The sequence below is a fragment of the Dipodomys merriami genome, unplaced genomic scaffold, assembly GCF_024711535.1.
Source record: "Dipodomys merriami isolate MVZ:Mamm:240054 unplaced genomic scaffold, mDipMer1.0.p SCAF_4, whole genome shotgun sequence".
Classification (NCBI taxonomy): Eukaryota; Metazoa; Chordata; class Mammalia; order Rodentia; family Heteromyidae; genus Dipodomys; species Dipodomys merriami.
Window position 1 is genome coordinate 80395981 of NW_027205603.1, and position 72089 is coordinate 80468069.

Genomic DNA, 72089 nt, shown 5'->3' on the forward strand with positions numbered 1-72089 from the left:
TACAGATGTTTGTTTACCCTCTGCCAGTTACCTGCAAATATAACATGACATGCATGTATCTATGACTCCATAGATATGATGTCACAAGCTGATATCTTTTGGCTGATCCACTATGTTTTTTATGAAAGAAGAATAAATTTGTGACTCCTAAAATCAGTCTTACAAAGCTCTGTGGAAGAATAATGTCTTCACTAAAATCTACCCAAGACCAACATATAAGGAAATAAAATTACTTATTTGTTCATCAATTTTTGTTTAGGGCTCAGGGAATATAGCTTATTAAATGCTAGGCATATCTTTTCAGTATTTTATAAGTTAAAGTAAATTTTGGCAGGAAAGAGAGTGTTGTAATCTCTTTTGAACCTTTTTGAGTCACTTTTGTCTATGTGCTGAATGTTTTATAAGTGGCTTTTATCTATGCACTTGAATTGAAATTGAAATAGACTTGATGATTAATGTAACATCAGAATGGAAAATCCAATAACTATTATATATAAAAGGCAACCTAGCTATTGTCATGGCCAGCTTCTACTTTGTAAAAGTCAAGGGGAAGTTGTTGAAACTACATTGTTAATAACAATTCTTGCACTACATTGTCATTATTTTAAAAACAATTTTGTAATCCACTTGCAGAGTGTTAAAAAAAACTAAAGAAGAATTGGTGTCCTATTTTACACAGGAGGAAACTGCAGCAAACGATCTTCTGTATAAAGAAATTAAATAATGGGGTCTTAAAAGTCGATTCTTGGGCTGGGAATGTGGCTGAGTGGTAGAGTGCTTGCCTAGCATGCGTGAAGTCCTGTGTTCGATTCCTCAGTAGCACAGAAAAAGACAGAAGTGGTACTGTAGCTCAGGTGACAGAGTGCCAGCCTTGGGCACAAGAAACTCAGGGACAGCACCCAGGCCCTGAGTTCAAGCCCCAAGACTGGCAAAAAAAAAAGTAGGTCCTGATTGTCCTCCTTGTTGACAAGTTTGCCTTTAAAATGCAGCAATTTGACATTTTTGCAGAATTCTGTGGAATGAATTCAATGCTAATTTCTTAATCATAAAATATCCAGATTTAGATCTCAGTACTTTCATAATTGTAACTATTGGTTTATAAATGATTCTCTCTATGTATCTCTTTGTCTAACCAAGAAGCTTAGGAGCAAATCCATACTTCTATTCTCTGCCCTTAGCACTATTCCAGGTAAGTATAGATGTTTAGTAAACTGCCCATCTGATAAACTTCCTGCAAGGAAGAACTTCTCAAATTGATATGGATAAAGCATTTACTTACTGCTTTTTGTAAAAAAAAAAAAAGTCCAAACTATTTTCTATTAAACTTTTCTCTTCTAACTATAGGTCAGATTAAGAACACATCATGAATTCTGTTACTAGGAAATGAGAGGCCTCAACAGGAGACAGAGTTAATCTCTGCAACATTTTCTATTCATTCCTTAATTTGTTCAAATGTTGGGCTCAGCACTTGTGGGTCTTCTCTCGGAGGAAACAACCAGATGACAGTGTTGGCTATTTGTATCAGTACCCATAGAGACCTTCTGAGATTCCCTGACGCTTCGCAGTCTTTAATTCATGCAGATGGATGATGTAAATGCCAAGTATTGTTTGTGAGACAGGGGCAGGATTGTGGATGCCACAGATCCCATCTGTGGCTTTAGAAAGTCTGCCATTTCAAGCCAGGGCCTTCTCCATGACCTGCCTGCAATTTGAAAGAGACGGTATGTCAATCACCATCAAGCAAACTTGGCATTGACATAAAGATGCCAGCTCATTACTGGAAACAGGAAAGTGTTTTTCCTCTCCAGTGAAAAGGAACCTTTGGAAAAAGTTGTACGATTTTCAGATCTTGAGAATGTGGCCTTTTAGGTTCTTTTTTTAGAGCTGAATCTTATGAATTATTAAAAAAATTAATGAATAATTGTAGTGGCCACATGCAATTATGAGTAACTATATCTTAGGCAGTAGCATAACTATGCATAATATAGGAAGCTTTTGCTATCACAAAGAAAAAGTCATGAAAGCATATATGAGTGGTACCATTAGACATGCAAATCCACATACACAGGCTAAAAAGACATACAAAAACCCAAATCCATCGTATCAGTTAGTGCTACAAGTAGAGAGAAGGGTAGCCATTGAGAAAGCATACAGAGTTATAGAAAGATACCCTGAAACAAATAATACTCAGATGATTAGAATTTCAATGGCAAAAGAGAAAAAAAAGAATTGTAGATATTATGGAGACTCAATTTGATACAACCTCTGAGCCATTACAAAATTCATAGAGAAGAGTCTGTGTTAACCAAGATAAACAAGAACAATGAAAGGTTTTCCCACCAAGATAATAGGATATTTCTATCTGGAAGCTTCTATCAGGTACTAAAACCACTTCAGATACAGGTGGGGCATGGATAAAGCTACACTGTAATTTGAAAGGGATAACACAAATTTAAACATAAATTTAATTATGTTTCTATTTCTCAAAAGGCAACAAGGGCTGAGATCAATACAATATAAAGACTTATCCACTAATTAGTTTGACAGAGAAAGCTCTGACAATCCCTTTCTTGTACTTGTTGGCATAGTTAAAAGTTAGAATGTAAGATCTTGGTGTGTCCATGTTTGACAAGCATGGGGGAGGGACAGGATCTATTACTCTCATTTCTAAATGATGATGATAATAAGAAATAGCATCATTCACTCTAGAATATCCCAGAAAGGATATTTTACCTTGAAGAACCTATAGGATGTGACCTCAGTCTACAGGAATTCAAGTTTCTGGATAGTCCTTATCTGGAATACTATGCAATAATTGCTACCTTGTAAGAGCATTTTTTTGTTGTTAAAAAAACTTTATGCAAAAAAAACAAACCTTAAGCAAAAAAAAAAAACCCTATCTGCTTAGTACACAAATGCTATTCATTTTGTAGGGGAGTGCTAGTTCATTATCACTATAATTATTCATATAAATTAGTCTTCACATTATTTACATTTTTCTTCCTAAAAGAAGGATTCACCCTCCTTTGTGAATTACGGGAGGGTTTCTGTGCTAAGGATTAAGGATCCTGGGAGGAGGCAAGGAATATTAGCAAGGAGGCTTCTGTGATGCTATTCAGACTTCGAAGGTTTCACTGCACTTCCTCAGACCCTGGAACACATGCTTTCTCAAAACACTCAGTAGCAAGAGATATGACGGGAGTTGGGGGGTTGGAGCAGATAAGACTGCAGAGAGCTGCAGCCTGTTTGAGGATGGCAGCTATCAGAGGAGATTAGCAGGCCTGGATGGAAGACAGCAGGGGCTGAAAGCACCAGCAGAGAGAAGATAAATGTCAAGAAACTTCTAAGTAAAAAAGAAAAGTCAAATCCAAGATTATCTTATCACCAGACTTGCTGAAAGACTGCCATCCTGTTCTTATACAGAAGTTGCAGGAAATGAAGTGCTACAGAGCCAGTACAGCAGGAAGCCTGGAAACCTGTGCATGCACAGGAGTGGGAGAAACACACTGCAGGGATCCCGTGGGGCAGATGAAGCAAGGGGCAATCGACGCCAAGCAGATGGTGGACTTTCAAGTTGTCCCTAAATAACAGGTCACATCTCCATGTCTGGGCCCCAGGAAGCTCATTAGGCCTTCTAATCAGATCACTTCTCTGTTGATGCCTCTGACATTTTCTACATAAAGACCATGCTTTCCACCACTTTGGGCCAGTATCTTTACATAGAGAATGTGTACCTATGTACAACTTTCTGGGGGAAATTCCCAGTTTAAATGTAAGGCCCTTCACGACTTTAATCTCATAAATGGGCTAGGCTTCATTGTGCTGGTTCCTGGAGATTATAGGTTAGAAGAGACTGTTGGTGTCTATCTATTTAGGATACTGCCTTCCAGTAAGGAAGCTATTAAACATTAAATCACATAAGCTGTTCTTTGATGTTCATGAGAGTAAAATGCATAACAACTGCAATCATTATTGTTTTTATTTTATAAACAGTGGGAAGTTATTGAATTAATAAAATCAGGGCCTTCCGGGATCATTTTTTTTCTTCCTGAAGGATGTTTTAGGACTATTTTCTGCCCAGATATATTCCTAGACGTTCACTTTAGCCTGCCATTGCTAAATGTACATATTTTATATGTTTCTTGGTTTGGGGTTTTGTTTGCTTGTTTTTCTTTTGTTTGGCTCCACTTGGAAAGTATAATTTTTTCAATTACCTTTTTCTTATGTATCCTAAGCATTAAATGTTTAAGGCCATCCTTCTTCTGTTGTGATTTCTGCTGGATAAGTGACTCGCTAACAAACTAAATATGTAAATAAATCAAAATACAAAAAGACTTAAAGAAATATTGCAAAGTTTAGTAATTCTATTATGTCAAATGTTGAGTTTCATAAAATTAATTTAAATAATATTAAGCTTACATTGTAAGAGAGAAACAAAGGAGAAAACCAAAACTGAAATGAAAGTAACCTCCTTTTGCAATCTGAGAATACTTTTTGATTAAAAGGAGTACCATTTTTGGGGGGGGTTAGATTTTTCTAGATTGGCAAAAACAATCAGTATATGTTTACATAAACACATTAATATGCATATGTACAATATACATAAATGTCAGATTTAGATGGTAATTGTGTTTGTCAGAGAAAACAAAAGGGTATCACTGAGTACAGAATTTGTAGACATTTGGAGAAACTAAAATGTTCTGAGAACATGAATATTTAATGGAGAAAAGATTCTATAAATAATAATATCCTTTTATGAAGTATAAAACTAACCGAACAAAGTACCATTTTTATTTTATCACATCTAATTGTAGAACACAGGGGAAATAAATTCTCAATGGTCAAAAGAAAAGTGTATTAAAAGACAAACTAAGACTTTTGAAAACTTTGTTATGTATTAGATTCACTGTGCTGGATATCAGAGCTTTACATTTATTATTGGAAATTATAACATAAAGATTTCAGGAATGAACAAGAATTACCTCTTTCTTCAGTGGGGATTTTCCAGATTTTGATACAGAAAAGTAGATTATGGACACAGGGGACCAAATCTGGATTCTTTGCTGCTAAGTGAGTTAGGATTTAGAGATTAACCAGAAAGAAAATGATTCTTGGTTTCTTGGTCCGTTTCTATTGATTGTGGTAAAATATTGTCAGGAGTCCTAACAAAGATGGGCAATAATGGGGCTGGAAAATGAATAGAGATCTCTTTGCCAGAAGAGAAATTTTAATCCAACTGAATTCTAATTGGAAATCATACCACTCAACTTGGAACCTGTACTCTTTCAAAAGCTCTGGGTTGGGAAGAGATGTTGTAACAGACTTGTCTACTACTGAGAATTCCTGTATCTCACAGACACTTTAGAAGTATTCTTCTGAAGGAATTTGACAATTGCTGGGACATTAGAAAAACACATTTCCCACAGCTTCCTGATAACAAGGATTATGCCAAACCAAGTATGTGATAGCCATCAGCTGGTATGGTCATTTCCCCAAGTGCAGCACTGCTGTGAAGGAATCATTCAGGCACAACAGGGAGTGAAGAATGGAGCTCTCCATTTCTGCACATCTTTTTTTGAATGTTTTTATGGTAAAAATACTGTACAGAGGGGTTACAGTTACATGAGCAACATAATGAGTACATTTCCTATCTGCACGTCTTTGCATCACCAAAGAACTGTTTCTGTTTCTGTTTCTCAGATCATGAAGGAATTTGTCCCAATAGAGAATTCACAAAATCAATACAGAGAAAGCTCAAACAGAAAATTTATGGGGGAAAAGATGACCTGGTTAAAGTGACAATCACCCATGTTGATATGAAAAACTGAACTCATTCACAAGAGACACCATCTGATAAGGGGCGCAGAAGAGAATTTCTGAATCACATTCAAATGCCAGACTGAAAAGTTGCTAGATGAGGAAACTCCATGAAAAGGGAAAGCAATCTTTAAGCCACCCACAGATTCAATGCAAAAAGATACAAAGCAGACTTGTTCAAGGAATTTCACCATTACCACTGGCCAGTTACTAATTTTCCACTTAACTGTACTGACTCAAGGTAACACACAGGAAATTAACCTTGAAGATAAAAACAAAGATAACTCTGTTCAGTGAAGGGTGCATAAAACAGAAAAAATACACCTTAGTGAATTCATTCAACCAAGTCAAAGGTCAAGAAGATAAGAAAACAAACAAAACGGACCGAAAGCTCTAGGGCAGAGGCATTCAGTGTGGATTAGCACTATCTAAAATGTTCAATTCGTTAAAACAATTACAAAGCCAAGAATAGAAGGAAAATTCCAAACTCTGAGAAAAGGCATCACAAAATTTCCATTTGTGGAACTTAGGTCTAAAAGATATACATATATAGATATGTGAGTGGATACAGATCGATAGACAGATATAGATGGATGGTAGATATAGGAAGATATAAATATCAATACTGGGGCTGGGAAGGTGGCTCAGTGGTAGAGTGCTTGTCTTGCATGCATGAGGCCCTGGGTTAGATTCCTCAGCACCACATAAGCAAAAAAGGAAACAGCCGGAAGTGGCTCTGTGGCTCAAGTGGTAGAGCGCTAGCCTTGAGCTGAAGAGCTGAGGGACAGCCCAGGCCCAGAGTTCAGGCCCTACGACTGGACCCAAAATAAATAAATAAATAAATATCAATACTGGTATAAAGAGGAGTAGAGACAGATATATGTAGATATAGATGATACATATAGATATAGGTAAGATAGATAGATGATAGATTAGATAGATAGATAGATAGATAGATAGATAGATAGATAGATAGATAGATAGATAGATAGATAGATAGACAGACCATTAGAATAACTGTGACTGTTTAGGGGGACACAGGAGGAGAAAAGGAAAAAGGAAAGATGGGAGATAAATAAAAGCAAAATAGATAATGTCTTTCATAAAAAAAATGGCATAAAGGAAGCTGAAAGCTGTTAAACAATAAGGGAGTAATAATGAGGATTCACTATAATAAATGCACATGCAACATACTATGGCAAACCCTTTTGCACAATTAATAAAAAATTTTAAATGAAGCACAGGAATAAAAGCAGGATAGGAAAGCAGATTCTGTTGTGGGTAGGTACTCATGGGGCTGGGGAGGGCCAGTGGTTGAATATATCTGAAGTACTCTTTGAAAGCACGTGTGAAAATGTAACAGTGAAGCAGCTAATGTATGCTATTTTTTAAGAAAAGAAAGCTTTAATAAAAGAAAGCTATCATTCTTCACAAACAGCATAATCTTTCATATATAGAATCCTAAAATGAATAAAAGAGATTAGCAATGTATCAGGTTATAACATAAATAATAAAAATTCAACTATATGTCTAAGACATTAGTAAATGAACAATCTTAAAATTATATTGAAAAAATAGTTCCATTTACAATAGCATCAAAAAGTAGGCATACATATTTCATAAAATATATGCAAGAATTGTATTCTGAAAAACAAGATATAGTTCAAAGAAACTAAAGAAAACCTATACATGAGAAGTTGTCTGGCATTCATGAATCAGAATAATTACCATTGTCATTGAGGAAGCTTCCATCTTACAAGTCCTGCCAATCTTATGGCTATGAAATTGCATACTAGTTATTGCAAATAAGGGAAACCATGGGACCTATATTTCTTTGGGCCTGGCTTACTTCACTTAATATATTTTTTTCTAAGTCTTTCCATTTCCTAACAAATGGGGCAAAGTTATTCTTTCTGATAGAGGAATAGAATTCCATTGTGTATATATACCACATTTTCTTGATCCATTCATCTACTGAGGGGCATCTGGGTTGGTTCCATATCTTAGCTATGGTAAATAATAAACATAGTTGTGCTGGTAGCTTTAGTATGGTCTTGTTTGTGATCATTTGAGTAAATGCCCAAAAGTGGGATTGCTGGGTCATAGGGGAGCTCTATGTGGAGTCTTTCAAGGAACCTCCATACTACTTTCCAAAGTGGTTGAGCAAGTTTACACTCCCACCAACAATGCAGTCAGGTTCCCTTCTGTCCACATTGTTTGCAATAACTAGTATATATCTGAGACAAGCAGAAAAGGTCAGATAAGTTGATATTAGGTGAAATGAACCCCAAGATAAGTATTCAAATGTTTTTTCTTTCATGCGATTGTTTCTAACATATTTGTAAGATGATTTATTTGTTGCTATGTATGTCCCTCCCCCATGGTATAACCCCTGTTTTCACTGTATTTGATGTTGGTATAATTTATGGAGGGGAAGGGAAAAAACAAATCATTTAAATAGGGATACAGGTGAACCCATTGCAACAATGAGATGTACAAGTCGTTATGTCAAAAAATGAACTTTACAACTTGGCGGGGGGGGGGCAGAGGGGGGAATGGGAAAGGGAAACAAAGGAGGAGGCAACAATGCTTGATAAGAATTATACTCATTATCTTGCCCATGTATTTGTAACCCCTCTATATGATATTTTCACAATTAAAAAAAAGAAATTGCATATTCTCGGTCAGGAATTATATTCCTAGATACTCAAAAGGCTGAGACATGAGAATTGAAGTTTAAAGCCAGCTTTGGAAAGAAAATCTGTGAGGCTCTTACCTCCAATTAACCACCAGAAAGCTGGAAATGGAGCTGTTGCTCAAGTGATGGAGCAACAGTTTAAAGTAAAAAAATCTCAGGGAAAGCACCGAAGACCTGAGTTCAAGCCCCAGTGTCAACACACACACACACACACACACACACACACACACACACACACACACACACACACACACACACACACACACACACACACTCACACACAGAGTTATTTTTATGTTGGTAAATTTTATAATAATGTCCCTCTTTCATTATTGCTACTTGTAAACTGTGATTTTAAACTTTTAAATCTTGCTCAGTTCACTTTCATATTTGTTATCTGAATTTTTTCAAACAAGTAAGCTTTGGGTTGTATTATTTTTGTTTTCTGTATCCTATTTTATTGATTGCTGTGTTTTACTTTTAACTATATCTTTTCTGCTCCTATTAGATATATCGTTTCTTTCTTAGTTTCTTAGCTTAGAAGATAAAGTCCTATTGTTAACTAATGGATATATTATATGGATCATCATATTTCTTCTCTTTTGATTTTTCTTTTCTTTCTTTTCTTTTGGCAGTTTGAACTTGAGGCTTAGAAACTATCCCTGAGCATTTTTGCTTAAGGCTAAAACTCTACCCCTTAGCCACAGGTCTACTTCTGGCACTTTTTGGTGATTAAGTGGAGATAAGTCTTACGGACAGTCCTGTCTGGGCTGGCTTTGAACTAAGATCCTCAGATTTCATTCTTCTTAATAGTTAGGACTATAGGATTGAGCTACTAGCACCTGGCAGTATAACATGTCTTTTTCATTTTGCCATGGAGAATCAAAAATGTTCACTGTGGAATTTGCCAATAATGATACCAATGTCATTTTATACCCATGCCACTTTATATTCATGTGATGTTGGTTTTCTATTATTTATATTCATTACCAAAATTGAAGTTTTTTTATGACTTAATGTGTAATTGTGGATTTGTTTAACTCATTTCTTTTTTCAATTGTATCAGCATTTATCTTGTTTATTTTGAAGTGGTTGTACTAAGTACATGTGCACTTACTATGAACTGGCCCATTTTCATGCAATTTAAGTCTTATCTACCCCTTTTATTCCTGACAGTCCCCCTGTCCTGAAGCCTATTTTTTTTTTCTGATAGTAGTTTCCTATAGGTTACCTGCAGTCTAACTTTTTAACTCAAATTAACATTTGGTTTTGTTCTTTTTTCCCTTCCATTGGCGTTCTTAGAACAGAGGTTGGCAACTTCTGTGTAGAAGGCTAGATCATAAATACTTTCATGTTTTCAGGCCATTGGGTTTGTCACAACTAATTAGTTCAGTCAGTATATTGTAAAGGCAACCATCATCATATAAAACAAGAAAGCATGACTGGGTTTGGCTCACGGGTGGGATTTTACTGACCTCCGCTTCAGATCACTGAGTTTTAATGTTACTGCTGATGCATTTGGATTAAAATCTTCCTAGCTCTTTGCTATTTATTTCATCTGTTGTTTCTTACACTTTTTCTGCCTTTTTTGGATTGAATACTCTTTTTTTTGGGGGGGGTTCACTTTCTCTTTAAAATTAACTTATTAATTTAGTTAGAACTAATTAGTGTGTTTCCTTTATCCCTAGGGATAATCAGATTTATAAAACACACACCTAGTTAATCATCTCCTACATCCAAGAAATATTATCTCCATTTAGCCTGGCATAGTGACTTTGTACATGCACTTTTAATTACTCACTATACTAAAAATAGCAAATGTAATTTTCTTAAAAGTAACAAATGTAATTTTACACAATGTGTGAAAAAAATCACACATTCTGTGGTAACATAAATAAATTGCTATAATAACAATAACAGGTTGATACTAAGAACCAAGAAAATAGCATAACCAGAAATTCATTTTCACATATAAAGCAACATTCTCGGGTTAAAAGTGGTTCGTGTTAATCCATAATTATGCTTTTAAGAACTCGGGTTGTCAGAATGAGGTATGTAGCCCTTTTGTTATGCCTAAATTCTGATTATTCAAAACATTTTCTTTTTAGAGAATTTATGTTAAACACTTTGTACTTTGCGCAAGTGGTTTTTCTCCCGAACAGATGCTACTTGTTACTATTTCTTGATAGGCAAAACGCAAGAAATGTTTCGACCACTCTCAGATCATGCTGACACCTACAAAATCGGTGATTGCTTGCTTTTCTCCAAGCAAACCCCCCAGCTCTGCCTTGTGCAATAGGCCCAGTGCAGAATGTAACTATGAGACAATAACAAACATTCACGCAAACTATTATCAGAAATTAACATTTTAGTAATCTTCATATCAATGTCTGTGGCTTACCAACATGCAAAATTTATTCAAGTCATATTCAGTTTCTTTGCCCAGCCGTCAACTATGACCATTTAACTGGAATGATTACTTTTTGGGCAATCTTTTTTTGCTGCCATCAGCAGCAAAATAGAATCCTTTGGGATTATCAGGACAAAAATCTAGACAGTGACCCATCTCCCCATAAGCAAAATATTCACAAGACAAAATTCACCATGCACTGGAAATACCTGAGCACCATTTGGGGTTGAATCATGCTTTGTGAACACATTCTGGTCCGTTCTTTATCTCGATTTTCAATGGTAGGTAGGCAATCCGCACCCCCACAGAGAGGTTTTCTATGATGGAAACATCCCAATTGTATTTTTTCCATTGAACTTTTTCTTTTCCGATTGTCTTTTCAAATATCTTCGTTATTATCAATTGTCTTTTTTAAAGCTATTTTTCCCTTTATTTACTGATTTTTATCTGAAATCTCCCCATTGGAATAGATATGAACGTTTTATCTTAACTACGAATCCATTCATATTTCCCTTATGTATTTCATGTTGTTTGAGATACGGTACTTTTAAAGACAATCCTATTGGATTCAGGTTTTGATAGGTTTTCATTTCTTACTGTAACTACCCTTTCTTCATGTTTTCTTCTTTTTTTTTTTTTTGAGGGGGGTGGGCTGGTCGCGGACCTGAACTCTGGGCCTGGTCACTGTCCCTCAGCTCTTCAGCTCAATGCTAGTGCTCTACTACTTGAGCCACAGCACCACTTCTGGCTTTTTTTTTCTGCTTATGTGGTGCTGAGGAATCGAACCCAGGGCCTCATGCATGCAAGGCAAGCGCTCTACCACTTGAGCCACCTTCCCAGCCCTCTTCATGTTCTCTTAATAATACTTCAGGCAAGGATCTCTTGTATGTGCTAGTAACTCATATTCATCAAATCACACTTTCATCACAAATATCTGAACAATTATGTGTTCATCCTCCAGAGAAAAATTATCTTCCTTTGGGGATTGCCATTTAGGGCTGGAACACATTTCATTTTACATATACTATTTCATATGTAAAAGTGCTATTTTTAGATGCATATGCTTAAGAGCATCTAAAGATGTGGAAATAATTTATATCCTATTCACACTTCTTCTGACATTTCCCATTTATATGTATTTGTGTCACATACTATTTTTTGGTAAAAACAATTGGTTTTTAACACTGATGATACCATGCATATGTTAGTAATGCTTTTCATCAACTTTGTTATTGACATCTGGAAAATTACTTATGCATCTTTGTTTCTGAAAAACTCTGTCTTGTTAAAAAATAATAAAAGGTCTGGTTTAGAAGAGGTTAAAAAAAAGCCTCTACACGAAAAGTATAAAATGATGATGAGAGAAATTGAAGAAGACACGAATAAATGAAAATAACTTGTGTTTGTAGATGGGAATTATCAATAAATTTTCCATACTACTAAAAATGATATACAGATTCAATGTAATCCCTGTCAAAATTCCATTGATACTTTTTCACAAAAATAATTAAATTTCTATTGTGCAGCAAAAGACATGAAATAGTCAAAGTAATTTTAAGCAAAGTGTTAACACCGGAGCAATCATATTACCTGTGATCAAAATCTACTGTAAAGCAGGCACAGTGGAACAAAAAGGTATGAACAAAGCAACAATGTATTAACCCAGGGAGTAGAATAGAAAGTTAAGCAATAAATCCATTGACTTATAGTAAACTGAACACTGAGAAAGGTGTGTACCCAGTACAATGGAGAAAGAATATTCTTACCAATTAATGGCATCAGAGTAACTGGGAATGAATGCAGAAGAATGCAATTAGACTCTACAATTATTCCAAATTAAATAAGCAATTCAAATTGAATTAGAGACTTGAATGTAAGACCCAAAGCTGTAAAAGTATTTAGGATAAAATGCAGAGGAAAGACTTCTTGACCAAAGTCTTGACAATAATTTCTTGGATCTGACCCTAAATACACAGTCAACCAAAGGAAAAACAGACAGATGAAATTGAATGAAACTGAAAAGTTTCTACAGAGACAAGCAAACAATCAGCAGAGTAAAGAGATAGTTTATATGTTTGAAGAAAATATTTCCAAGACATACTTTTGACAGGGACTAATAATATCCAAAATATATAAAAAACATAACTAGTTCAATAGTAAAGAAAAAGAAAATGGGCAAAAGACCTGAAAAAACAATCTCCCCTAATGTACAAATAGTCAATAGACATAGGGAAATATGATTAACATTACCAAGCATCAGAGAAATGCAAATGAAAGTCACCATGAAGGTTGGGGGGTGAGATGAAAGAGGTAGAGTGTTTGCTAAGGACCACAAACGCCTGGTTTTGATCCTGGAGCACCAAAACAAAGACAATAAGGCAATGAATTATTTTGCCCTACTCAGAATGGTTCTCATTTAAAAAGGCAAAAAGATGCCTAGTGTTGGCAAGAGTGAGAAGAAAGGGGAACTTTTGTAAACAGTTTGCAGGAGCCCAAATTAGCAAAACTATTATGGAACACAACATTGAGGTTTCTCAAAAAAAAAAAAATTGAAAGTAGAATTACCATGTGATCCAGCTATTCCACTTCTGGATACATATCCAAAAATAATGAAATCAATATGCAGGAGAGAGATTACCAAAACTAAATGTTCCCCAAAAGTGGAGTGAGTAAAAAAAAAAAATCTTGCACAGATGAATGATGGAATACTATTAAACCTTATACAAGAAGCTAATTCTCACATTTGTGACAGCATAGTTTAACCTGGAGAATGGTACACTAAACGGTACAGAAAGAAAAATACTGTATGAATTCATTTATGTATGTGGCACCTCACAAAACCATACTCAGCAATTTAAAGACTGATGTGGGGAGAGAAGTTGGAAAGATGTTGGAGAAAAGGATAAATGTCAGTTAGACCACAGGAATAAGTCATTTAGGAGATGTTTTCTATGATAATCATAATGAATACTAGCCATATGTGATACACTTGAAATTTATGGAGATTGGATTTTGAGTAGTATCACCCCCAAAAACATGAAAAGTATGGCAGGTAATGAATATATTTATTTCTTTGATTTAATCATTCCATATTGTAAAGTACAGAAAAGCATTTTATATATGGCTAAAATGTATTTTTGCCAGTTGGAAGGAAAGAAGAAAAAAAGAGTCAACGTGTATTTTACAAAGATTTTTAATTATTCAGTGTGTAGACACTAAACCCAGCCAATACAACAGGGTGTCTAATTTTTATCTTAGTTCATAGTACTGTAGAAGATCTACATAGTTGTTACTTTTTAGTTGATAGATATTAGTTGAGGATTGAATTAGAAGAATATGTTTCCTTGGTTCAAAATCACTTATAGGTAATTTTTCTCCCTTTTGTTCTCTTTAATTTTTGTAAATATTACTTCACTCTAATTGTACAATTAGTGGATTTCTTTGTGACATTTCCATTCAGGATGATGTAATGTTTTAATTATATCCACCTTCTATTTCCTTCCTCTCTGTGATCACTCCCAAATCCCTTCCCTAAGTTCATTTTGTTGTCATTCTTTAGTTTCCATATATGTAAGAAAACATATAATACTTCTTTTTCTGTCTGACTTGTTTCACTAAACTTGATGATCTGTACTTCCGTCCATTTCTTACCAATGATGTCATTCTTCTATATGGATAGATAATTCTCCATCATGTATAAACATATTTTCTTTACCCACTCAGATACTGATGGGCACCTGGGCTGAGTCCTTTGTTTGGCTAGGCAATAAAATAGAATGTAACTAAAAATATTCTAGAGTAATGTAAAAAGTTCAAAATGAATAGAAGTGAAGGTAAAGTGGAAAAAGTGAAACAGAAGAGAGGTCGATCCCATTAATTTAATGCTTGAAGTATCTAATTCTCTCTCCAGTCCCACTTTATAGCTTGTTTTTCCTGTGGTATCTTCCAGATTCTCTGTTTTTTAGATTTTTAGAGTTCATTTCTTTTTCTTTTTTTTCTTTAGAGTTCACTTCTCTAACGCTTCTCAGAGTTTGCCCTTGCTTTCCCTCCTATGCACAGAAAATAACTTGACAAGAACAAGAACTCATACTAGCCCAGGCATTTGGATTGGAGACACTTACTCCCTGGTGTGTACACATTCAGTCTGCAGGTTCCCAGGTCTTCTCCTTGGATGGTCTGAACAATATCTGGGCCACAGCAAGCCCTTCTCACTGCCCCAACTTCAACCCGTTGGGGGCCATGCTTGGCAAATGGAACAGACATGACTTCGGTCTGGGTTCCCAGAGCATAAAAGGTGTCTAAGACAAGGCATATGCCCAACATACCTCAAAGTGATGTGCGAAGCAGTTAAACCCTTGAGTTCTGTACTGGTGGGATCATGTAGTAAGGGAACAACTTAACCACCTTTGATTTCAGCCATGAGTCGCATTCCTCCTTGCCGAGCGTGAGATCACTGCTTACTGTGCCCTCCAGTCTCCAACACAGCCCAAACTCCTCCTCACTCAGACTTTAGTGGGTTCATATCAGTCGGTGTCTACATCCATGACTGGGTTTTGTGGCCAGGACCAACCCAGCCAGTATAGAAGGGTGTCTACAGGGACCCTGCATTTCTGAAACGAGATTGCCCCCTAGTTGCTGCTCTGGCGGAGTAGTTTAGTACCTAACAACCGATATCTTCTCCAGATGGCTCCTGGTGAGAGCGCTCTGAGAGCTTGATGAATGGTGTATTGGATTACTTCATTAAGGCTTGGCTGCTATGCAGGAGGAGCCGAAGTCTCAACACTGTGTATACAGTAGGCTTCTCCTGTAGTTAGGATTGCTGGGATGTATGCATCAAGACTGAGTGCACTTTCTGGCTTACCTTAGGCCTGAGATATCTAATTCCCTTCCCATCTGCTGCCCCCCATCCCCCGCTTGTTTTTCCTGCAGTGGCTTCCAGATTCTCTATGCTTTTTAGATTTTAGATTTCATTTCTCTATTGCTTCTCAGAGTTTGCCCTTGCTTTCCCTCCTCAGAATATAATTTTCCCTCTGTTGCCCTTTCTCTAGTCACTCAAAGATTCATGCAAAGGAAACTACTGTTCAACTCAATAGTACCGGTCAACTCAGTAGGGAGACGTGAGCACAGGATGGCAGAATTTTAGTCTAAGGAAAACTAATGCACGGCTGAATAAGTATTAGATTTTTTTTGAAGACCTACATAGAGAAATCCTCAGGTTAAAGAAATGTACCAAAGTGAAATAAGCACTGACTCATGGGCTCATCCTAAATCTGGGACTTAAGTCATCACTGAAGAGAATATAAATACTTTCTTTTTTTATTATCTACATTTTTTATTGTGAAAATACTGTACAGAGGAGTTACAATTACATGGGCAAGATAATGAGTACGTTTCTTATCAAGCATTGTAGCCTCCTCCTTTGTTTCCCCTTCCCATCCCTTCCCATCCTCCCCCCACCCACCCAATCCTCCCCAGCTCCCCCATCTCAAAAGTTGTAAAGTTTGTTTTGGACATAACGACTTGTATATCTCATTGTTGCAATGGGTCCACCTGTATTCCTATTTAAACGATTTGTTTTTCCCCTTCCCCTCCACAAATTAATATCTAGTATATGTCTGAGTCAAGCAGAAAAGGTCAGATAAGGTGATGTTAGGGAAATGAACCCTAAGATAGGTATTCAAGTGTTTTTTTTTTCTTTCATGCAATTGTTTCTAACACATTTATAAGATTATTTCTTTGTTGCTTTGTATGTCCCTCCCCCACAGTATAACCCCTGCTTTCACTGTATTTGATGTTGAGAATATAAATACTTTCTATCAGAAAAGGAAGGATGGGTATTGGGACTTTTTCCCAGGCAGGGATTTTTCTACAGTTGATACTGGAATATTGTGCAATGAGCCTGATGATTATGAAAATGTAAGCAGGGAATAACATATAAAATATCCCTCCTCATCATGCTAAATTATACAGGATTCTGAGCATTCACACAGAGTGAGACCAAAGAAGAATAGTCTTAGGGAAGGAACACAAAAGCACAATGCCTTTGTGCCTCTGATCATATAAAATAATATTTATCAAAATGAATTCCAGGAAATGGAACAAGAGAATGTTTTTCATTTTTGTGTTGTCTATTTAGCTGGGATTTGGGGGGGAGTAACAAAGGGGAGCACAGAAATGGAGGGACAAAGGGTGAACAAATGTAGCTGTAGTACTCATTAGACACTGTGCTGAAAATGAGCTATACAACTTGTGGGCAGGGATGGGAGGGAAAACTGGGAGAGAGCGAAGGAAGGGATGACACTGTCCAAAACCAAATGTACTCATTGCTGAGCACAGGAAACAGTACCCCTCTGTACATCACTTTTATAATAACAATCAAAAATAGCCCGATAGTGTACCAGAAGGTTATATTTGGTAGTGGGAAACTGTATTTGGGGTATTAATTTTTTCTCTATAAACCTGCCTGTAGTGGTTGCTTTTGAGCTTGCTAGGAAACTAACTAGAGCACAGATGGATTCAACAGAAAGCCACTGCTAACCAGTGAGCTGTGGAGTCTGCAAATGCATCAAACTCTCTGGGAAGCTGGCCACAGGAGCTTGCAGTACTAGGACATTAATGACGTAGACCCGGTTCAACATGCACAAGCCAGATGCTTATACATGGAATTCAGCAGGAAACCTTCAGTTGCAGCTCAGCTTTCCAGGAAACTGAATGGGGGAAGCATGGAATTTACTGTGGCTTTTTATGGCTTTTAGAGGAAAGACAGACATACTTCAAAGAAGTCGAGTGGGACATCTGTGGAACTTACATTGTGGAAATGAGACAGCCTAAACGTGTACAAAAATGCCAGTGAGGGCTGCAAATCCTGCCGGGAAACTGAGGATGGGGCTGCTGAATCAACCAGAAAACCATCTTGACGGCAACTTCCCACTGAGGGAGTGCCATTCCCATTCCCTGACAGCCACAACTCCTTGGTGACATGCATGCTAGTCCAGCACCAGGAACCAGAACAGAGCAAAAGCCCCATACTCTGATTCCCTCTACGGATGAAACCTCACAAAAAATCTAGGGGCTGGGAATGTGGATTAGTGTTTGCCTAGCATTCATGAAGCCCTGGGATCAATTCCTCAGTACCATGTAGACAGAAAAAGATGCAAGGGGCACTGTGGCTCAAGTGGTAGAATAATAGTCTTGAGCAAAAGAGGCTCAGGGACAGAGCCCAGACTGAGATCAAGCCCTAGGACTAGCAAAAACAAGCAAACAAACAAAAAACAACTAATGCCATAGTAACAGCAACTTGGTGAATTAGGCATGGAGAAGTTAGAAATCAATAGATTATACATTTAATCCCTTGAGTTCCATCCTAAATAAGCAATTGCAACTCATACTTTCGTAAATCCATCTATTGGGACCACTTTTGGTACCAAATTCTGTTTTAAGGTGGGTCAAGGTGTGGAAACCGAATATTATGAAAGAATTATAAACTCTAATATGAAAGAACTGTAAATCTGAGAAATTTGCTACTGAGGGAATAAAAGGAAAATAAAAGGAAAACATCAAATAGCCTACTGCTGACAGAGAATATTTCAGGGAGATATGGAAGAAATAATCTTTCCCAAGAATGGATCTGAGACTTAAAGACAGAGAAGGGAATTTCTAGAAGTGTGATGTTACAACTATTTAGATTACCATTATAATAGATAATAATAAAATATTGAAGTGCATATATGACAATAAACTCTGAACACTATGAAAGAAACTAACACAGCAGAATCTTGAAACATTATAGGAAAACTTTAATCTCATTTTTAATCTATGCACAGTTATCTGTTTTTAAAACATTTTAACCCAAGAGATTGTTAGAACTCAATGCTGACAGTTTTTCAGGCTTGGACTGGGTATTGTCTTGCTCATGTAATATTAAATGAAAAATAGTTTAACTTTTCTTAGGGAGTAATAATTTTAAAAGGATAAGTCTACCTTGTATTAATTATTTTAGGGGAACTATTGTGACAAAACACTTGGAAACAACTTGAGGGGGAGGAAGGCTTTGTTTCGGCTCCTAGTCTCAGAAGAGGCAATCCATCACAGAAGGGAAACACGGTGGAACAAAGAGCATCATGGTTGTCAGGAAGCAAAGAAAGAGCGTAGGAAGTGATCAAGACAAAATACTGCCCCAAAGAACACATCCCCAGCAACCTACTTGCTCTAACTAAGTCTCAACTCCAACTTTTTACCATCTCCCAACAATGACATCAAATGAGATTATTCATTCTTTAGGTCAGAGCCCTCATAATCTTATAAATAAAGCCCACAAATGTCCTTATAAACATACCTAGAAATGTGGTTTTCCAATACCTTAGGTTTTTCCCAGTCCTGTTATGTTGACATGTAAGATTAACCAAATCTAATAAGCATTATCATCAAAGAAAGAATCAGAAGATATAAGGTCATAAATAAGACATCTAGAGAAGACTGGGGAAAAAAAAAACTCTTACTAACTCACTTCATTATTTCCTAAATTGGGCAGAAACTAGTGTTTGTATTCTTTTTCCTTGGTTATTAAATTCCTGGCATCATGTTCATTATCTGTCTCAACTTTCAAAGTTTCTGACTGGAAATGTTCCTTGGCCTGGGAGCTAGCAGTATCACTGTGGCCCCTAAGTAAACTTTAGTTCTCTTTTCCATCATGTCAAGTTGAGTAAATGTTTTATGTACTCTTCACTTGGCTATATATTTCTCTTTCTGGTTGTAGGATAGGTTTCAATTAAATCCAAATCCACAATCATGGCAATTCTGTCAATGTTCATGAATACAGGCCAGATTGAAGCAGCTGGATTACTTTGTCTTCTGAGAACAGTTCATCCTCCAATTCAGTTTCACTTATGCCCTCTCGGTTGGCAGTATCAAGCACAATGTGAGTCAGAAGCCTCTGAACTTTGTGGAGGTTTTTTTTCTTTTTCTTTTTCTGACATGACTCATGCACCTGATGTGTCAATGGATCCATTCAACTATAGAAAGAATTGCAAGTTCCATTTAGGGGAAAAGGCATGACAGATCTGAGCTAGGTCTTCTGCTCAATGTGAAACAGGTTATCAAGCAGAATCTGGGGATGCCACAGTAGCTCCACACAAAGAACAATGGACTACATGTCTACATTAGAGGACCCCAGAAGAGTGGTGTGAGAGAAGAACTGGTGCCCGACTCTGCCGTGCGTGAGTGCTACACAGAGCAGCAGGCATGCATGACCATGCTTGCACTAGAGCAGGAAAAAGCAAGAGTTACCAATCATTTCTATAATGTGCATCAACCCCAGGACATCTGCCCACGCTAACCCAGCAGGTTCTAGATGAGGAGCACTGCCAGACTTTTCTATAATCCATCTCAACAGCAGAAATCCCATCCACACTGGTGCAGTAGCTCGGAGTGGATGAGATCAGAAGGGAATATCATCAGTATTAGCCAAGAGGGTCATGTGCATGTCCTTGAGATAGAAGAGCCAATGGACAAGCCTTTCACATCCTGGGACATTCTGGAAATAGAACAGCAGAAGCAAGTCCTTCTCCCCTCACATAGAAGCAGTAAGGACTTTTCTGTACTATACACCTTATCCTAACATGTTACAGGATATACACAGTACAACCCGAACAAGACTCAACACGGCCAGATGTTTTACCCGCTTGGAGGAAAGTTATCTTGCCCATGTAATTGTAACCCCTCTGTACAGTATTTTTACAATAAAAATATAAAAAAATTTTTTTAAAAAGAGCACAGATGACCCCTCACTGATAATGAAAATTTGACTGCTTTTTCATTTGCTTTATGTTTATTATGTTTTTTTTTCCTTTCCTCTTTTAGTTTTTCTCTTTTCTCTCAATTTATTTTGACTATTTCACCTCCTCATTTTCTTAATCTGTGACACTTACCCTTTCAACTCATTTTCAAGTCTTGACCTTACTCTCTTTCTCCACACAATGGGCCATACACCTGCACTTGAGTGAGTATATTAGGGGCTGGAACACATCACCAGTGTGTCAGGGTGTCAGACATAGAGTATGCAACTAAACTTGCTGTCATGGTGTGATATGACTCCCACAAGAATCTTCATTTTTCACATGAACTTTTATCAGCCTGGCCTTTGTTGTGTGCTCTTCTCCTAGCATTTTGGTCTTCTGAGCACCCTCCAGAAGCACCTATTAAGCTCCACTGCTGGATGCTAATACAAACTACTGCATGACTTGATTGGATTGCTATGGACTCCGTGCTTGTTCAATTCCAGCTATACTTTGTCATGCTTATTTTGACCTGTGGGAAATTCCCTCACCTTTAGACAGCCAAAATCTCCTGTTAGACTCTTCATTTTTGAATCCTGCCTCCACCCTGACATCACCCTTCGATTCCATTTTCTCTGTGAATAAAGTCTCAGAGATAGCTATTAACAATGGAAAGAGATTATACTTCTTATAGCATCTTTCTGTCTATGACTTCAGGAAAAGAAATTGAGCATGATGCTTTTACTGAGGATGAAAAGAAAATTGTCTCTTAATAACAATAGTCTATACTCAGTATGCTCAATCTAAAGACTACAGACTGCATTTTTTTTCTGAATATTTCTGTTTGTTTTTGAGGAACACCATTAGAGTGACAAAATCATATGCCCAGCTTATTTTTTCACGCAGGGTTTAGTCATGGTGGATGAGTACTACAGTTAGGATGGCATGTGTGTCCCACAATTCATGTCTTTGAGGCTTATTCCTCAATGTGGTGAAAAGAGATATAATGGGACATGTAGGAAAAGGGGCCAGTAGAAAGGTCTGAGGTCACTGGGGTCAAGCCTCAAGAGAACTGACTATGTACTTATGAGAGCAAATTGTTCTAAGAGCAAGACCATCTCCTGAAAGACAACTAGTCTTCCTGTCTGTTGATACCATCTGTTGTTCCCACCATTGTGACACTACCTACCAATCCTGAGGCTCTTATCAGAGATAAAACCAGTGAGCTCTATGATATCTTGGACTTACAACCTCTAGATCTGTCAGCTTCCTTATTTGCAATAATTAGTACTTATCTCGGACACTCCAAGGCATGGACACAGAGGTTTTTGTTGTTGCTTCTTAATACACTATGCGAGTTTTTGGGTTTTTTGCATGTGCTTCCCCCTATGGTATATCCCCTGTTGTCACTGTGTTTGATTTTGGTACTCTGGTATTGTAGATATGTTTATTTGAATTAGGAAAGGGAAAGGGAGCAGCAGAATGGTGAGACAAATGACAAGGGGGGAACGAATGCTACAGGGATATACACAAGTCAATATGTTGGAAATGATCTGTACAACTTGTGGGGAGGGGTGGAGTGGAGAGCAGGGAGGGATTATGGGGGAAAATGAGGGAAAGGAGTAACAAGTATGACAAGAAATGTACTTGTTACCTTACTTATGTGACTATAACCTTCTTTTTTTTCCTTTATTTTTTTATTGTGAAAATACCATATAGAGGAGTTACAATTACATGGGCAAGATAATGAGTACATTTCTTATCAAGCATTGTTGCCTCCTCCCTCGTTTCCCCCTCCCATCCCTTCCCATCTCCCCGCCCATACCCACCCACCCCCCAGACAAGCAGAAAAGTTCAGATAAGTTGATGTTAGGTGAAATGAACCCCAAGATAAGTATTCAAATGTTATTTATTTCTTGCGATTGTTTCTAACATATTTATAAGATGATTTCTTTGTTGCTTTGTATGTCCCTCCCCCACAGTATAACTCCTGCTTCACTGTATTTGATGTTGGCATAATTTGTGGAGGGGAAGGGAAAAAAATTGTTTAAATAGGGATACAGGTGGACCCATTGCAACAATGAGATGTACAAATCGTTATGTCGAAAGACTGTAGCCTTCTGTATGTCACCTTGACAATAATTTTTTTAAAGACCTTCTGAAATAAAATGAAGATGTTGTGCTTTCTATTCAAACTGATCCACCCTCAAGTATTTAATAGAAAACTAATAGAGAAAACGGATACCTTGGATTGTGGTCATCGCTACGGTTATCCTTGAAAGTATGAAAGCAGCTTTGGTATTAGATAATGAGCAATGGAAATTGGCAATTCCAATGATAATTGGAAGAGTCTGGATGAGAATCTTAGAAAAAAGACCAGAATGCTCATTTTAGTACCTTACATGGCTATGTGATAGGATTTATGACTACAGTGATCATTTTCTTCATGTTTTTCTTCTGTATTTCTGGATTAAAATTTTTTTTAAAAAATTACAGCTCCACAAATGGTAGCTGTATATACTTATCAGGTACAAATTCATGTTATAATTTATAAATATAGTGTATAATAATTAAATCAGTCTATTACATGGTCATCTCAAATCTTAGAGTTTCAGCTTACCTAGTAGATAAAAATGACATGGAAGATAAAATAGATGTTTTAGTTTTTGAATTGTTCTACCCTTTGTCACCTTTAACAAACCCCTTTTCTATTTTGCAGTTCTTAAAAATCACTTTCCTTTAAAAGAAATTGGATTTATAGCTCATCAGAAGAAGTGTTGATTTGCATGATAGTTACATTTGTAATGTTTGAAGGATCTTTTTCATCTTTTTACAATATATGAACATTCTCCTACCTCCATTCACCAACACATCTTTAAAAGTTGTGACGTGAATTATTCCTGTTTTTTTAAATTTTTAGTTCTTTGTTATTGGTGATGCTGGGTGTCTTAAATTTTTTCAGTAGTTAATTAAACATATGGAATATATATGCACATTCCCTTATATAAGTGTTCCATTACTACATGTATTTACATATTTTTCTATTCCATATTCTTAGATAATGGCATGTTCACTATCTTACAAAGAAGAAGATCCAGCTTTTTAGGATATTTTAAATGAATCTAAAGGACATTATTCTACAGAAAAATAAGCCAGGCAGATAAAAACAAGTACTGTATGATTTAACATACTTGTGAAAATCTAAAAATACTGAACTTATATAATAGAATCAGGTGTCCAGGCAAGGGGAAAAGGAAGAGTGAACATTGTTAAAGTACAAATGGAAAGTGTCCGGATGTGTTCATTGATTTGATCATGATCTTGGTTGCTCATTAATTTTGCAATTACTACAGTGTATACATTGAATATATATATATACATATATGTACATAATCTTTATATATGCATATATACAATATAATATATAATATTAGTATAATATATTACATAATAGTATATATGTATATAATCTTTATATATATTATATGTATATAATAGTATCTATGTATATAATCTTTATATGTCAATTTAATATTTAAAATCCCATGAACAGAGAGCTAAGCAGAATATGTAACATATTAACTTTCATTCCTAAAGGTTTACTGTTTGGAAGCAGCTCCTTGAAATGTCTATACTTATGCAACAAAAGTTGTTGCCCTTTTGGCACTGAAAATAATTCAAGTGACCTCCAGGATTTAACTGAGAAATTGAGGAAAGTAAAAACACTGTTGGAAAACAGCAAGTGAAAGCTTCCATTTTTCTAGCCTGCTAATTCAGGAAAACCTTTTAAAGTGGAAATTTTGCAACTGATACTGTCAAACGTAACCACGGCCTTTGAGGAACTTCTACAGCAGGTTGGTGACCCTGAAAGGTTTCAGATTTTTATTACTATTCTTTTAAAATGGTTAACCATGCTGCCGGGCCCTCCTAGCTCTTCAGGAACTGAAATATGAGGATTGAGGTTTGAAGCCACCTGGAAAGAAAAGTCCATGAGACTTTACTGCAATGAACCAGAAAAAAAGCAGGATTGGATGAATGGCTCAAGTTGTAAAGCACTGAGCATGAAACAGAAAACACTATGTGAGAGCACAGGTTCTAAGTTTAAGTAAGCTCCAATATCACAAAAACAAAACATGAAAAGGGAAACAGATACAGAGAGTGGTGTGTGAGACAAATAGAAGACACTAAAGTTTTAGTAGTGAGCAGACAGAACAGTAGAGAAATAACCCACACAATCTGGAGAGTAGAACAGAGAAACAGAAAGTGACTCAATGTGGGAGACACCCAGAAGTATACCCATAGAGGACAGGGGAGGCACTAAGGTGATAGAATTAGATAACAAAATTAACACTAGCTCTAGTATCTAGCAGAATTGGCAGTCTAACAGGAAGGAAGGAAGTCTGGAGTCTGCAGTTGCATATTGGCACTAGGAATGTTCTTGCTTCATCCTGGTATTTGGTCCAGTGCCATGGCATGAAACAATGTTAAGGGGTTAATACTTAAACCTTCTGCTTTAGGACTCAAAGTTCCCTGCATTGTTTTGTCTAGGAGAGCTCCCAAAAAGGGTCACAGTGACCTGGTAAGTGATGTCCTGAAATGCTGTTCTCACCATAGGGGACAAATGAAGTCAGAGAATCAAAGAGCTCAACGTGGTGGAACATAGGGGAGACTACTTCCCCTTTGGAGCTGTCCACTATTGAAGTTAGCTGCAAGAGCTCCAAAAAGCATTGCAAGCACTATGGAGGCAATCCATATAGAAGCTGTTTCAGGCAAGGAAGCCCACCAGTGTTCCCCAGCTGCTACACTTTCACACTGCTTCCCTACTGCACAACCAGACCCTGGAAGGTGGGAGACCTGACCAGCTGGTGGAAAGTGTGTAATGCACTCTACCTGACACTTAGATACAGCCAAGCTAAGAGTCGCACAGGGGGCATGGCTGACAAAGGATATCCACTGGCTACTAAACAAGAAACACAAAGAAAAGAAGAGCAAATGCATACACATTATATTCTTAGCAGGGGGTGCATAGCTGCATAGCTTTGAAAGAAGACAAAGAAGTCACACTTGTCCTAGGTTGGGATTCTGCATTTCTTCACTGATAACATGAAAGAACAGGAAACTCAGCCTTGTCTTATTCAATGTTTTTCATTTTACTTTGAATCTTATCCCTCTTACTTTTTGATGTTGTATTCTCTCTCTCTCTCTCTCTCTCTCTCTCTCTCTCTCTCTCTCTCTCTCTCTCTCTCTCTCTCTCTCTCTCTCTCTCTCTCTCTCCCTCTCTTTCTATAGGGATATTTGTTTCATCAGACTTGATCTGTTTAGGGATTTACATATTCTATTTTTTATTCATTTACATGAATTAGTTATACAAGGAGGTTTTGTTTTCACAAGTCCACTTAAAAATACAAAGCTTCTTGATTATCATTCTCAAAAAGGTAGGACAAATGCTGGAAAAGAAAGGGAGATCATTGTATACATTTGGTGGAAGAATAAGTTTGATTTCTTTTCTCATATCCAAAGCGATCTTAGAAATTAGTGCACACACCAAGTGGCCATTGTCGATCACTGATAAGTTGTTTATTGACTATTTTGAGATGTATGTGTTCTTATTCTACCAATAGCTCCCCAAGTATTAATATTTGAACTTTAATCAAACGTCCAAGTCCAGAGTCTTGTCTACACTCAAGGCAAACTATTGTCAGTCTCTCCTAATGAGTAACACATTCACAAGAAACAAGCGTAAGAGCAGTGTAGAGTGTACTCTCTCATGCTAAAAGGGAAGGATAGGTGAATAGCAAGGAGGGACTACATAAATGAAAGATCAACTTAAGACCTACAAGCTCTGTCTACTCTCTGATACACACTGGGAAAGATAGTGGTCTCCAAAGACGTGGAAGATCCCCATGCTCCAGCCCCCCTGGCTGCCATCCACACGGCCCTTCCCTGACACTGCGTCAGCTACTGCCCACAGCTTCCTTCGACAAAGCTTGCCCATTGCTGTCACCTTTCTGGGGTTTCCAGTGCAGCTGTGGCTTCACTCTCAAAGTCCCACAAATCACACCATTGGGAGCAATTCATAGGGAACCCCTCATCCCCTATCCCCCTGGTGAAATCTTGTAAAACAAATCCTCGTGACCCCGTACATCATGCAGTCTTCATGCTTGTAAAATGGTCATCCCAAGGATACACAGCAAGGTATGTTCCAGGGCAAGCTGGAACTGGGCCCATTAGAGCCATGGCTACAGCTTTCTTTGAGTGTCCTACTCATAGGATAATGGGTTACAAATCCTGAAATGATTCCCAACATGAAATAAGTTTGTACTCCCCAATCTGTGAGCTTACGGTAGCTTGGAGGTAATCTTAATGCTTTCTGAAAAGCATTTGAGCTTCTGGTGCAATGAACGTGGCTTCATTTTACTCATGCTATTGTTGTATCCTCCGTGGCCTCACCTATACATGTGCTTTTGTATTTGGGGGTGTTCGTTTGGGGAGGGAGAGTTGAACGTGTGTATATGTGTGTTTGTATGTCCTCAGGGCCTGGATGCTGTCCCTAAGCCTTTTTACTCAAGGTTAGCATTCGACTACTTGAGCTATATGGCTCCACTTCTAACTTTCTGGTGGTTAATGGAGATTAAAGTCTCATGAAATTTTCCTGCCCAGGCTAATTGGAACCTCCAACCAAAGAATGCAGCCTGTGAGTAGATAGGACTACAGTATGATCTACCAGGGCCTGGCTCTGCACATGCTTTACTACTGCCTGAACAATTTGGGCGATTTTTGAAAGAGGAATAGACCAGTATTGAAATTCATTTTATAATGTGAGTTAAACATGAACCTTGGGAAACAAGGTTAGACTTCCATGGCTTGTGTGTAATTTATGCTCTGGAGGATAAGCCTCCATCGTAGTGATGCAAGTGTGGTGGAACACATTTATAGTATGAGTTTTAGCTCTGTATAAAAGCAGAAAGCAGAGAAGGAAAAGGGTAGCATTGTTCTGACTCCAACTCTGGTTCTTTCCCAGAAACCCTGGTGGGATTCTACTTTGATTCATTTCAAGGTTGATTAATTTCAAAATTGACTAATTTCCACTTTGATTTCCACAGATTACCTGGACATCTGAGTGTTTTTCTTTTGTAGCAAATATGAGCTTTGAGGAGAAAATATGAATAACTTAATGCAGTTAAACCAATTTATGTTACTTGAGTTTTCAGGGAGTGGACATGAGAAGAGGTAACACATTAACTTTATTGGGCTTATTCTTGGTGTTCTCTTTGGCACACACACACACACACACACACACACACACACACAATTTCTCTCCATATGCTTCTAGGAGCTCATCAGCAGCCTTAAGAAGGTAGGTTCTTACCTTGTTTTGTTTCATTTTGTTTTTATTGTACTATCATAGGAAATTAAAGGTAACAATATGAATATTAAAATTAATTGTCAAAAAAGAAGAGCTTATTTGCAGAAGAAAATAAAAGGCCAATGGTTGTCCTAAACTGCCCTTGCTTGGAAATTAAAAAGAGCATTTAATAACCATAAGAGAACTTTGCTTTTAGTACCTTGAATTGCTACCTTATTGCTTATGTTACCATAGGTATCATTTTCTTGTTGAACCTCATTAACCCTTTCTGTAATTTTGTAGCTGTTAATTTTTAAAATTGTAACTGAACAACTTATAGTTGTGCCCATGTATGGGTACCAATTGCTGTTATAGTTTATGAATACAATATGGTGGGTAGATAAACCATCAACTTAATTAACACCTTAATTAATACTTAAAAGTTTCAGCTAATTCAGTATACTCCATAAGTTCGAAGGATACAGTTGAGAAAAATAAATAATTCTAAACTTACCTCTTTGATCTCTACCCCTTTCCACCTTTCTGAGACTCTCATGATATATATGTATATGTGTGTGTGTGTGTGTGTGTGTGTGTGTATATATATATATATATATGTATATATATGACTGTTCTGCCCTTGTTACCCCACCATATTCCTGTAAGAGGCACCCTCAGCATGTGATTGTCCTATGTTCAGCCTAGTAGCTTGTAACCCCATGGCTTAATTTGCAATGTTCTCCTACTCCTATCTAATATCATGACAACTTCTTGTGGTTCTTCCATGTAAATTTGATTAGCCCTTCATCGTGTTCAGGGAACACATAACTTCTTTGCCAACATTCTGTTAGAGTGTGTATTTTTTGTTTCCATTTACATAATTTATATAATATATGTACTATGTATTTGCTTATGATGCCTAAGCATGTATAGCTTCAAGAAACAAGAGTAAACGTATTTGATCAAAATGATTTCCTGGGGTTGGATGCTTAATATCTCCCATACTTGACTAATGTATGTAATTTTGCAGTGACCATGGGAGTGCATATATCCCTTCAATATGCACACTGTTTCCTTTGTCTTTACATTTGGATGTGGGATTGCTGCTTCGCATGGAAGTTCTACTTGTAACTTTGGGGAGTGTCTCAGTACTATTCACAATAGCTTTAGTACTTTGCAATTTCATCATCAGGATGCAAGAACTCTCCCTTTTTCACACACTTCTCAACGCATATGTCTTGTATTTGTATAGCCATGTGGAATCTTTATTTGCATATTTGCTGTAAATAATGTATATGGCATACCAATGGATAAGGACTGTGATTATATATGTACTATACATAAATATGTACATTATATATACATGTATGTTATATACCCATATGCATATATGTATATATATGGATGTGTGTGCATGTGTGTATATATGTATATACATATACATATATATATATATATATATATATATATCCACAAACAAAATTATCCAGCCAAAATAATCAAAAAAGGATTTCAACCATTGCTACAATATAAATGACCATGGAACTCTCTATTCATCATTCCATAAGTCAGACACAGAATGAACAACACTGTATGATGTAAGTTACGTGTTGCCTGTATCTCCTAACCTCTTTCTCCAAGAAATAAAACATGGGGTCCTCATTGTAGTTAAAATAATCCAAGTGGTTTCATAACCTTTTATGAAGAAGTTAGAGCAATTTTTCTATTTAACATTTTTCACCTTCAAATCCGGGAAAAACTTTTTAAAGCAGTAAGCTCACTGTTTGATCTCTTGCCGTCTCTACCTCTTGTTCTGCAGCAGATACTCCCAGACCTAGCTATGGCCTTTGAGGAACTTCTACAACAGGTGGGTGACTCTGGAAGGTTTCAGATTTTCACTGCTGTTCTTTTACTATTGTTAAACATGCTGTCAGCCCAGCATGACTTCATGGAGAACTTTACAGCAGCCATCCCTGCTCACCATTGCTCTGTCCACCTCCTCGATCTCAAATCAAAGTCCAACATCACCACAAATCTGACTATGGAAGTTCTGCTGAGGCTCTCCATCCCCCTGGACCCAAACCAGAAGCCTGAGCAGTGTCGTCGCTTCCACCAGACCCAGTGGCAACTCCTAAGTCCCAATGTGTCAGCCGTGAATAACACCGAGCTGGAGACAGAGCCATGCCTGGATGGATGGACCTATGACCAAAGTGTCTTCACTTCAACCATAGTTACTGAGGTTAGTCTCAATAACTAAGGAAAGGAATGAATGAATACACGCGCACACACACGCACACACACATGCACACGCACGCACACAGGTATATTTTAGATAGATATTATACTACCAATGTGAGGAGCTGTAGTTTTTGTCTTTCACTAATACCTTATGGGTTTCCTATTTTATCCTTAGAAAAGAATTACTTCCATGTATTTAGAAAAGTGACATACCCGACTGTCTGCAAAATATTTGAGTGTGATATAGTTATATATTTTGATGACGGGTGATTCTCAGGATTCAGATGGTGGTGGTGAACATCTTAGATCTGTCACTCAGTTTCACAGTTGAGCAGCTATTTGCTATAGTTTGCTATTTGGAACCAGATAATTTTACATCTTGCTTCGTTTACGGCACTCTCAGGTTATTTATTTTTATCTTTGCTAAGTTATCAGATTAGTAATCATCTACATGATATGAAAATAACTTAGAATAGGGTGGTATGCACATATAGGTAAGATATTTAACAACTGAATATCATATAGAATTGTCTGATAAAAATTAGTTTTAGTATTCAAAAATGTTCTTCTATTCATTCAAATATTATGTTTGGGTCATGATAAATATTGTATGTTACTTAATGTATGTTTAAGTTTTCTTCCATAATGCAGAATGAGAGAAAACTGGACAACAGAGTTTTCATTCCTCCTTAATAACTTCATGTCCAGTGGACTGCATTTATTTCTAATCCTTGTCCAGATTTGGTCCATTTAAAATAAATGTTAAGGTTCTTCCACTGTGTAATTTCATTTTTATAAAATATTATTTAAAACTAATTAAACAGAAAGTTTCAAGAAGAAAATAATAGCTCCTCAGGAGGCTGATTCCTCAGGATCCTGTTTCTAGCCAACTCAGGAATATAAATCCAGGAAATTTTTCTTCAATTAGCCATCAAAAAGCCAGAAGTAGAGATGTGATTCCAGTGATAGAGCACTAGCCTTGAACAAAGCCAAGCTGAGCTCACAAGTCCCTGAGTTCAAGATCCAGTATAGAAGAAGAGGAAGGGAAAGAGGGAGGACAAGGTGGGGGAGGGAGAGGAGGGGGAGGAGACAACATTATATAGAAATTTTCCAACTGAAATGTGCTTTGGACAAGTACCTTCAAACACTAACATCACTGAATCCTCATACAATCCTAAAATGTCATCACTCTAGCTACAATTATTGCGATCACACAGAATTTAAGATTCATTAATTTTCTATCTAAAGGATAATATTATACATGGAATCCATATGCTACATATCACTACCAATTTTCATTTTAATAGTTAATTTTTAAAAACATTCCTCTCTATGATTAAGTATTAAGTCATATTTTAAGTAGGTTAGGTATTTAATATTTGTTCCAGTTAAGTTTTCAATGGGTCTAGTTTTTTTTTTTGATAAATAACTTAGGTAAAATTTTAGTAACATCAGACCTTTTTATACCAAATTCAGACTCTTTTAGCATTCATACTTTGTGGATACAGTTTTCATTGTTAACATTAAATTCTAGTTCTGGCTTTCTGTTTAGGTACTTGAGACTTCTTTGAGCAATTTCGTTATGGTGATAATGTGATTATATGATGAATCTAATTAAGGATAATTCCAAAATTATAGCATAAATATTTAGTAACTTTTATATACATTTCAGATTTATAATTAATAAGATAGTCACATAGTTCTCTGTTGTACTAAATTATTTCCTCCTATCATGGTTTTTTTCTAAAATAATTTTATTGTTACTATTAAGATGTTGGAAAGAGGGGTTACCATTTCATGCTAGGTGATGAGTACATTTCTTCTTCGACAATTTCACCCCTTCCTGTACTTTCCCCGAGTTTCCCCTCCCATCTTTGCCCACAAATTTTGTAGTTTATTTTCTATATAGTATTTTCTGAATAACATGATTGCATTTGTTCAACCTTCTCCCTCCATTTCTGTGTCCCTTTTTGCCCCTCTTAATAAAACATTTTTTTATTTTTTTGTATATTTTTATTGTAAAAATACTGTACAGAGGGGTTACAGTTAGATGAGCAAGGAAATGAGTACATTTCCTATGGAGCATTGTTGCCTCCTCCTTTGTTTTCCCCCTACCATCCCTTTCCTTCCACCTCCAAAACTACTCCCTACCCCCTCACCCCTTCCCCCAACCCTACCCACCCACCAACTTTGTAAAGTTAGTTTTCAACATAGTGTCTTGTACATCTCATTGTTACAATGGGACTATTTGTTTCCTTATTTAAGCATTTTGTTTTTTCCCTTCCCCTCCCCAAATTAGAGAAGTGTATATACAAGATGCAGGGCACTGACATCAAATACAGTGAAAACAAGAGTTATACTGTGGGGGAGGAACATGCAAAGAAACAAAAACATCACATGGTACATTATAAATACGTTAGAAACAATAGCAAGAAAAAAAAGATATTTGTGTCCCTATCTTGGGGTTCATTTCACTAAACATCGTCTTCTATGGTCATATGTACATAGCTTTTGACCTTTTCTGCTTGTTCTACACATGGACTAGTTATTGCAAATAAAGGAAACCATGGAACCTATGTTTCTTTGGGCCTGGCTTACTTCACTTAATATAATTTTTTCCAAGTATTTCCATTTCCTGACAAATGGGGCAATGTCATTCTTTCTGATTGAGGCATAGAATTCCATTGTGTGTAAGTATATATATATATATATATATATATATATATATATATATATATATATATATGTATGTATATATGTATATATATACATATATATATATATATACATATATACATATATATATATACACATTTTATTGATCCATTCATCTACTGAAGGGCATCTGGGTTGTTGGTTCCATATCTTAGCTATGATAAATAATGCTATGATAAACATAGTTGCGCTGGTAGCCTTATATGGCCTTGCCAAACAACAATTTAAAAAAATGTTTCCATTTCCTAGAATTGGTTTTGATAGATAATGTTATAAATGTTCAGAAGAGTTACACCCTTGAGTTCCTCACCTAAGAGTATCCTCATTTATTTTCACTGTTTTTGTGTGAATTTCTAGAGTCCTATATAAGTTATCATGTCCAGTTGTAGTTTAGATCTACCTTCCTCAAATGAGAGAAAACATGTACCATTTGTCTCTCTGAGCTTGGCTTAACTCACTTAACATGATTTGTTTTAAGTCCATCCATTTCCCTGCAAATGACATGAGTAAATTGCATTGTGCATAATGTACTACATTATGCACATCCATCATATTGTAGGGCATCTGGACTGTTTCCATAGCTTGGCTATTGTGAATGGTGTGAATGTGCAGGTGTCTTTACCGTATCCTGACTTGCAATGTTCTGGGAAGATGCCCAAGAATTGAATGGCTGGGTAATAGGGAAGTTCTTTTTTGAGGAACCTCCAGACTGCCATCCAGAGTTGTTGTACTAGTTTACATTCCTACTCACAGTGCACGAGGGTTCCTTTGTCCCCACATCCCTGCCAACATTTGTTGTTTGAATTATTGATGTTTGCCAATCTACCTGGGGTGAAGAATTATTTTTATCTGCATTTCTTCATGTGTTTATTTGCTATTCTTGCTTCTTCTGTGAAGTCTCTCTTTAGCTCCTTTGCCCATTTATTGGTTGGTTTATTAGTTTGGTTTATTAAAGTTGAACTCCTTGGATATTTTGGATATTAGTCCTCTAATGGATGTATGGCTGGTAAAGATCTCCCAGTCTATTGACTATCTTTCTAGTTTACTAACTATGTCCTTTGCTGTGCAGAAACTTTTTATTTTGATACAATTTCATTTGTCAAGTCTCTCTCCTGCCATGCCCCTGAGACTCATTTTCAAAAACTTCCTGCTTATGCCTATCAGTTTTTATGTTTCTCCTACTCCATCTTGCAGTAGTTTCAAAGTTTCAGCTCTCACATTGAGATCTTTGATACACCTTCAGATGATATTGGTGCATGGTCACAAAAAGAGATCCACTTTTAGTTTTCTACATATGGGCCCAGTTTTCCCAGTATCAATTATTTAAGAGGCTATTATTTTCCCACAGTATATTTTTGGCTCCCTTGTCAAATATCATAGAACTGTAAGTATATGGCTTTATTTCTGGGTCTTCTAGTCTGTTTCCTCCCATTATGTTTTAAGTTGTAAAGTAACAATCATTTTCAACTTCACATTAATGTGTACTCTATAAAAGTTTTGTGTTTATTGTTTATATAGCAACTGAAGATCTGGTATTTACCTATCAACACATACTCAACTAATTTTGCATTTGTATATACTTATATTATTGTCAAAATTTAGTTTGGTAACATTTGCCACAGACTTCAATGTATATGAATCTATCTTTTCCAGGCACTGGTGGTTCATAATAACTACTCAAAAGGTTGAGGTCTGAGAATCGTAGTTCAAAGCCATCCCAGGCAGGAAAGTCCTTGGGACTCTTATCTCCAATTAACCACCAGAAAACCAAAAGTGGAGCTGTGGATCAGAGGATAGAGCACTAGCCTTGAGCTTAAAAGAGCTCAGGGACAGTGCCCAGGCCCTGAGTTCAAGCCTCATGACCAACAACTAAAAATAAAAATAAATAATCCATATTTAATCTTTCAGGAGGAAATATGCAAGGAACTTGTTGAAATAAATCTTCAAACTCACTCATTTTATAGAGAATCAAGAGATGCTGAAGTGCTGATGGAGGTTATCCCCTGTAGCTAGCCATGCATACAATTCCACTTCTCTACCTCTGATCTTTGCTTGGGAGCATTGCTTCATCACACAAGCTTAAATTTAACAAAAGCTAGATCATAGTTCAATCTTGGGACATTGGTTATTAATTTAACAAGATCTAAGTACACCCTTATTAGATAAGAGGTTTTCTGCAGTGTTGTAAGTGAGGAGAGAATAATAAGATCCTTTGATTTAATAGAATACTTTGCATTAATTCAAGTGACAACTTGTTCAATTTTGCCCTTACCCTCATCTTTCACATCTCAGTACCTCTTTCTAAGTTTAAACTTGGCAGGCACTTTGACCAATTTTTTCTTTCTCACAAAAGAAAGTAACTTAGGCACAGGGTTGTACACAATTTTCATCTTCAGATTTTCTGGAACAAATTGTTTTTCTGTCTTATAAATGCCACCCAAGTGTACAATAGCATTCCTACTATGGCGTCATCTAGAACTCCCTTCATTTCCTCAGTACTGCCACAAGAACTTCTCATCAACCCACATACAATGATAATCATTGCTCAATATACATCAGGGGATTTCTATAGCTTTTAGGAAAACAAAAGCAAGAAATCACTTTATAAAAATCTTTGTCATATACTTCCTTTCTATATTCTAATCATACACCATTCCTATTCCTTGTTTCTCTGAGTATCAAAAACATTTGTCACCAAATTCTATACAATTTCTACCACCATAGTTATGGCTGCACAGTCTACATGTGCATGTTTGTTATATGTTTCTCCTTTTTAAAACATGTCCTCTTTATCTAGCTTCATACTAGTTTTATTCATGTCTCTGTTTAATGTTTTTCTTCCTAACTGCCTTTGCTTCTTGGTCTCTTTGCACTGCAAAGAGAAACACTTCAAGAAGCTGCTGTGTTCATGGGATGTACTTCCCTTGAGATCTTTTTTAAGTTCTATTGCATCTTCTCTTGAATGCCAACTCCAACAGGTTTGCTGGAAATAGGTCATATCTGTTTCTTTCATGCTTTCCTCTATTTTTCTTCTGCTTTATTTCACCCCAACTTATTAATTTGCCAGTGTGTTTACATTGTACATGATATGATTCCACACTTAAAATCATTCTCTCTTTATGGTGTTCTTCAGATTATGCATTATACTTCTGGTCACTGACTTCATTTGACCTCTTATATTTTCATTTAAAAGAATGCATTTTTGTCTTGATAATGGAAATTAAGAAATGACTCTTTTCAAAGTATGTTTCTTTCTGTTTATGAAACACAGACTTCAGTCCCATAGGTGAGTATTTGTTTCTCTCTGTATTATGATGAAAGAGCAATTTGTGCTATGAACTGAGGGATCATGAACTGCCCTTTCGTTACAAATTATTATGTTATAAATGTAATTAGTTATTACAGTCTTCTTTTGCAATGGAGGTTTCAGTCTCTATTATGAGTATTACAAAGATTTTTTTTTTACAAATTACTTGTCCATATATTCTAGTCCAGTACATAGAATAGCCCTTGTCTACATTAACAAACATGTTTTGATATTCTTTTTCTTCACACTAACCATTTATTCATGAATTCTATTCATGACCTTTGTTCAAATCACATTTTGAATAATGTTCTTCTTCCCTATTTTCCAGTGGGACTTGGTATGCGATTTTCAATCATTCAGATACTTTGCACAGACCATCTCCCTAGCAGGGCATTTGGTGGGCAGTCCTATATCTGGCATCTTTGGTGACAAGTAAGTTTCATCTTCTGAACAAGAACCATCTGCCAACTAAATACAATTTAAAGACTGTACACATTTTCCTAGAAATTTTGCAGCTCAACAGAAGATGAGTACACAGAATACCAAAGCCAAATGATGTCGATATGATTCAACAAAATAAGAAATTTTGAAAGGCAAGAACTGAGGTTTGTGCTTTAGATGACAGAGTTTAGGATTCAAATAAGGAGGGAGCCTTAAGCTAACTTATAAAAGCTTGAAAATTCCAAAGGAGGAGGAAGGTATAAAAAAAGTGGAAATGTGAAAAATTGAAACAGAGTAATTAGTATGACAGATTGTCAAGATCCAAAAAGATATTTACTAACTGTCACTCTCTAAAAAGTGTGAAAACAGTATTTTTATGTTATTCTTAAATTGAGAAGTGGGTATAACCAGGAAATTGTAGCAACTTGAAAGAATCTAGGTAGCTATTTATAATGTATAAAGTATGTTTAATATAATGATTTAAGAAAATTAATTTGTAGTCAGACTTAAAGATACTTGATGAAAGCAGGAAAAAATGTAGAACTACAATCATTGATGAAACAATTATTGAGAATTTGTCTAAAAAAACTGAAGATAAAAATCTAGGGAAGGGATAATCAAAGTTAATAGCAAGGCATATTTAAAACAAGCAGATTGAGTTGATTACAATACTCTTAGTAGGAAGACAAATGCAATTATTATAGTGAAGAAGAGAGGTGAAAACAAAGTAGTAGTGACTCCTGAATGACACTGGCTTTGATGGCAATAGGATCACAAATACAGAAACGAATCTGAAATCTAATGTATCTAAAATGAACAAACATGCACATTTAGGACAAACTTGCTGCATCTTATCCATAAACAAATCAACTGCAGATCATAATATTGTTAAACAAATGCAAAAAGCTGGGAGTTAGTATCCACCATGAGAATCTTTCTGTATTCATTCAAAATATGGCATTTTATCACTCTATCAGTAAGATAAAAAATAATAAATTTCAAATATTTATAACTTATTTTCCACTTACATGTGATAGCAGTTACAAAGAATTGCAATGAAGATGATAGGAGTCAATTGACAAAATATATCACCATTGTCTTCATCAATAATGAGAACAAAAAGTTAAAAGACTAAAGATCATAGCTAATGAATTCTTTTTTTCTGAGAATTAGAAACACAGAGCACTTTAACTTTTTTGCCTTATTTAAAAAATATATCTAGTGGATTTGAAAGGTAAAATCTAAATACCTTCACAAAGTGCTTCATGTTCTTTGGCTTTAGGTCATAATATATTCTCTTAAATTTAATGCTCATTTTATACCATTGGGCAAAAAGGAATGTGGCATGATACCACCAACATATTTATGATTTTCAGAATAATTATTTTTGAAAATACATGCTATAGATTCTACTTTATTGAAATCATAGAATTATTATTTCAATTACAATACTTGAATACAATATATGTTTTGTTTTCATTTCTATTGTCATCCAATTGGAGGTGACAATGTGCATTTGGAAAACTAGTTTTCAAAATGTTATGGAAGTTCTCCTGGAAAGCCCTAATGATATGAAAAGATACTTGTTATATGTTATTTTATTAAATGAACAACTATTTCCACAGGTTTGGACGGAAACCATTGTTGGTTGCTGCTGGCTTAAGTTTTGGAATTCTGGGCTTCGCCTGTGCATTTGCACCCTCCTTCTCTCTTTACTGCCTTTTGAGATTCCTGATGTCTGCCTGCTTGAGTGCCTTGCAAAACAGTAGCTTGGCCCTTCGTGAGTTTGCCTTCATAAAAAACCTGTTTTTTTTAATATATATCTATATATATATATTATTGTAACGATACTATACAGAGAGGGTTACAGCTACATGAGCAAGGTAATGAGTCCATTTCCTATCCAGCATTGTTACCCTTCCTTTGTTTTTCTCCTACCATCCCTTTCCTCCCCACCTCCCCAACTCCTTCCTCCTCCCAAACCTCCCCTCCCCGCAATATTATAACGTTCGTTTTGTCTTGTACATCTTGTTGTTACAATGGGTCATCCTGTATCCTTATTTCAGCATTTTGTTATTTCCCTTCCCCTCCCCAAATTAGAAAAATGTATATACAAGATGCAGGACACAAGAATCAAATACAGTGTCACACATAAGTTTTATTTCACTTGTCAGCATCTTTCTTTTGTGGTACTGAATATCTTAATTTGTTTAGTTTTAGAAAATACTTCACAAAAATGGTTTCCTATAATTGTAACAATGAAAGGATTATCTTTGAGTGCTAACCAAGCATTACTTGCCGGACTGGCTTATTCTATCCGAGACTGGCACAAGCTCCAACTGGCCAACACCTTGCCCTACTTCATTGTGTCTTTGTTTGTCTGGTATGTGTCTACCTTAGGTGCTTAACCTAAGTGATTGTGATTTCATGAAAGTTTGGTTATCTCTACAAACATTTTTGCGTGTAAGACTCAATAATGGAATAAAAATCTACATGAAAAAGTCAGTTCTACTAGAATGAGTTATCTCATAAATTCATAAACTTAGATAAATGGTTCCATCACATTTGCATTTAAATATTTTTGTTTTCACTTTCGTTCTTGAGATTCTTCTCACATTATCCCACTAAACAAATATTCCTAACTGAGAGCCATTGATAGAGCTTTTGATGATGATTCTTCTAAGAGACAAAATAATCTTTTCATTTCCAAAGCACTTTTTCTGATGCTCACCAAATTTTGGTTAATCTTCTCAGTGATACAATATTGAGTAACACTAAAATTTATATTATAAATGTTTATAATGTTGCAAAATTTATTACAAATTAGACTCATGTATGGAACTTGCAATCGTGTCTTGTACAAAAAGAAACCCCAGAACAGCACATGAAAATGGAAATATATTTAGTATTTGAATCAGAAAATATTTAATTAGGAATCAAATTTTTCAATATTCCTGTTTTAAAGGATTATGAGTGAGAATTGATCAAGACGTGCTATTTTTCAGTTGGAGGGATCAAGTACATTGGAGAGTTGTTTCTTTCCAGTAAGGGCATCTCTGATCCTCTTAACACTTCCTTCTGTCTATATGTAGTTGTGTCGCAGAATCAGTCCCTTGGCTCATGACAACTGGGAAAACAGAACATGCCTTAAGAGAACTACAAAGAATTGCCAGAATCAATGGAAAGAAAGATGTTGCACCAAGTCTGACTACGATGGTAAGGGAAACATGATTGCTATTTCTTCAGCTATATTCCTCTCCAATGCCAATGAGATGAAAGGGATTGGTCAAATAATTAATCAACATAGCCAACAAAAATGTAAGAAGTCAGAACAGATGTAAACACCGAGGGTCAGTGTGGTGCCCTTTGTGTATACATGGTATTTGTGACTTCCCAAAGTGACTGAGAGTATGACGGGAATTTTAGAAGCATTGGATAAGGGCAGATGTACAGGTGTTTCAAGAGTCCAGATTGTGTGGATTTTGCTGAGTATCAAAGGAACTGAGAAAGCTCGGTTGTACTGTGACTCTTCCTTTGTAATTCTCGGCAGTCAGGATCTTCTCATTATCCTCTGTCATGCTATCCCTGCTGATGAGTTATGCAAAAACATACTGAAACTCGACTTTCGCTGTCATCTTTCTGCTGAAGGAATACTTGGGAAATGTGATGTGTTACATGTTCTCCATTCATCTCATGGCAGAAATAACATGTCAATCATCCACCTGTCACATACATCTGAAATGATTTGGAGAATTTGAGCTTAAGGTTGCAACAAATTAATTCCAAGAAAAGTATTTTAAATTCTATTCAATATGCATCTTCAATACCTTCTAAATGAGAAAGCATGATCAAACAAAACACATCAGGGCATTTTATTGTTGCTGTTATTTGGGGGGGGTTATTTATTTATTTATTTATTATTTATTGCTAGTCCTAGGCCTTCATCTCAGGGCCTGGGCTCTGTCCCTGAGCCTCTCTGTGCTCAAGGCTAGCACTCTACTACTTGAGACACAGCGCCACTTCCAGATTTTTTCTGCTTATGTGGTACTGAGGAATTGAACTCAGGGCTTCATGCATGCTAGGCAAGCACTTTACCACTAAACCACATTCCCAGCCCCATGAGGATTTTCTTTTCTTTCTTTTTTTTTGTTTAAAGAGGACTCTGTTTTCTCTTATGTCTACAGAAGTTAGGTTATATCACAAGTCAAAATGCATTTTGGATTTCTTGACAGATTTGTGTGACTAGTCAATCACAATCATTATACACATTTAGAGGAAAAGTGAAGTTCAAGGAGCATGAATTGGTCCAAGAGAATACATGACAGACCTAAGAAGAAATGATCGAATGAAATGCATTACATATTTGAGTGCATGGTGTCTGCAACTGGAAGTGTGGTAGAAATAAAACCACATATGAGCATGCTGTTACATTACCGTATTGTAAACTGATAAAGGGTCTATAAAACTGGTTAGCTAAAAGTATTTGTAAATACCTAATATATAAAGATAGTATGGTAAATAATATATTTGTGCTTACTTTGTGAATATAGAAGACAGATTGTGTACACAAAATGAAGAGAGATCCTAAACATATAGAAATCTTCAACAGTATAATAGAAATATTTCTCATAGAAAGTGTGGCTGAAATTAGGAAAGCAACTCCATTTGTAATAGCCCCACAAAAAATAAAATACCTAGGAATTAACTTAACTAAAGAAGTGAAGGACCTCTATGATGAAAACTTTAAAATCTTGAAAAAGGAAATCAACACAGAACTAAAAAAATGGCAAAGCCTCCCTTGCTCCTGGATTGGAAAGATTAACATCATGAAAATGGCAGTACTTCCCAAGGCTATCTACAATTTCAACGCAATACCTATCAAAATTCCAACCTCATTCTTCAAGGAAATAGAAGAGGCAATCCAAAAATTCATATGGAACAATAAAAGACCCCGAATAGCAAAAACGCTCCTCAACGGAAAGAACACTGCTGGAGGAATATCAATACCAAACTTCAAACTCTACTATAAAGCCATAGTAATCAAAACAGCTTGGTATTGGCATAAGAACAGACCTCAGGACCAATGGAATAGAATTGAAAACCCAGAAATGAACCTACAGACATATAGCCATCTAATCTTCGACAAGGGAGATAAAACAATAGAATGGAACAAAGACAGCCTCTTCAGTAAATGGTGCTGGCAAAATTGGTTAACTACATGTAGAAAACTAAAGCTAGATCCTTATATATCACCCTGCACCAGAATCAACTCCAAATGGATCAAAGACCTTGAAGTCAAAGCAGACACTCTGAAAACATTACAGGATGGAATAGGAGAAACCCTAGGTCTCCTTGGCTCAGGCTGAAATTTTTTGAATAGAGACCCGGAAACAAAACAAATCAAAGAAAGGTTGGACAAATGGGATTGCATAAAGTTGCAGAGCTTCTGCAGGGCAAATGACATAGCTAGCAAGATCAATAGAAAGCCCACGGATTGGGAGAAGATCTTTACTAGCCATACAACGGACAAGGGTCTCATATCTAAAATATACTTGGAACTCAAAAAATTAAACCCCCCAACAACAAATCCTCAAAGAAACAACTGCCCAATATATAAGCGGGCGAAAGACTTAAAGAGAAACTTCTCTGAAGAAGAAAGAAGGATGGCCAATAGACACATGAAGAAATGTTCAACATCCCTAGCCATAAAAGAAATGCAAATCAAAACAACATTGAGATATCACCTCACTCCAGTTAGAATGGCAAAAATCAAGAACTCTAACAACAACAGATGCTGGAGGGGATGTGGACAGAAAGGAACCTTACTTCATTGTTGGTGGGAATGTAAACTTGTTCAACCACTTTGGAAAGCAGTATGGAGGTTCCTCAAAAGACTTCACATAGAACTCCCCTATGACCCAGCAATCCCACTTTTGGGCATTTACCCAAATGTTTACAAACAAGACCACACTAAAGCTACCAGCACAACTATGTTTATTGCAGCATTATTTACCATAGCTAAGATATGGAACCAACCCAGATGCCCCTCAGTAAATGAATGGATCAAGAAAATGTGGTATATATACACAATGGAATTCTATGCCTCCATCAGAAAGAATGACATTGCCCCATTTGTTAGGAAATTGAAAGACTTGGAAGAAAATTATATTAAGTGAAGTAAGCCAGGCCCAAAGAAACATAGGTCCCATGGTTTCCCTTATTTGCAATATCTAGTATATGCATGAGTCAAGCGGAAAAGATCAGATAATGTGATGTCAGGAAAATGAACCCTTAGATATGTATTTTAATGTTTTTTTTTCTTTCATGCATGTGTTTCTAACGCATTTATAAGATTATCTCTTTGTTGCTTTGTATGTCCCTCCCCCACAGTATAACCCCTGCTTTCACTATATTTGATGTCAGTATAACTTGAGGAGGAGATGGGGAAAAAACAGTTGTTTAAGGATACAGGTGGACCTGTTGCAACAATGAGAAGTACAAGTTGTCATGTCCAAAACGAGCTTTACAATGTCGGTGCGGGCGGGGGGGGGGGAATGGGGGGGAAGGAGAAGGATTGGGATTGGGGGGGAGAGGGGAGGCTGGGAAGGGACGTGAAGGGTAAACAAAGGAGGAGGCTGCAATGCTTGGTAAGAAATGTACGCATTATCCTGCCCATGTAATTGTAACCCCTCTGTACAGTATGTTCACAAATAAAATAAAATTTAAAAAAAAGAAATATTTCTCATAGTTCATCAAGAATAAGGCAAAGATTTACCACCGTGGAAATACAGATTATTAATGCAAAGAGAAATTCTTAGGAAAGCAAGTTGTTGTGTTCATGTTATTGACATTCAGGGGACAGATCCAAGAAAAGTACACCACTAATTTCCAATAAGCAACAAATAATTTTACGACTATAAGAATCATTGTAATTCCTAAAATGATTTTGATCACTTGGACTTAGTTTGCTCTGAGCATTGGTAGCCTCTGCCTATAATCCTAGCATCTCATGAGGATGAGTTCACAGTTTAGGTTTCAAAGCTAGTCTTCAGAGAAAGGTTTGTGAGGCTCCATGAACAAGCAAAAATCCACACTGGAGAGATGGCTCAAGTGGTAGCCTAGCAAATGAGCCAGCACATAAAGAGGTAACAAGGCCCTGAACTCAAACTCCAGTACTGATTTTTAAAATGTCAATTTATAACACAAGCATATTTTAAACAGTTTAAAAAGTATTTTTTACAGTGTTGTAAATTACTTCATCTTTTCTTGGATCCTTTGAATAAGCATCGAAACCAATGAGATTTACCCAATAATCAATTTGGCTTTGTTTGAAGGTGAAAAGACAAAAGCTATAGGAAGCTGTAAGAACGATTTGAAAATAAAGATCCCCTTTTACTGAAACTAAATAGTTTTGTGTTTTGCTTTCGTTTCTTCTTGAAGGTAGTAAGATCCAAAAGGAAGAAAGAATTGAATGAAACAAGAAGTCACTCCAGAATAGCAGAGGTTATTGTTAATCCCACAGTGGTTAGGACAGCCATATTTGCATCCAGTTTGACGTGAGTAATTTGTCATTTTATGTAGTAACACATGTTCAATCATTTTAATATCATGTGAAGCCTTTTAAGAATGTCTTGTTTAAAAGGATATTTTCCTCCTTCATTCATAAAGTGGAAAAAGGTAATACAAAGAGAATCACATATCTGTGCAATTCCACAAGGAATCAACTTTACCAAACAGGGTCATGGGCTGGTAACATATCATAGCAACTGGAGGAATCAAAACAGCAAAATGCAAGATTAGACATCAATAAGAAGAAGAAAATTTTTTCAGACATATTGCTAAGTCTTATTCATAATAGAAAACAGTATAAAATAGAAAAAATCATAATAGTTTGCATCATCATTACCATTTTCAGTTCAAGTCTAAGTAATATTGGCTAATACAGGATTGTATGCTTGCTGGCTCTCCAATTGATTCAAGTCTATAAGTCATCATACTATGTTGATGCATAAAGACAATTGAAAAGTGGTTGATTCACTTGAAATGATGAAGGCATTTTCAAAAACCAATAAAAATTAAAATGTATAACTTTCCACATGAGATCTATTTCCAGCCCAATTTTGAAGATAAGAAGAACAATTGCAAAGAAGTTATTAGGCTTCCCCAAAGACCTAATTTATGGAAAGCACTTGCAACCAATTTACCAGCCTGAAGCTTAAGACTATACTTTTATGTATGGAAAGCAATTGCTAATGGCTATGTATGCCAAAATACTAATTATTTGATAAACATACACATGGACATGAAAAGCATCCTTGCATGACTATATTTTAGATCTTTTAGTATCTGAATAAGGTAAAAATGTCCTATATGAAATGATAGTTCCAATAGTTGAAAGTTGAATTGTGAAAGGAAGATTATTTCAAAATAGTCATTACAATTTTTATGTTACTATATAAAGTATAATACACATATTGCAAGATTATATGTTTTTAACCAAAAATCACTTCTACTTTTATTTATTTAAGAAAAAATATGACTTTCTACAAATTGCAAACACTAGAGTGATGAATTATATTTTATCTCAGGAGTAACCACTTTAAGCATTTTTGAGAAAATGTGCCTAGGAGATTTAAAAATTCATATACAAATTATTTTAAATTACCTTTGCCTCCTCAGATTCTGAGTAATATTCCTGTCTATATTCTTTTGGAAATTTTATATATAGATGTATTCATACATACCATATACAAGTGAACATGAAAAGGAGTCAACATTATAAAAATAAGATCTCTATGATGTAAGAAAATATAGAAAACAGTAGGAAATTAAACTGTGAAGTAGGTTATAATAATAAATATTGTACTCTTATAGAATATAAATGTAATATGAAATACAAAGTATTTATATAAATATAATATGAGATACAAAGTATTTATATAAATGTAATGAGATACAAAGTATTTTACATATATACATATGCACATCATTAGTGTATATTATGACATTCATCTAATTTTAAAGAACTATAGGTGTTTCAAATTGAAAACTTACCAAAGTTTTTAAATTATTGTCAGCCAATACAAGAATTGTCAAGATTCAAAAATTTTGGTAATTTTATAAAATATGTACAAAATTATGAATTAAAGTTTTTGTCCTCCGTCTTTTGGAAATCACTATTTTCAAGTTTTGTTTAAAATCTTTTTCTTGTAGTTTTTTAATTTATTCATTTTTATTGTAAAGATGCTGTATAGAGGGGTTACAGTTATGTAGGTAAGGCAATGAGTACATTTCCTATTCAGCATTGGTACCCTCTCTTTTTCCCCAAGTTATTTGCAATAACTAGTATACATCTAGGACAATCTTACCAGACAAGCAGAAAAGGTCAAAAGCTATGTACATATGACCATATAAGATGATGCTAAGAGAAATAAACCCCAAGATAGGGACACAAGTGGTTTTATCTTTCTTATTGTTGTTTTTAATGTATTTATAATGCACTATGTGATTTTTTTGTTTCTTTTGTATGTTCTTTCCCCATGATATAACCTCTGTTGTCACTGTATTTGATTCTGGTGCCCTGTATATTGTATATACATTTTTCTAATTTGGGGAGAAGAAGGGAAATAACAAAATGTTGAAACAAGGATACAGTTTGACCCATTGTAACAATGAGACATACAAGACACTATATTGAAAACGAACTTTACAACGGGGGGGGGGGGATTTAGGAGAAATCTTTTTTAAAAAATCATATCTAGAGCTTAGATAAGTTGTAGAAGTAGACCAAATGCATATTGTTATTATTGTATTTATTTATATAATCCCTAAGTCAACAATTGGATTTTGTGCTAGTACTCATATTCTCAAGTTAGTAATGAATATTCATTGAATTATATATATATATATATATATATATATTGCTGTCTTTACTTGAAGAATTTTACTCTTAGTAGTATATTTGACTGTAGTAAAAGTATCAAATACACACTCATGCATATACACACACAATAATAATAATAAAGTGCCTTCATTAGTGAGTTTATCAAATGCTTCTACTTCCTCTCCCAGGTTTTCAGGAACTTTCTGCTCCTATGGCCTCTTGCTGGATATTCAGGCTTTTGGAAAGGACATCTTCCTGACCCAGTTTCTACTCGCAGCAGCGGACACACCCAGCAAATTGTTCACATGTTTTATAATAAGACATGTCAAAAGGCGCCCTTCTGTGGCTTTTTTACTTTTTATGATGGGAGGTTCTGTTATGGTCACCATATTTGTGCCTAAAGGTAAGTTCTTCAGTGTTTAGAATCTCATCAGGAATGTGTCTTTTTAATCAGAATTTTCTTGGGGGGGGGGGCGGGGAGGAATCCGGTCGTGGAGCCTGAACTCTGGGCCTGGGCGCTGTCCCTCAGCTCTTCACCTCAAGGCTAGTGCTCTACCACTTGAGCCACAGCACCACTTCCAGCCCTTTTTTTTCCTGCTTATGTGATGCTGAGGAATCGAACCCAGGGCCTCATGCAGGCAAGCGCTCTACCACTGAGCCACCTTCCCAGCCCCAGAATTTTCTTAATAGAAAATAAATTTCACATTCAACAAATGCCAAGAAGATTAAAATCTAGATGTTAGCAATGATGGAAAATGATTAACAAGCTCCATCTTTATGAAACAATAAACCAGAATTTAGAAAGGCACTGTATATTACTAGTAAAAGAATTTATTTTTAGAAACTCCTACATTAACAAGCATGTATTTTTATTTCTTCCTTGGAAGGTGATAGGGTTATTTTTTAACTAACAATTCAGTATCATAATTCGTTAGATGTCTCACATTTTCTGTTTATTTTTTGTTCAGTACTGGTAGTATTTATGTTTCTAGGAAATTATCAATTTCTTCTCACATGTCAATTTTTATATATAATTGTCAATAACAATTCCTCGTGGTTTAATTTCTGTGATATCTCTTATATTACCTATTTTTATTTCTAATTATAATTGTTTAAATCCCTCTCGTTGTCTTATTCTGGCTATTTAAAAAAATTATTGTAAAGGTGATGTACAGAGGGGTTGCAGTTACATAAGTCAGATCATGAGTACATTTCTTTTTGAACAGTGTTACCTCCTCCCTCATTTTCTTCCAGTTTTTCCCCTCTCAGCCTCCCTCCCACCTTAAGTTGTCTGGTTCATTTTCAACATAGTGTCTATTGAACATTACTGCTGAATTGGCTCACCCTTTGTCCCAATGTTTCTTTTTTTTTTTTTTTTTTTTGGTCAGTCGTGGGGCTTGAACTCTGGTCTTGGGCACTGTCCCTATGCTCTTTAGCTCAAGGCGAGTGCTCTACCGCTTGAGCCACAGCGCCACTTCCAGTTTTCTAGTGGTTTATTGTATCTTTAGTTTGATTCATTAAGCTGTGGTCCCTTGCTGCCTTTCCAAATAGGTACCCTGTCCCCTGGGAATTATGTATTAAATTTCTGTCTGGTTGGATTTGTCCCCTTATCCCATCCTGGAGCACAACAGCAGAACTGGAGGGGCTAGTCATCCAATTTGTGAGTGGGCATTTGCTGATTGGATTGCTTTAGCAAGAAAGTTTCCTTCTGATTAGGTTTCTTACAGGCATCACAAGGTTGAATTTAAAAAAATCTATTCAAGAACTTAATGTTCCCTGAGTGGTGAAATGAATCTATTCACTTAATTATTAAAAGGGAATGACTTGATGTTTAGTTATTTATTTTCTCTTTTATGATTCCTTAATTCCTGTCTTGTCTATTTGTTTTTATGTTTTGCCTTTCTTAAGGATATAGTTTGTTTCTTTTCTCTATATCCTGTGTATCGATGTTGTTTTTCTTTATTGAAGCTACCAGGAAGCTTGCATTTAAACCCTTACTGTCATAATAGTCTTTGTAAAGCTGAATACAGGTTGACAACAATTCCATAAGATCTAACCTTTAACTCTTGTCACTTCTATCAGTATATTTCATTTTGCCACATTGTATATGCATTCACATATTTATGGTTTTTCTAATATTAATATTTTATCAAAACTCATGATAATTTTAGAGGAATTCAATATATGAAACAGAGACACTGACCAGCTGCTGTGATGGCCAGATCTGAATATTTGTGGAAGCATGTGACAAATGGGATATGAGTAAATGATAGGCTTGTTCTAATTAATTTAGTTGGACTAAAACTGTTATTTGAGTTTTATGGATTTTTGTTAGTTGTTTTTGAGCTAATTGCTTGCAATGCATAAAGCAGTTGGACATAGATTAAGATTCATGAATCATACTGTATGTCCTCTCAATACCATTTTCTAGATTACCCTGGTTAACTCAACCTGAGTTTTTTACAGGTACATCTCATTCTTTTCTCCTTTTTGTCTCTATGTACATTTCATGTTCTTCCTTTAGTCTGCTTTCCAGAAACAAGTAGTTTGATCTCAGTGTTATTTAATTCAGTGTGTTTACTTGTAGACTTATAGGCACATGCAGCCTATATTTCTTTGGTGGCTTACTTTGCTTAACCTAATTTTTCCAAGTCTTTCCTTTTCCTTACAAATGGTACAATATTATTTCTGATGGATGAGTAGAATTCCATTATATACATATATACATATATATGTATTATATATTATATATTATATATATTATATATTATATATTATATATAATATATAATATTATATATTATATATTATATATTATATATATAATATATATGTATTATATGTATTATATACATATATACATATACATATATATACATATATATGTATATGTATATGTATGTATGTATATATATATATATATATATATCCCATTTTCTTGATTCATTCACCCACTGAGGGACATCTAGGTTGGCTCCATATTACACTGGACCCTAGCCATTAAGATACAGAGGCCAAAGGAGGCTATGTATAGGAGTGGAGGACAAAGGCTCAGTGTCTATGGACAGATGACCATATAAAATAATATTCTATGAAATGAACTCCAAGAAAAGGAAACAAAAAATTATTTAGTTGCCATTTTGCTATTTTTGTTTTCTTTTCCCTTTGTCTTGTTTGTTCATATTTGAGAAGGTAAGGGAGGAAACACAGAAGGTGAAACAAGAATGAACAAATACAAGTGATGCTCACTAGACACTATGTGGACAATGAACTGGATATCTTGTGGGTGGGGGAGGAAAGATTGGGAGGGACCAATGGAAGGCATGATTCCAAAAGAACTGTGCTCATTACTCATTACCAGATTCATGTAACTGCAGCCCCTCTGTATATCAACTCAACAGTAACAACTTTTTTAAAAAGATGTTTGATCTCTTCCATCCGACTTTCTCAAATATTTTATTATCTTCCAACTGATTTTTCCAATGTAAGCCAGTATTAGAGAGCAGAGTGTTGATGGAAACCAAGCGTTCCTCTGCAGGGAGTTGCTTGGGACAGTCTATAGGGAGAAACAGACACACCACCACCACCATCACCACCCTCACCCCGCCATGTAGCAGCTATAGTTACTCTGTCACCTGGGTTCTAGTAGAATAGGCTTTTCATATTTTAAAGTTTTACTGGATTGCTTTGATTCCTGCTAAATATCAATTCCATTTTTTTGCTTTTTCTCACTTATTTTTGTCCATTACCAATCCCTTTGCAGTTTCAATTCCAGTTTAATAGTGTTCTGAATAATTCTTGCATTGTAACTACCTAACATGTTGCTCCTTCTCTAACTTAAACCCTACTTAGCAAAGACTAGTTTCAGATAATTGACAAGTATTAAAGAGTATTGGATAATAAATGAAGAAATAAATGCTGAAACAGGGCCTAGTGGTAAATATTTAAGAAGTATTTTATAACACATGAATGAATAAAAATACTAAAACATTCCCAATTATTCTTTCCCAAATCTTGTTCACAGAGATGCACATTCTGCGCCTTATTATTTTTCTCTTTGAGAAAGCTTCCTATTCAACCTACATTTCATTATGTACAGCTTTTATTTCTGAGCTGTCACCAACAGTACTCAGGTAAGAAAAGAAACTGCAACTAGTCTTTCTTGGGATATTTGTTGTATAGTGCTGGAAGCTTTTACAAAATTCAAATGGATCTAAGTGAGATGTCAGAAAATATTAATGTGACAGAAAATGTTGAGGGCTATGCAAATGCACTAAGGGTGCTGACATCAGGAAATTTCTAAATTATTTCCAGTAATAGGTCATCTTTCAAACTTCTCAACTTGTAGAAAGAATTTTCATCAGTCAAATATTAAACTTCCCACAATGAGTCTGTTAATATTCATAAACAAATTTGCAATGAACATTCATTAAAGTCTAATAGACATTTGAGATTTACTTGAAAAAAGGAAGTAGAAAGAAAGAAAATACAGGGCAACTAGATTTGATTTTTCAGATACATGCCAAAATTTTCAATTGCAAATTAAGAAATAAGTAAATCAATAGTACATGATGACACAACAATATTCTTGTCTATCTGAAACTCAATTTTAGCTTGTTATCTTGCACCTTATTGAGTTATTTTAATATTGTACCATGCACCTTTGAATTAATGTGTTTATATAACATCACAGATGAGAAAGATGAAAATTATACGAGGTCATATAGTATTTGAACAACAAAGATCTGTAATTTCAAACTCTGTAAAGTGTAGTTGAGAGAATAAGACAGTTCTGTCTAAATGGGAAAAAGGTGCTCTTCTAATACAAGTTTATAGTACAGCATTAATTGCAGTTTTGTCAAGAAAAATGTACCTTGATCTTGCATGAAATGTTGGTGAAACTGTATAAAGTATGGTCCATGGAGAGGTGGATTTGTCGATTCCATGAATTGACAAAAGTGAACATGAGGAAGCTGAAATATGTCTTGTCTCAGGAGTGGAGGTTAAGAGCAAAGAGCAAACGTGTGCAAACACAGTCAGCATAATCGATGCAGGCAAGTAAAAATGGAACTAGGAAACTTGAGAGGTTGAGTTAGGTTGGGACAGATAAGCAGGATTGAGAATGGTGGAAGAGATGTCCCAGATCAAGATGCACTGCACACATTCATTGATATGTTGAGCTGAAACTCCTTGGTACAAGATAACTTTTTATTTTTTAATTGTGAAAATGCCATACAGAGGGGTTACAATTACATGAGCAAGGTAATGAGTACATTTCTTATCAAGCATTGTTACCTCCTCCTTTGTTTACCCTTCCCATCTCCCCTCTCCCCCCACCACGCCAAAGTTGTAAAGTTCATTTTTTGACATAACATCTTGTACATCTCATTGTTGAGATGGGTCCACCTGTATCCCTATTTAAACAATTTGTTTTTTCCCTTCTCCTCCACAAATTATACCAACATCAAATACAGTGAAAACAGGGGTTATGCCCTGGGGAAGGGACATACAAAGCAACAAAGAAACAGTCTTATAAATATGTTAGAAACAATAGCGAGAAAGAAAAACCATTTGAGTCCTTATCTTCATTTTACCTAACATCAACATATCTGACCGTTTCTGCTTGTCTCAGACATACACTAGTTATTGCAAATAAGAGAAACCATGGGACCTATGTTTCTTTGAGCCTGGCTTACTTCACTTAATATAATTTTCTTCCAAGTTTTTCCATTTCCTAACAAATGGGGCAATGTCATTCTTTCTGATGGACGCATAGAATTCCATTGTGTATATATACCACATTTTCTTGATCCATTCATCTACTGAGGGCATCTGGGTTGGTTCCATATCTTAACTATGGTGAATAATGCTGCAATAAACATAGTTGTGCTGGTAGCTTTAGTATGGTCTTGTTTGTGATCTTCGGGTAAATTCCCAAAAGTGGGATTGCTGGGTCATAGGGGAGCTCTATGTGGAGTCGGTTCCTCAAAAGTTAATTCTTTAAACATTAAAAAAAAAATGTTGTGAACAGGAGATAGAATTTGATTCTGATTTTTAAAGAAATGTTTTCTCTTTTTGAAGGTCAACTCTACAAGGCTTTTATATGTTTTCTTTCAAATTAGCAGCAACTTGTGCTGCTTTAGCTCTTGTAACTAGAAAATATTTTGTCCATCTTCCCACGATTCTCTATGTGGTCACTCCCATGGTAGCCTCAATAAGCCTCTACTTTCTCCCAGAGACCTATAATCTTCCACTTCCCAACACCATCAAGGACCTGGAGAAAAGGTGAGACCTGTGCAGATTTCTGTGTTATGGTGCATTGTGCCCTTACAAAATGCTTTACAGAAATGTCGCAGGACTGATATTCTAATTTTATAAGTCTAAAGAATAGAATATTTACATCAGTTTCGCTAATTTTCTGGGTGACATTCCATTTTTGTAAGATACACACCTTTGATTTGTATTTCAGCAGTTTTATAATTCACAAATCTATACTTGTATAGACATATATATGTATATAATAAATACTTCTTGATAATTTCACATCGCTTAAAAAAATTAAGCTCTTTCACATGCATCATGTCATGTAACCTTTTTAAAATATTTTTATTGTGAAAATACCATACAGAGGGGTTACATTACATGACAAGGTAATGAGTACATTTCTTATCAAGCATTGTTTTCACTGTATTTGATGTTGGTATAATTTGTGGAGGGGAAGGGAAAAAACAAATTGTTTAAATGGGGATACAAGTGGACCCATTGCAACAATGAGATGCACAAGACATTATGTCGAAAAATGAACTTTACAACTTAGGCATGGGGAAGGGAGGGGTGGGTTGGGAAGGGATGGCAAAGGGAAACAAAGGAGGAGACAACAATGCTTGATGTCATGTAATCTTAAACTAGAATAAATTGAGAAAATTGAAGACTTATGAGAGTAAGGATATGTTTTATTTTTGTTTTTTTCTTTTTTTGTGTGTGGGTCATGGGGCTTGAACTCTGGGCCTGGGCACTATCTCTCAGCTCTTCAGCTTAAGGTTAGTGCCCTACCACTTGAGCCACAGTGCCACTTCCAGTTTTCTGGTGGTTTATTGGAGATAAGAGTCTCATGGACTTTCCTGCCCAGGCTGGCTTTGAACCGCAATCCTCAGATCTCAGCCTCCTGAGTAGCTAGGGTTACAGGCGTGAGCCATGGGTGCCCAGCTGTTTTATTTTTCTTAATCAGAGATCCTCTCAGTGAAAATGCTAGAACTGGAACTCAAACATTTTTAAATAAAAATTTATATTCATTCTACTTTTACTAATGAATAAATGTCTTAAGCATTAACATTGTAATCGATTAATCTTACTTAATCATTCCCAATGTCAGATTTTTATATGACGGTAACTGAAAATGGATACTTTTTAAACTTTTATACTTGTATCTAAATTGGAATCACTGATTTTATGATGATTTCTAGATGATTGAAGTTTCTTATATAAATTTTGATGACCCTGGAAAGCTATGTAAAGTAATAGCTCAAAGAAAGTTTGGGCCCAAGGCATCTGTTAGTTTCTAAAATATCCTAAAATATCTTTATCTGAAGAACTATAAATTAAGGCTCATAAACATTTCCTTTGTGGATTAAAAATAATTCATGTTGTGACATAACCAGTGTAAAGTTACAGGGTGTCATTTCTATATTCCCATATAGAGATATGCAGTAAAACGATGATTTTTGTGTAGAGAGATATGAGAGATATGATGTTAGTTGCAAAATACTTGCACATAGAAAGTGTTCAAGTTTGTATTTTATGGCGGTATGTTTGATCTTGAAGGGTACATTGAAGGCAGTTTCAGGCTACATGGATTCTAAACAAGAGAATGAGGATGCGAAACTATAGCCATTCAACAAAGCATAAACATAACTGGATGTAAACAAGTTTTAGGAGCCCAAGGACCATTAAAAGCAAACAGCTTTAACAGGAATGAATGAATTCTAAATTTGTTGGGAAAAATCTATACTTAAAGGATTCATCATATCAAACTTTCAAAAACAGTTTGTGGGGATTTTTCTCTTTTAACCAATGAAAGGAGTCAAGATTTTATTTTCAGTTTTTATAACACACATAGATAATGAGGAAATTATTGCCAAACAGTATTAGAAAGACATAGTTTCAGCCAAATACCTTGCAACAATACTCATAATTGTCTATGTGCTGATGCAAATATCTCAACTTTTCCATATAGATAAAACATAAAGTATATACCAACTGCCTATGCATGAGAAGTAGATTATCACCTCCAAATTATCAATGTTTCCAAACAAGGTTATTTCATTCTTCTTTTGTGTGGGACATGGATATAAGTACATTTCATTTTCAGACTATGGTCTCACATTTTAAGTCATGTGGTTAAATTTGGAGAACTGCTGTAACTTCATTATTAGAAAGTAGCTAGGTTGTGTCTATTTAAAACTACATAGAGACCTATTCCACAAGCATTTTCTAGGAAAGAGCAAGTGGTCAAAAGAGCATTTCAGTAAAAGCTCTGATGATGGCTAATTTACTAAATGGAGAACACTTGCTTGTCAGATGATCAATGAAGTTGCTTGATCTTTAATCTCTTTTCACATGAACATGAAGTCAGTGCCACATGTTCCATAGCATGTGATACCATGTGGGTAATGACATGAGCACAGAATTAGAAACTTGTTTTAGTATCTACACAAACTTATAAGAGACCTGAGAGTCACATTTTAGTCATCTCTAAATTGTTTATAGAGTATCAGAGACTAAGTTAGAAATGTATGAATTAAAATGTAGTACAAATGAAATGACATTTCCTGCTTCTCTTGTACTCATTTCAGTCACTAATCTGTTTGTGTTTTGTTTCTTTGATTCTAGGGACAGATTCTGGATCAAGAGCAATAGAAACAAACAAAGTAAAGAGCTTTTGGAAACTACTGAGGTCTAAGGAGTATAAGAGTAGTTACCGAGTTGACAATCTGGCCATATTTTTACATAATTTTGCCAATTCTGATCTCTTTTATAGCCTACATCTTTGGTTTGATAAATATTCAAACTTACTTATTAAGGAAACGAATTGCAAAGGAACTCTTTCAATGAAAAAAAAACTATAACATGGACTTGAAAATGGACTTGATAAATACGAATATAAACTTAGTACCATTTCCTAAATCACACAATATAAAAGGTTCTGAAGTTATACAAGCATTGCCTAAATTATTTAAAGCCTGATATCTCCTGAATTATTGTTAAAGAACCTTGGCCAAATGTACCTAAACTATTTTAAATGTTATTTCTTTATAATCTTAATAGGAATACTAAGAATACACTTTTCTAATTATAGAATAACACGAGATTACAATGAGATTCTACATACATATGTACATATACCTACATGTATATATGGCACACAATTCATAATATGGATTATATGACCTTCCTAATATGGAAAATGATGGATTCTAAAATCTACATGGTCTAGAAATTGTAGCTACAGAATGGCAACATTATTGCCAAGCTTGCTGAGTTGTCTGAGAATGTGGTAAGGTTAGAGTTTGGAAGGCATTTGCCCCAGGTACATTTTATAGGAAAAATTTCTCTTTACTTCTTTGTATAAACTTTCATTTCAACTCATCTTTGAATCAACATTTTATAATGATAAATTTTCACACTGAAAGGAACTTGGTGGATATCTAGAGTGAGCCACAGCTTGAAATGACCCAGCACAGAAAGGACTTTTATATCCATAATTAGGATGTAATGAAGCCTAAAGGATCCTGTCTGCTTTCTCCCATTCACCCCTCCATTGAAGAGAACACACATATGCTTTACATGATATGTAATATTTATTATGATTTACACACAAGTTTAGAGTACATGAAATGATTTTGAAAACAAATAACTAACTTTGAGAGACTTCTATGTGAAAATCAGTTTTCAAATATATATATATGTATAATATATATTCAAATAAATATATATTGTTCATGTCATCTTCACAAAAACTGAAATAGTTATTATCTCATTATCTCGAAACTCAGTATTTCAATAGTTGTGCTAGGATAACAATAAAAATCAGGTATTGCCTTTCAAAGACCATGATGTGAAATGATCCTACTTTAGCCAATAAAAAACGAAAATGGTAATGTGCTAAACTATGAGGAACAGGAAAAAAAAAAACAGAAAAAAAAGTCTTGAGAATTCACTCTTAATCAAATCCTTGAATCTCTTCAATAGATTCTACTCAATGAACAGTCATAGTCTTTATGTTCTTAAAGATACAAAACAGTAATGTACCTCCTCTTTGAAATATGAATTTGGGTTACATTTATGTGAGAACAATAAATAGGTGGATACACCTATACCTAAGAAATACTCAAAATACTGCAAGTTTATCATTCTCTTTCTTAGTCTTTGATATCATGTACAGGCTGGAAATTGTGTCTGCTGAATCATGACATCATGATACATACACATTCAATTACTCCACTGACACTAGCTTTAGCCACCGTGGTTGAAGTGGAAACACTGTGGTCACAGGGCTATGTCCTGCTCAGTGTCATTCATGGCGGACACATGCGGGTTTAAGAATTGTCACTGGGTCTGGCGGAACTGATGACACTGTTCAGGCTTGGGCTCGAGTCCCTTGGGATGGAGACCCTCAGCAGAGATGCAGAGATGGTGATCCTGAAACTCAATTTGGGATGGTCAAGGAGGCAGAAGAGCAGCGGTGAGCAGGAATGGCTGCTGTAAAGTTCATGAAGTCACACAGAGCGGACAGCATATTCAAAAATACTGAAAGGAGAATGAATAGTCAAAACCTGAAGTCGTCCACGGTCACCCACGTGTTGAAGTTCTTCATGGGTCATGGGCAGGCCTAGGAGTATCAGCTGTACAATGATAGACTTTCCAGGCTAGAAATGGCAAGGTAGCCAACAGCAAGTTTACTGATTTCAAATGTATTTCTGAATTAGAAAGCTTAGAATGTGAAGCGTGCCGATAACATTTCTTCAACTTACAAGTTTGCTTTCTGTCTTTTCTTACCGAAGTGCTATAAACCACTTAGATTATTTTCACAACATGAAGGGGGAAAAGTGACTTTGTGACAGTGACAAAATTAAAGACATCTGTAAAGGAAAAAAAAATGCCCTGGTCAGGCGGCTGTATGGATTCATCCCATCTTTAGAAATTAGAGTTATCATGCAGCACATTGTATTAAGCGCTGCTTCCTGGGATTTGTTTATGCAAGACACTAATTGCAAGTTTCAAGTTATACAATATGATTGTGTAATGCTTTTACCATGTAATGATTACCATGATTAAATTAATTAACATCTATCACCAGTTATGCTGGGTTATTGATTCCCCAGAACCTGTTCAACTTACAGTGTACCCTAAAACATAACCCTCCTATTTTCCAAGTCCCTCAGCACCTGATAAATACTAGTCCAGTCTAGGAGTTCACTTATTTAAGATTGCAAATCTATATTACATCACACAGTATTTACCTCTCTGTCCCAAATCTTTCATATAAAATAAGGTTCTCCATCATTTTTATGTGGTCACAGTGGCTGCTTTCCTTCACCTTCTACATGAATAATATTTCATGATAGATATTATAGCCTTTACCCATTCATGTGGCCATATAGTGACATTCATCACTGACATAATCATTAGAGAAATTCAAATGAAAATCACAAAAATAAATGACCTCATACCCCTTAGGGTAGATATTAGCCAAAAAATACAAGCGATGGTGGGTGTGTGACAATAGGGAGAAATCCTTGAATACTATTTACAGGAATGAAAAGGAATAGAGAAACTACAAAGGATAAGATACGGATTCTCCACTTTAAGTAAAAAATCCAAATTAAGTGAAATCCACGTGTGTGGAGAGCTACTTGCACTCCTTCAAGCATTGCCATATTGTTTACAATAGGAAAGTAACAGAAGCAACTGAGCAAGGATCCTCACAAAATAGCTTTGTTATTTCCTCTTAAAATTGTGTGTGGGATGGCAAGCATATATAGGTTCATGCATGACCAAAATTATATAAAAGCAGATACAAATAATATTCACTCTGATAGGATATCTAAAAATGAAACAAATGTCTCCCCTAATATCTGATTATAATGATAGCTGCATTATGATATGATGCATTATGATAGCTGCATAATGCACTAGTTCAAAGGAATAATCTTTGAAAATCTACTTTAGAACTGGAAGGGATTGTCAGTTTCATCACTGCTGAGCTAAGAAAATTCTTAACAGCCTGGCTGAGCAATGTCTGTAACCAAAGTCTCCAAAGAGAAATTTTTCTGAAGACCATATTCTCAGGTTCTGGAGTAACTAAGAATGCGGACACCAACCACTGATGCCAAGCTGTGTTTAATAACATTTTCTTCATTATTACTTAATATTGTTCTCTTTGGAATATGATTCCATGTCTTTAGTTCCTATCTTTCTATATGCTCCTAAATCTACTCTAATCACCCAGCTGTTCCATGTCAAATCGTGGCAAAAATAGTTGCCCATGTTGCTTCCTCCCGTTTTTTTGACCTACCATCAGGAGCACTTGCACCAGCCATTGTGACCTCTTTGGCAGTTGTTCCCAGAGCATGACATTCTCCTGATTTTCTTCTGCCATGGTAATGGCCCCTTTACCCTTTACAGGCTCTTCATGGTGCACGCTGATTGGTCCTTCACCACCAGAGTACAACTCTCTATGGACTCACCCCATCTTGAATCTTCAAATATTCTTTACACCAAATTACCCTGGTTAGTTAGCATGGGAAAGAAACCTGTCTTTGCCCAAGCAAACAATGAAGCCCATGTCAGTTAAGGTGGAAGAACATAACAAGAAAGTAGTCCCAGGCACAGGATCAGTGTGAACATCAAGAGTGTTCTGCTGTATGGCCAGATTCCTCTTAGCTCCTTCTCTGATTTGAGCAACCCACAGGAAGATTCCGGGTTATGCAGAGATGTAGATCATGTTTATTCATAGGCTTTCTATCCATAGATTCATCATATCTCTGACAACAAGCAACATCCCAGAGCATAACAACTAGCCAACAGTGGTTCCATTCCATCACCAAATGGAGCAGGCTCATTATGGCGTCCTCCAATGGTACCACCCTGTCCAACAGTGGTAGCATCCCATTGTTCTATTCCGTCCCTTACTGGTGCCTGTTTATAGCATCTCTAGACAAGAGAGGCATTTGACTAAGGCCTCTCACACAAAGCCACATGTGCACGTTGGTCTCAACAGTACCTTCAGGGGTTACCTAAGGTCATAAATGCATGCATGATTCAAGGTTACATGGATATGCTGGACCAACTTGAACAACCATCCTTGGGAAGTGTAGGCCCAAAGCCCTCCAGAAGCCCAACTCACTCTGTTTACTCTACTCATTTGATATGATGACAGAAATAGGATGCAAAATCCAATGCAAAACTTGGAATTAGAATCTAGAACCCAGTCTAGCACAAGTAATAAACCTGGTCAAAAAATCAGGAATATAATAGTGCTCTAGCTATAAATCTGGAACCAAGGTGAGCTTTCCTCTGTTCTGATTTTTTTTATTGTGAAAATACCATACAGAGGGGTTACAATTACATGGGCAAGATAATGAGTACATTTCTTATCAAGCATTGTAGCCTCCTCCTTTGTTTCCCCTTCCCATTCCTTCCCATCTTCCCCCCACCCCCCCCCCACCCGATCATCTCCCCCCCTTCCAAATACACAGATTACTAAGAGGTGGTTCTTAGTCTTCCTGTAAGTATAAGGCCAGAAAGAGACAGGGTTTACCCCTGGCCTTTCAGGTGTTCCGAACAGCTCTTTAAAGTGAGATTGGGTGTGTGCAGGACATGATTATTGTGATAGTAGAAAGCATCCTAGCTCCACCAGAGCAAAGAATAATGAGTGGCTTCATTGAATTGAAACACAAAACTTTTACCTTCCATGTGTTGGTTCCAATTAATAGTCCTTTAACTTAAGATGAATCAAGTCAACTTTCTCTGTCATATACATTTTGTATATATACTTCTCGAATTCAGGGAGGGGAGGGGAAAAATGCTTAAATAAGGATATAGGTTGACCCATTGTAAAAATGAGATGTACAAAACACTATGTTGAAAATGAACTTTACAACTTCGGTGGGGGTTGGGGGGAAGGGTAGTTGTGGAGGTGGGAGGGAAGGGATGGTAGGGGAAACAAAGGGTGAGGCAACAACACTCAATAGGAAATGTATTCATTACCGTGCTCATGTAGCTGTAACCCCTCTGCATTTTTACAATAAAAAATGTACCAAAAAAAAGCTAAGAGCTGGTAATGATACCTACATTGCTCACTGTCCAGAGCTACTACAAATCATGCCAACCTATACCAGTCTTAAGGGATTGCGAATGACAGAGAATATAAGCACCCCCATGGACAAGAAACATCATTAACTTATAGTTAAATATTATTCCAGAACAATTTTGGCGAGATTATTTTCTTAAGGTAAACTGTTTTCTCCAAATTAGTTTGGCTTTTATTGTGCTCAAAATTCAAACAAATAATATCAAACAGATGGTTTGAAGCAGTGAATAAATAGGACATGAAAGAGTTCATATACTTTGTTGTTCTATTTTACAGCTAAACATAGCAATCAGGTTTTGTTGAAACCCAGATAAAATTGCAAAATTAACTTGTTTGGGTTCCAGGTAATCTGGAAGAAATAAAACTTCTCCAGGAGCATGTGCACTTGGAATCTCTTCTTCATGTAATGATCAAGAAATTGATTTAATCTTTCTTTGAGGGTTTCCAAGCTGTAGTGAGCAAGAATGAGAGAGAGAATCATTTTATAGCTAAGCAAATTATGTTAACTAATTGGTTACACAAATTTCATAACTGTAAAACAGAGAGTACCAATGACAGAGAGGGCTGAAGGGATATACAACACATGAAAAGGTGTCATGGACACTAAAAATACTAAGCTTAAATGAAGAACTAAACATTTGAACATCTCCCAGTGGAAGATCAGTCCTTGCAGCAGGGAAGAGAACACAGTATATTAGCACTCTCTTAGTGATTATATATTTGCTCTGAGAACAGATCCTCTATTAAAATTGTCAGTCGTGTTTTTTTCTGCATATAGCTAACTGAAAAAAATTTGTTATGATGTCATGATGAACCAAAGAGGATTGGGACAAAGAGTTCTACTAAGCATGAAGCTTTATCAAGCATATCAGTTAGATAAGGTAAAAGAGCCTTGAGAAAACAAGTCTGAACACAGACCCACTTACAATGCAGAATTATTTAGAGATTTACCACAGTTTGAAATAACTCATGGATGAGCTAAATAGTCTAGAAATCAAGATATTAAGAAAAGTATGTCATAAATGCATAAAACCAATGCAGATAATAACATCCATTAATAATAATGCACATTACTTACTAGCACAACATATGAATCTCACTGGGCATCAGTTGCTCATGCCTGTCATCTTACCTACCCAAGAGGCTGAGATCAGAGAACCTTTATATGAAGCCAGCCAAAGCAGGAAAGCCAATGAGACTCTCATCTCTAATTAACCACCCCCCAAAAAAGCTAAAAGTGGAGCTACGAATCAAGTGGTAGAGCACTAGCAAAAATGCTCAGGGACAGTGCCAGGACCTAAATACAAGTCCTAGGATGGGACAACATATAAATACGAATCTAATAATACAAAAACTTAAAACATCAAAACTTATGCACACACTGACTACACATGGTATCATTCTGCCAAGAGACGTAATGTAAATAAATATAACAATATGCAGTATTAAAACATATAAGCATTAAAATGACTGTAGTATGTGCTATCCTAGGGTAATAATTTCCTGGCCATACCCTATAGGCTACTGTAGTGAGCTCCAGTATTGCCAGTATCAACTTTTTTTCCATCTCTTCATGTCCATCTTTTCATGAATAATTCATCTCACTGCAAAATATGTAATTTCCTAGAGAATATGAAGTACTCTCTCCTGATTCTTGTGTATTTTTCACCATATATAATAAATACTATCTACATATTCATCCACTGCTTATGCCATTGGTGAGTCATCATGTGAACAGCATATCATTACTAGTTAAGTGTGAGGGGATCCAAAAGTTACACAAAGGCATTTGACTACACAGGGGTTGACATTCTAACCTCTGCTTTTTAAGGATTAAGTATATAATGAATTGTAAGATATAAGAAGCATGAGATGAGTCCAGGAGTGTAAGTGTCCATATAAAGCAGAAGACTTTTCTCACTTCCAACTGATAACTGCCGTGCATGCTTTCCCAGAACCTTATCATTTTTCAAAGAAAATTGAAAATCTTGCTTCCTAGTGAAGTTACATTAAGGTAGACACACCTACATCACTGTCCCTTATGTTCCTGTTAGGCTGCTTGATTTCTGGGTTACATGAAATCTATGGTGTGGGGACTTTATTGCTTGAGAGAGTGAAAGAAGCAATGAAAGAGCAAGCCGTTCCCAAATCTACAGGGACATGAGTGTTTACCTGGCCAGACAGTTGAGTTTTTAATCTCAAATTCACTTGAAGGAAAGCCAAGAGTAAGACATCAGCCTTACTTTGCCTTCTGAGAGTCAATCAGCCATAGTCAGCCCATCCTTTATCCCATCTTTCACCTTTCAGCCCCATCTTAATCTTGCACTTATCTATTTCAAGACAGAATATTCATAGGCATCAACTTGTGGATCTGGAATGTATGATACCATCACTATCTTTGACAGGAAGCATCTCATTGATGTAGCATCCAATGCTGGTTAATGCACAAATGCAAAGGACTAGGCTTTCTGTGTCAGTCCAGGCCAAGCTGAGGGGCCACCAAAAGTTCGGAACCTGTGGCGAGATTGGCTGAGACCACGGTAGTGACAGCATCACAGTTCAACTACTTTTTACCTAATCCTACTTTCTTTACTTTTGAACTCAAGCGCTTCCTGTGATAAAAATTTCTGTATGTAATATTTACCTCAGGGTCTTTCCATGAATTTCAATGGCAGACAGTGTTCTATTAAGTCTTTTGACACAAGGTATAAATGGCACATTGAGGTCCAAATACTTAGGAACATTTTAAAGATGACTTCCATCCACTTCACTCTATTAAAATCCTGAGTACCATGAGATGTAGAGCAAGTCCATAATATATTCCAAACTTACCACAAAGCAGATTTTCAAATTTCTGAATTAACAATAAGTCAAAAAACTGACGAACTTTGACTAGCAGATACAATGTCTACCACTAGAATTATAAATGATGATGTTTAAGAAGCGTGATTATTTTCATGTTTTGCCTAAATTGTCTTAATTTACAATTATTGTCTGTTAATTCCAATTCTTAAATGAACCCTAATTGGGCAACAAAGTCCATGTTCAACTAATAGGAGCTCTTTTCATTTCACAGAACAATAAATACAAGTACTACATGGTACTGGGGAGGGATGGGTAAATATAGAAAAACTGTGTGCTGACAGTCAAGTTGTAATATGTGCATAAAGAACACAGCCTTCCTCCCTATGAATATGAACAGTGCAGAGCAGAATGAACTCAACAACTATTTAAATACTGAAGATTTCCAGATGCATGCTGGGCCATGGGTTTAGTTTGTTGGCATGCCACTGATATTGCTTTATGATTAACTCATGTTTTACCATTTCTTCTCATAGTACTGGCAAGCCTTTGTTTCCAGAGCAACGACACCATTTGAAAGTTATTAATGAATCATCCACATAGTACAACTTGTGAAGCTGTTCTCACAAGTTATCAAAGATACTAAACTCTTCCCTTGGATTCATTATTGCTTCTCTTGGCTTGACAAGGACTGCCCCTAATAAAGCCAGATACTGAAATCAAAGAGAGGAAATTGGGATTTCACTGAGGGAGGAGAAAAAAATCACATAAAGAACATTAGTCCACAGGATTACTATGTAATATATGAAATGATAAAAGATAAAAGAATAACAGTTATAAAATAAAATTTCAATTCAGCTTATTTTATATCCTCTAAAATCTATTTGGCAAGTTACAATACAAACCTATCAACCCACCTTTTATAGATACTTTTTTTTTTCATTTTAAATACTATTCACACATTGACCCAATCCCATTCATTTGACTATCTGATTACTTCAGAGAAGTTACAGAGATACATTGATTATGGGCTGTGAGTTTTCCTGACAGAGCTATCTATTCAACAAAGATGTTATTACCTCCGTCTTCCTCCTTGGCACTCATAATAGTATAGTGAATATTTTAGAGTTTTTTTTCCTTAACTAACAAGTGAGGTGATAGATTTCATGAACAGGAGGAATAGAGAAAAAAAGAATTTATCCTCTGAACTTCAAAATGATTTCAATAAAGCAAAGAGAGAAATGAATGGGAGATGTAGAATGAACTTGAAAATGCAATTCGCCTACACAAACAACATACAAAATTATTTGGAAACCTTGAGGAAAAAGATCTGGAGGGTTCCATCAGTGCTTGGAATCCAGTATGACTACTGCAAAAAGGCCGCTACCTCCTTCTCTTAGAAAACTAAACACATACATGGTACTAGGCATAACATTATCCAATTTTTAAAAAAGCATCCCAAAGGCTGAAACTACCTGGCTTTGTAAGAATTACCATTAGTGATAACCCCCAGCCATGAGGTTTTAGAGTTCCCTAAAAGAAGGACCTTTGAGGTTTCATACAGCAACAAAGCAAAGAAGAAAGCCTTCTCAAAACATGATCTGGAATTCCTGTGCCTATTCTTGCACTCTCTACCAGTATAAGAATCAGAGGCACAGCTGGGCACTGGTGGGTCAAAACTATAATCCTAGCTACTCAGGAGGCCGAGATCTGAGGATCACAGTTCAAAACCAGCCCAGGCAGGAAAGTCCGTGAAACTTATCTCCAATACACCACCAGAAAACTAGAAGTGGTGCTATGGCTCAAGTGGTAGAGCACTAGCTTGAGCTGATGAATTCAGGGACAGCACCCAGGCCCAGACTTCAAGCCCCATGACCAACATAAATAAATAAATAAACGAATAAATAAACCTGAGGCATTACAGAAAGAAAGAAAATAAGCATACAGTGAATCCACCACTCCTTAGGAAACTGAAGACAGTGTTAGCAAGTGCTGCTGGCCAGTGAAACTGACACATTTCCATTTAATTAGAGCTGAGAGGATGGTTGCTCTGGACCTGTGCCATGGCCAAAAAACTCATTTACTCTCTGCAGCTGAAACAAAAGAATCTGAAAGTGTGTCACATGACTTTGTCAATTGTCAAGGTAAGCTCTGTATAGGATTCAGTCATATTTTCAGAAAGCCCACAAAATTGTCAAATAACTTTTGTTCTCACATAAATGTTAATGTTATTTTAGACAAAGGACACAATTCAACAGAAATAGCATTTGACTTCCTATCAGAAAAGTGAGATCTAGGCCTGTTATCTCACCTCTCCCTTTGGATAAGTACCCTATGCGTATATCTTACTAAATAATGTGTAGTAAGTAGTATTATCACCCTCAGATTCAGAGAGTTGTAATTTGTATAAAGCTATACAAATAATAAGGGGCCTTACCAGAATTGAACACCAGATACATCTGATCTCCACATCATTTCCTATGTCTTCTAACAGGTTTGGAGGGCAAATAGATGGGAAAGAGTAATAACTTATTCAACTGCTATATACTATCATTAATATCAATACTTTCAGCAAGTAAAAATATTCTATTTATAAAGATGTACATACTGTTATAAGTAGCTCAGAACTAGACTTCTGTGTTATGTGAATAGAACTTAACTCGTGTTATGTGCAATCTCATGGTTTCTTCTGATCCTTCCTCAGAGTTTATTTATAAAGAATGCTTGTGATCATCTAGAGAGTAAATGAAGAAAAATACCACAGGATCTACAAGTTTTGCTGGTGGTAAAGTGTCAGCAAACCCTGTTTCTCATCTGCCTTTTTCAAGATCAGTTTAAAGTGCGAACCTTCATGTTCTAAGTAGCAACAAAGGAACCTAGATTTCATACTGAAGAGATGAAGCTAGATGACAAATGTGTTGACATACTGTAGGGAAATGTCTTTATTCAGTTGAAGCCTTGTCTTCTCTAGATTAACCAACATCTATATCTGAAAACTTCACAGTTTTCTTCTTTTGGGTATTTTCATTTTCAGTCATAGAGATGAAAGTCATGATCCAAGCAATACAAATTATATTTACTCCATAAAATGGACAAAGCTCTATACCAACATTTTCAGATATTTACCTTAACAGCTGCAATTATTTTCACCAATAAAAAAAATTGATAGCCTCTCTGTGCAACCTGAGAAACTTTCAAGGACAATAAGCACAAAGAGTGTCTTTATAGTGTGTTGGTTTTATGTAGGTATTTGTCAGCTCTCTCTTTTTTTGGTGGTTGTGGGGCATGAACTTGGTCTGAGAATTGTCCTTGAGCTCTTTTGCTCAAGGCTAACACTCTGCCACTTTGAGCCACAACTCCACTTCCAGTTTTTTGAGTGGTTAATTGGAGATAAGAGTCTCAAGGGAGGGGCTGGGAAGGTGGCCCAGTGGTAGAGTGCTTGCCTTGCATGCATGAGGCCCTGGGTTCGATTCCTCAGCACCACATAAGCAAAAAAAAAAAAAGCCGGAAGTGGCACTGTGGCTCAAGTGGTAGAGTGCTAGCCTTGAGCTGAAGAGCTGAGGGACAGCGCCCAGGCTCAGAGTTCAGGCCCCACAACCGGACCCAAAAAAAAAAAAAAAAAAAAAAAGAGTCTCAAGGGACTTTTCTGCATGAGCCACTGGCACCCAGCTGGGCAGTACTCCACATCTGTATATCTCACTATATATATATATATATATATATATATATATATATATATATATATATAATTATAAGGGATATTGAAGTAATAACATAATTAAATGGAATTTGATTAAATGAGATATTCTGATCATTTCTAACGATCATGCACCTAAAAATAGTAATTCCTATATCCTGATTTTTACAGAGAAAATTCATACCAAACCAAATAGTCAATGAGACTGGTCGATGTGTCTTGCCTTTTATGTAATTATAGATTTTCCAGCTGTATGTAAGTGAATGGCAGGGTTGAGGGGAAATGAAGTTTTAGCTTCTTTTTTCTTAGTAATCTCCAGACTCACACACAAATGGGAAGAAAGCTCTGAGGGTGTCAAGAGGAGAAATAGTCAGGTCTTCTTGACCCTACACCCAAGATTTCCATGATAATCCACACTCTTGTCAGCCAAGTTTCTCCTTTAGGGCTTCTCTGCACTCTCTCTGTAAGGATAATTCATGATGTCCTCAGTCCAATCATAGAGTCTTCCTAAAGACTGCACTCACACCATGACTGTGAGTTTGTGCAGAGGGGACCAGATGCTCATGCTCTATAGGGACTCTGGGGGAATCCAGGATGGAATGGAGCCCATGCTAATGGTGCTGATAGCTGAAAATTTTCATTCAAATACCAGTGTCAGTTGTAGAGCTCCCACATTCTCTGTGTGGCCAGAAATACATCCCTTTGTAACTGCTTAGCCAATACTCTGTATGATTTGCCATTAAACATCATTCCCAGATCGGAATTCCAGGAAGATGGTGGAGGAGAAGCTGGAGGCTAAACAAGCTCTTGCATAGAAAGCAGTTTTAGTGTTCCAGTGAACAGTCCTAAGCCACAGAATCACACCAAGTGTGCCATCACAGGACAGAGAGTTAGACAAGAGAGGGAGAATCCAGGCAAGGAGACAGATCTGAGCACTTAGCGGCCATACCTACAACACAGAGAGTCCGGGACGAAGGAGCCAGATGCTGTGAGCGAGCAGATTCTACTCAACACCAGCAAGAATCAACAAGGAGCAGACATCTTCATCCTGCAGTTCGCAGACCAGAGATGACCCAGGAACCAAGACTAGGCATGAGTAGAAGCCTGACGTCCTCAGTACTTCTCAGGGAGCAAAGGAGGGAAGGCCACCCCTCCTCCCCCCAACTACCAGAGATCTCCATCTTTGATACTGACAAAGGCCCCACTGAGCTGCTAGCTCCAACTCAGGCCTTGGAAGAAAACTAGCGTCATTTAGCAGGTCACAAGAACCTAACCTGACCGGCCAGACTCAGCTCAACCCAGGGAAAAGTCACCCAGCTTGGGCCACCAGCCCCAGGAGTGGCTTTCTTCACTGGGTAAACAGAGCCAGAGGCTGGCCCTCCCTTTAGCAGCCTTGACAATCATTTGAAATTCAATAAACATAAACCCTGAGAATGGCTCCAGGCTGGGCTCTGTGAGTCTCTCACAATCTAGCCCCTCAGGGAAGTTACTGTTTGCTGAAAGGCCTCAACTCTACCCAGAACCTAGCCTCATCACAGCATCTCCAAACTTGAGAAAACAGCCATCTCCCTCTTTTGTGATACTCAAAGCAGATCTCCCTCCCATTGAACTAGCCTGGGAGGAGGATCACAAAATCCTGGGTAAAGCAGAGCATTTTTCTGCCTGCTCAAACAAACTGACTTAAGAAACCAACCAAGCCACAGGAAAATCAAACACCACAAGCAGACCAGAGACTCCAACAAGAGGCTGGTTACCGACACAAGGGAGATACAGCATCTCCCCACCCCTCCCAAAAAAATCAAAGAACGTTTTCTTTCTTTTTTTTTTTTTTTTTTGTACCTTTTATAAAAAAATTTTTTTCTAAAACTTTTTTTTAATTTTTTATTTTTACCTTTTTTAAAAAATTGTTTTCTAGTAACTTTTTTTTTCTTCCTCTTATAATTTTCATTTTAGGGATATATGTTTGTGTGTGTTTTTCTTTCTCTTTTTTTTTCTTTTAAAAATTTTTTTTTTGTTTTTTTTGTTTAGCTCTACTGAACTTCTGATTTTTTCTTCTTTCTTTCTCATTCTTTTCACCTTTTCTTCTCTTTCGATCTCTTTGTGTGACTTAATTGCTGTTCTGCACATCCTCAGATATACCCATTGTCAATTATTAGACCTTATCCCCCATTGTGTACATGCTTAATCCAGAAATTTATTACTCAATTCAAAACCTCTTAGACTTAAATTCCTTAATAGCAGTACTACCTCTTTATACCTATATAATATTTTAAGTATTTTTATTTTTAAGTTTTTCACATCTCCTTTATATCCCTCTTCCACATTCTTCTCTGAATATTTCATTTTCATTCTGCATAATTTTTAACCATTGCAATTTTTTATGTTTAATTTTTGCTTTTTTTCTTGTCTCTTTTTTTCTCTTTCTCTTTCTTCTTTTTTTCTCTCTCTCTCTACTTTCATCCTATCCAACCTATTTCCCACTTTGAGATTAGGACTTAGTTAACTCTCCCTGTGCCTTCCCACATCTCACTATTCCTAATTTTACCCACATCTCTCCCTAAACCTAATAATTTCTGGTTTGCCAAATTCTTCTTTGCGGTTCATAGCCCATTAATATATAGTTGTTTGATGTTGAATAGATATATCTGTTGAACTAGGTTGTATCTGCAGACTTTTGACTGTGCAACTATAGACTTTGGTTGATGCTTGCCTTAAGATAGTGTTCTAGCACAAAACTGGTGTGACTTTCATCCCAAACGGGCAGCATAAGCTGGAAAAACAGAAGAAAAATGGCAAGTCCATGTATCTCAACTCCTACTCATGATAATCAGGGGACAGAACAGATCGTGAATAATCCAGAGGAGAGTTCCCAAATGGCTCTACAAACACTGCTGGTAAACGTGGTAAATGAAAAGATTGAAAACATACAAAGGACTCTGTATGAGCGTGATAGGGAGAGAGAGGAGGCAAACCAAAGTTTAATACAGGAATACCATGAGCGTGAGGAAGCTACTCAAAAACTGATACAGGAATTGCTTGAGCAGCTTGAGAACACTCAAAGAGAAAGGCAAGAATGGCATGAGCAGGCTGAGAACACTCAAAGAGAACTACAGGAATGGCGTGAACATGAGGAAGCTAAGCGAAGAGTAATACAGGAATTGAGAGAACAGGATGAGAATACAAAAAGATCACTACAGGCATTAATGGAATCCATTAACAAAGAGCTAAAGGAAGTCAAAGCAGACACTCTGAAAACATTGCAGGATGGAATAGGATAAACCCTAGGTCTTGTTGGGACAGGCCAAAATTTTCTTAATACAGATCCAGAAACACAACAAATCAAAGAAAGGTTGGACAAATGGGATTGCATGAAATTGCACAGCTTCTGCATGGCAAAGGACATAGCTAGCAAGATGAATAGGAAGCCCTCGGATTGGGAGAAGATCTTCACTAGCCATACAATGAACAAGGGTCTCATATCTAAAATATACCTTGAACTCAAAAAATTAAATCCCCCAACACCAAATCTTCAAAGTAACAACTGCCCAATAAATAAGTGGGCTAAAGACTTAAAGAGAAACTTCTCTGAAGAAGAAAGAAGGATGGCCAATAGACACATGAAGAAATGCTCAACCTCCCTAGCCATAAAAGAAATGCAAATCAAAACAACATTGAGAAACCACCTCACTCCAGTTAGAATGGCTAAAATCACGAACTCTAATAACAACAGATGCTGGAGGGGATGTGGACAGAAGGGAACCTTACTGCATTGTTGGTGGGAATGTAAACTTGTTCAACCACTTTGGAAAGCAGTATGGAGGCTCCTCAAAAGACTCTACCTAGAGTTCCCCTATGACCCAGCAATCCCACTTTTGGGCATTTACCCAAATGTTTACAAACAAGACCACACTAAAGCTACCAGCACAACTATGTTTATTGCAGCATTATTTACCATAGCTAAGATATGGAACCAACCCAGATGCCCCTCAGTAGATGAATGGATCAAGAAAATGTGGTATATATACACAATGGAATTCTATGCCTCCATCAGAAAGAATAACATTGCCCCATTTGTTAGGAAATGGAAAGGCTTGGAAAAAATTATAGTAAGTGAAGTAAGCCAGGCCCAAAGAAACATAGGTCCCATGGTTTCCCTTATTTGCAATATCTAGTATATGTCTGAGTCAAGCAGAAAAGGTCAGTTAAGGTGATGTTAGGGAATGAACCCTAAGATATGTATTCAAATGTTTTTTTTCTTTCATGCAGTTGTTTCTAACACATTTATAAGATTATTTCTTTGTTGCTATGTATGTTCCTCTCCCATAGTATAACTTGTGCTTTCACTGTATTTGATGTCGGTATAATTTGTGGAGGGGAAGGGGAAAAACAAATTGTTTAAATAGGGATACAGGTGGACCCATTGCAGCAATGAGATGTACAAGTCGTTATGTCAAAAACGAACTTTACAACTTTGGTGCAGGGGGAGGGGGGCAGGGAGAGGGGATGGGGAGGATTGGGTAGAGGGGCAGGGGGAGGATGGGAAGGGATGGGAAGGGGAAACAAAGGAGGAGGCTACAATGTTTGATAAGAAA

The 72089-nt window shown here is 36.3% G+C and overlaps 1 protein-coding gene across 1 annotated transcript; it reads left to right on the forward strand.

The window, feature by feature from the left end:
* The first annotated feature begins 28013 nt into the window (after window positions 1-28013).
* LOC138806328 (solute carrier family 22 member 22-like) lies at window positions 28014-56608 on the forward strand. The gene is made up of 11 exons (XM_069991838.1): window positions 28014-28055; window positions 29863-30282; window positions 36632-36735; window positions 38370-38524; window positions 38959-39127; window positions 39837-39960; window positions 44185-44300; window positions 46816-47030; window positions 50652-50760; window positions 52709-52912; window positions 55517-56608. The coding sequence occupies exons 2-11, from the start codon at window positions 29884-29886 to the stop codon at window positions 55584-55586; spliced, it is 1665 nt and encodes a 554-aa protein (XP_069847939.1). The 5' UTR covers window positions 28014-28055; window positions 29863-29883; the 3' UTR covers window positions 55587-56608.
* Window positions 56609-72089: the final 15481 nt, after the last annotated feature.

Coding starts and splice junctions, on each gene's coding strand:
- LOC138806328 (XM_069991838.1), top strand. CDS start 29,884: ATGGCCTTTGAGGAACTTCTACAACAGGTGGGTGACTCTGGAAGGTTT. Junction 38,525..38,958: donor AAACAGTAGCTTGGCCCTTC/GTGAGTTTGCCT, acceptor TAATTTGTTTAG/TTTTAGAAAATACTTCACAA. Junction 50,761..52,708: donor CTGTCACCAACAGTACTCAG/GTAAGAAAAGAA, acceptor CTCTTTTTGAAG/GTCAACTCTACAAGGCTTTT.